Genomic DNA, 72089 nt, shown 5'->3' on the forward strand with positions numbered 1-72089 from the left:
CTATTGTTTGTACAGTTGAACGTGGTACCTTCAGGCGTTTGGAAATGGCTCCCAAGGATGAACCAGACTTGTGGAGGTCTACAATTTTCTTTTCTGAGGTCTTGGCTGATTTCTTTAGATTTTCCCATAATGTCAAGCAAAGAGGCACTGAGTTTGAAGGTAGGCCTTGAAATACATCCAATGGTACACCTCCAATTGACTCAAATTATGTCAATAAGCCTGTCAGAAACTTCTAAAGCCGTGGCATAATTTTCTGGAATTTTCCAAGCTGTTTAAAGGCACAGTCAACTTAGTGTATGTAAACTTCTGACCCACTGGAATTGTGATACAGTGAAAGTAGATGTCCTAACCGACTTGCCAAAACTATAGTTTGTTAACAAGAAATGTGTGGAGTGGTTGAAAAACGAGTTTTAATGACTCCAACCTAAGTGTATGTAAACTTCCGACTTCAACTGTATGTATTTATTGCATACAAAACACCTCAACCAAACTTGCCTGGTCACCAACAGGTTAGGTTGAAACTGGGTCTACTGTGTGATGCTGATCTATGACTGCAGGTGCCAGCATGTCAGACAGAGAGCACTGTGGGGCATCATTGCTGTAGCCATGGAAACAATGGGACCTTATTAAGGCCAGATGGAATTGGCAGGAGCCCCTGGAAATGATTCAGAAGTACCTGTGGAATTAATTGATATAAAATCAAATGCTGCTAAAAATCATTATGTATAGTCAGATACACTACCCGTCAAAAGTTTTAGAATACCTACAAATTTAAGGGTTTTTCTTTATTTTTACTATTTTCTACATTGTAGAATAGTAGTGAAGACATCAAAACTATGAAATAACACAAATGGAATCATGCAATAACCCAAAAAGTGTTAAACAAATCAAAATATATTTGATATTTGATATTCTTCAAATAGCCACCCTTTGCCTTGATGACAGCTTTGCACACTATTGACATTCTCTCAACCAGCTTCACCTGGAATGCTTTTCCAACAGTCTTGATGGAGTTCCCATATATGCTGAGCACTTGTTGGCTGCTTTTCCTTCACTCTTCGCTCCGACTCATCCCAAACCATCTCAATTTGGTTGAGGTTGGGGGATTGTGGAGGCCAGGTCATCTGATGCAGCACTCCCATCACTCTCCTGCTTGGTAAAATAGCCCTTACACAGCCTGCAGGTGTGTTGGGTCATTGTCCTGTTGAAAAACAAATGATAGTCCCACTGAGCCCAAACCAGATGTGATGGCGTATCGCTGCAGAATGCTGTGGTAGCCATGCAGGTTAAGTGTGCCTTGAGTTCTAAATCACAGACAGTGTCACCAGCAAAGCACCCCCACACCATAACACCTTCTCCTCCATGCTTTATGGTGGGAAATACACATGCGGAGATCATCCGTTCACCCACACCGCATCTCACAAAGACACCGCGGTTTATATTTTGATTCGTTTAACACTTTTTTGGTTACTACATGATTCCATATGTGTTATTTCATAGTTGTGATGTCTTCACTATTATTCTACAATATAGAAAATAGTAAAAATAAAGAAAAACCCTTGAATGAGTAGGTGTTCTAAAACTTTTGACAAGGTAGTGTAGTCATAATAGTTGTATTGATTGAACATACAGACAGTAGCTGTAAGGCATCAGTGTTGTAGCCATTGCGGAAACCATTCTTCATAGATTCTGTCTGCCCTTTCCGGGGTCTGGTATTTAACAACAGAGTAGTGTTTCATTTGGCATTTCATGGTGCAGATATCAAGAATTGGGGATATTATTTGATTTAATAATATACGATGTCCACAGTGTCCATATTAGGACAGCCTCAGTCTCAACAACTACTGCTGAGACTGAAGCTGTCCTAATATGGACAGCGTACAAATACGTTTTGATGGTCTCTGTCATAAAAAAATCCAATCTTAGATTGTGCAAATATTTTGGTTAATGATTTCGACGACTTCAGTGGCGTTTGCCTTCTATAACTTACGGTCTTAGTTAATTAGTGCTTGAATCACAGATCAGTCCAAGTGACAGATAGGGGTGTATAGTGATAGAATTGTCGTGAGCAGTATCCATCATCATATGAATGATAAAAGATGGCGTGTATGTAATTGGATATTAATTCTCTCCTTAAGTGAAGAGCGACTGACAAATTGTGCCTTGATCTCTGCTAGGTTTCTTTAGGTCATAAACTTCTGATGTGGGAAAAGAGATAGGATTAGTATCTGTCATCTGCATAGGGTTGCAAAATACTTTCCCCAAATTCCCAGGTTTTCCAGAAATCCATGTTTGAAGACTTCTGTAAATAGGAGGGAATAAACAGGAAATCCGGAATCTTCCAACCAGGATTTCTGAAAAACACGGGGTGAATTATGGGAGTACTTGGAAGTTACTTGAAGTTACTGGAATTTAAGGAAAATAATTATCTTCAAACGTAAGGACAAACAACACATGCGTGTGAGTGTGGGTGCGTGCTTACTTGCGTGTGTGTCTGCCTGGCTGGTTGCCTGCCTGTGTGTGGATGCTGTGCGTTCCTGCAGGCGTGCGTGTGTGCATATGTATGTGTGTGTGTGTGTGTGTGTGTGTGTGTGTGTGTGTGTGTGTGTGTGTGTGTGTGTGTGTGTGTGTGTGTGTGTGTGAGAGAGAGAGAGTGTGCATGAGAGCTCATAAGCTCTTAATCCCGGGTGTCCCTGGGGAGTGCTTCATTAATTATGCAGACTGTTTAAAGCGGCCTACACCACGGGGCAACATCTGGGGCAGGACGCGTGAACCGTCAGAGCAGGTTCTCTGGGTCGAGGACTCCGTCGGGAGGTGGAACACCAACCGAGCAGTGCCACGGTGCCCGCCTCCTCACCCGCCAGAGCAGAAATAATAGAATCAAATGGCTAACAAGAACAATACCCATCAGTACACAATTTTTAAATTTTTAGTCATTTAGCAGAAGCTCTTATCCAGAGCGACTTACAGTTAGTGAGTGCATACATTTTCCATACTGGCCCCCTGTGGGAATCAAACCCACAACCCTGGCGTTGCAAGCGCCATGCTCTACCAACTGAGCTACAGGAGGCCCACAATGTACTGTAGTAACTCTACGCTGCCCGGACAGCAGTGGGGAATTACTGCAACTCTGTTAGTCCTTCAGTAAGTTTATTAGAAAACATTATGCTTGAGATGAAGAAACCTTGCCCAGTTATTGCCAGTGTGGATATTTTGTTAAGAGCTCAGTGATGTGTTTTAAAAGCAGTACACACGTAAACAGGAATTGAGCTGCAGGTCATGCTATCTGGCGGAAGAATGAATTGATGGCAGAAATTCCCATGGTAATATACAAAGTGCACGGTATGTCTACTGGTTTAATCTAATGCAATGGCGAGCGACACTGTGTGGTATAAGGCTGTATATCACATGCTGTTACAACACGGTTATAAAAACCTAGAGTAGCTCTGACATCTTGTGGCCCCATAGAATACATTAGCCAGTTAGATTGTTAAGATATCTGAGTGAGGTACAGGCTCTTCTTTTATTCAATGGCATAACATTGAGGTGATCTACTCCACTAGACAGCAAAGGCAGTTTGTTTTGTTCCACAATGTTCCTAAGCCATGGCCTATTCAACGTTGGGTAAGGGTTGACATTATCACAACAATGAGACGGCTTGTTCCTGACACAATGACGCAGATTGTCCTTCAATAATGACTTCATGTGGGCTTGTGAATGGAGATAGAGGAGGAGTCTCTCCTACTTTCACTCATATCTCTCTCCAGCCATGGGTAGATCTATTTATGATTTGTGGAGATAGCAGGAGTAGCAAAACATACTTTTTCCACAGAATATCCTAGAAGGTTTATCCTAGAAGGGATTAACAATATTTCAGGGCCACCACAGTAAGGTAAGACATTCTATTTCACATATGTTCATCAGTCTTATTACAGTATAATTTAGGAACAATCCACTTCATTGTATTAGGAACAATCTATGCATTGTTGTAGTGTAATAATGTTGAATAGGGCTGTCTGAGGAACACTGTGAAACGAAACAAACTGCCTAATGTGGTGCAGCGGGGTAAAGCACAGACATCTAAACTATTTAATTGGTTGATGTATAAGGTGCCAATAATAATCAAGATGTTATTGACATAGTGAAATTAGGAGTGGCTTCTGACTAAAATGACTTCTGAAATGAATGTACTGACATTTTTTGAAACGACTGTACTGAAATTACTTCTGTACTTCTGTCCTTAGATACTGACCATGGGAGAGTGCATCTCAGTCCGTGTTCTGCTGATGTTTCTGGCCCTAATCAGCTATCTAATTGCACTGACATTCAACATATTGGCTCTATTTGGGCCCTGGACAGGTGAATTCTTACTGTCCACTTCAAGTCAATGACATCTATTTGAAATATACTTTAATATTTTGTAACCTGTGTGTTTGAACATGCAGGTGCTTTCATGCAAACCACACAATATGTACTGAGCAAGTCCACAACTCACCTAACCCCGGATAGATGGGTACTCTTTCTATGGGATGTCCTTAATGTCTGGTTGATCGGCATGTTCATCTATCTGATACACAAGCTCCGTAGAAGGTAAGATACTGTACATTAAAGCTAAACTCTCGTTGACACTATAACACTCATTTAAACATGGGTCATTCAGATATTTTGGTAATTTGTCAACCCAAAACCTGGCTGGAATTCGATCAACATTGCACTGGATGTTAGCCTGGTCCCAGATCTGTTCCTGCTATTTTGCCAAAATCCTTGTCACTCATTGTCAAGCCAAAAATGACAATTCCATAAGGAGTTGGCAAGAGAGTTGAAACAGACTGGCATGCACGCTAACTGACATCTAACTGAAATCACTGGCCTGTATTTATTTGCAATCTCACCTAAGTGAGACAAAACAAAGTGTATTATTTTAAGTGCAGAAAGTGTGATTTTTACTGTCTTGGCTAGGGTTGCAGAATTTCCCCAAATTCCCTGGTTTTCAAAAAATCCTGGTTGGTGTGCTTATTCCCTCCCTATTACGGGAAACTTTAAACCGGGATTTCTGGAAAACCAGGACACTTAGGGAAAGTTAGTGGAATCTTGCAACCCTAGTCCTGGCCCTGATGATGATGATGATGATGGTGATGATGACCTTGTTGTTGTTGTTATTAATTATGATAATGATGATGATGATGATGATCAACTGATGATGTTCCTGTTCCTTAGGGAAGCCTATACATGGATGTACACCACTCCTGCTGTCCTGCCCTATGGATTCTACTTGTCCTGGATCGTAAATAGCATGTTGAATATGGCATGGTTATTTCTGTATGACAAAGAGTAAGTGTTTATATATTTTTGTGTAGTTACTGTACGATAATATAAAACATTTGGTTCTATTTCAAATACTCATTTCGATGTCTCACTACGGGATATGCCTGGGTGTGTCCACAAGCTCGAAGTAACTGGCAACTGGTCTTTCTCGCCTCTCCTTCTTGCGGAAGCCTTCACAAAAGCTCTCCTCAGCAGGACTAGATTTCTGGTTTCCTACTGAACCGTTCTCAGGCGAACCGTGAGGTTAAAGCTGCTGAACGTAGAACTTCAGCTTCTGTCGATAGTGTTGAGTACTGACCAAAAGGTTTTGCTTTGAGTATAATTATTTATTATTTTACTCGTCAGTCTCCATTTAGCTAGCACCACATGGCTAGCTATCGAGATTTGGTTAGCCATCGACGTAAGGCTTTAGCCCGGCCAAACTGAGCAATCGGGGGAGAAGTTGCTTCGGGACAAGTCTCTGAATGTCCTTGAGTGGCCCAGCCAGAGCCCGATTGAACATCTCTGGAGAGACCTGAAAATAGCTGTGCAGCGACACTCTCCATCCAACCTGACAGAGCTTGAGAGGATCTGCAGAGACGAATGGGAGAAACTCCCCAAATACAGGTGTGCCAAGCTTGTAGCATCATACCCAAGAAGACTCGAGGCCGTAATCGCTGCCAAAGGTGCTTCAACAAAGTACTGAGTAAAGGGTCTGAATACTTATGTAAATGTGATATTTAAGTTTTTTTTTAATACATTTGCAAACATTTCTAAAAAACTGTTTTTGCTTTGTCATTATGGGTATTGTGTGTAGATTGATGAGGGGTAATAACAATTTAAACCATTTTAGAATAAGGCTGTATTGTAACAAAATTTGGAATAGTCAAGGGGTCTGAATACTTTTCGAATGCACTGAATATATAGTGGGTCCAAACCAGGCACTTTGTTGGCATGGACATCCAGGGCATGGAGGAATTAGGCCTCGGCAAGCCTCCGGTGGTCGAGCCTTCACTGTCTAGACACCTCAACGCCAGTGTCTTGTCTATGACCAGCACTGCTTTCCCTAGGAAGACAGAGCACTTTACCGCCTCCATATTCCAAAAGGTCTACGTTGCTGCACCACGTTCAGTACGGGCATTGAACGTAACGTCCCTACTCCTGGCACACTAGGCTGATTTGCTACAAGAGATGAGCACTCTCTTAGTCAAAGGCACAGCCAGCCAAGACCATCAGGACAATATCTGCGTCGTTGCGGATCTCAACCTCTGAGCCTCTAGGGCTGCCATCCAAGGCTGCGGGGGCACCATGAGCCTTGTGTTGGTGGGGGAGAGAGCCATGTGGCTCAACTTTTCCAGCCAAATGAACAAGGAAAAATATGATTTCCTCGACGTTCCTATCGCGCCGAAGAACCTGTTTGAGCCTTCTGTCGCTGCCAATCGACAGAAGTGAGAACTTTGCAAGGAAGGTGAAGTCCCCTTCATGAGCCAAGGCTTCGTGGGAAGGAGAGGGAAACCAGCTGGCACCAGGGTTTTCCGTAACGCAAAGTCCCCAGCAATGCAGCAGGCTGCAAACCTACAGTTTGGCTCTCCTAACAGAGGCAGACAGTGGGGGAAGTGGTCCTTCACTGCTTCCGCACCGGGGTCCCGCCCACCTGACTCCCCAGGAGGGAAGACCTAGGTGTATGCCCCCCAGTGGTAGTGAGTGGCAGCCAACAATCCACTCTGTGTCCTGCCCTGCCTCTTCTCGGGTGGAGTACAGACTTTACCCCCCATCAAAATGGGGGAGAGGCCCATCTTTGCTCCTAGAACCCTACCTCTCGTGCAGCGGATCCTTTCTATGCATCCGCTAACAGGGTAGACGAGTGCCCCCTGTGTCACTGCTCTCCTCTCAGCGCTCTCACAAGCAACCGAGGCAGGAAGACAACTTGTCAGTCACCACTGAGCACTGTCCCCAAACCAACTAGCACAAATATCATACCCCCAAGACATGCTAACCTCTCACCATTACAATAACAGGGGAGGTTAGCATTTTGGGGGGGGTATGATATTTGTACATCTGGAACTTTGTCACTCATCATTATTCACGATTAATTCAAGATTATCGTTAGTCATGGTAGCATCCACATTAATGTAGAAGTGTTTGGAAACATATTATATTCTTATTTACAATAAAAGTGACTCCAAAATGACACAATACATTATTTACCATTCATTTCTATTGGGCACAAAATAATCTGAAACACAACCAAAACAAACAGCAAATGCATCCAACAAATTTGAAGAATCACAAGCTTGATGTAGTCATGACGTCAGTCCACCATTCGTGCCTACAGTATGCCCCAGTGTTTTCCAATGTAACCCCGACTTTATGCCTAAGGTCAGCGGCAATTACAATTGTCTCACCTTGGAGCTTATGGCTTTCGACCCACTACCCTTCAATTCTATGGAAGAAGGGCGTCTCCACCATATATTAGCTTATAATAGTAAGGGTTAACAGCCCCTGGAGGGCCTGATGGGTCATTCCACCAGAGGTTTGACTACCTCTTGGGCACTGTTCAAAGGCATCTCTTTAAAAGAGATTTACTAGGCGGAATGTTGGGCCACCCCTCATACTTTTATGAGGTTTTACCGATTGGACGTCCCTGCACCTTCATTGGCGCATACTGTCTTCAGTGTCGGAGCCTCAGAGGGGTGATGTTAGAACTACCCTGGCTTTGGAGAGCATGTCTGCGTTACGGGAGTTGGCCATATCCCATAGTGAGACATCGAAACAAGTATTTGAAATTGAACTTAAGGTTACTTGGTTAGCCAGATCCTGGTTCTGTGAGAATATGAGTGCGATGTCTCACCACTTTTCCCTGCTCGCAAGAGCGCAAGGAAGAAAGGCATGCTCGAGAATGACCAGTTGGCAGGCGAGTTGGTCCCTTTATGGAGGAGAGGGGCTCACCTCATTCTCCACTCATCCTGTCTGTCTCCAACAGATGCTGTGTGATTGTTTAGTTCGAGCTTGTGGACACGCCCAGGCATATCCCGTCTATCTCATATTCTCATAGAACCAACACAAGGCTCTTGGTTTCTTAAGTAACCTTAAGTTTTGATGTTTTGAGTTGTTTTGAGTTTCTACATTGAATATAAGGAACTAACTTGTATACTTCTCAAGACAAATTACATTTTCTAGTTTCTGTGTGTGTCATAGAAAGATGGTGCCAACACTCCTGATCACAGCATTACAGGCCATGTCAAACTGTGTGATTATCTTGTTCGCCTGCTATGGCCTGGTCGTCTATGGCGCGTGGCTCCACAAATATCACAACAATGATCTCTGGCTCATTCGAATATTGGTACAATAATTTCAACTTTTTTCTATGATTCTCCAAGAACATTGCATTGCGTACAGAAACCTTCCACACGTGTGCCGGACAGTTACTTTTTGTTACAGAAATGTGCTATTTGTTTATGGGGTCCATACTAGGACAACCTCAGTTTCAGCAGGACTAAAGCTGTCCTAATATGGACACCATATCTGTTAACTCTATTACAGGTGCAAAACGGAGTGGCTTTGTATGCAACATGGTGGGCTGTAGCTACCTTTTTACACTTGACCGTCGTTTTAGACCTTCAAACCCCAATACCCAAGACAGATGCTGCCATAATGTTACTAGTGCTGCTCCAATTGGGACTCATAGGATGGTGAGAGTTTGTTCCTAACTTTTATCTAACCTCTCAATTCGCCCAAGTGGTATTGAATCAATAATACATATAGCTTAATAAACCAGTTCTGCTTTGCCAGTAGTGTTTCCATTGCAAATTGATGAACAGTGCATTTACTTGATATATACTGTATAAACTATGACAGTGGCATGACAATGATATGGTGGCCCTTAGGGGCAAAGTAGCTTTAAAATGTAAAAGCTAATTTGCCGCTTAGGGCCACCATACAATCACCAGAACCCTTTCCTTCTATCCGCTTATTGTAAACATGGGCCTTATTGTTTTAGATTTTCTTCCTCCTTATTACTCTCTCAGGTTTGTCATAGAGAACTGGTACCTGGATAAGCACATGCGTTACATCCTAACAGTGTACCCTGTGGTGATCCTGGTGTTGTCAGCAAGTGTGGCCAATCCAGCCACGCCCGGTACCCATATAGACATCATGTCTGGTAGGCCCTATGTCCTAACTGACTCCTAAAGTGACACCTAGAGGAAGATAACATCTGTACAGTGTTTATATTAGGACAGCTGAGGCTCCTAATATGGATACCTTACACATGCATTATTAGTAGATTCCCATCGGTCTTGTACAAGCATATCATCCTTAACTGCAGATGATAAGATGTTATATTTACTGTTATATTTACTGCATGTAAGTATAATGAGAACTGGGTATAGTTTATGCTATTGGCAATGTTTACAAGTGTCACTAATGTGTGTATCACTATCAGTGGTCACTGCAGTGACTTTTCCATTGTTATTATGGCTACTGTACCTGAAGCATCATCTCTTTTCCAGCTGTCATCTTGGCCATAACCAGTGTCATATTTATTGTACGCATCATCATGGTGTTATGGAAGCACAAGAATAAACCGCTTTACGGAGAAGAGCAGCTCATGTCACCGGTGGACATTGCCAGGACACAGAAGCTCATCTTTATGTGAGGGAAGGCAGCTGCTGTGGATATGTGTGCCCCGGTTGTTTTCGTTAACATTTAATGGCTGAGACCGACGTGATCAAATCCTCCCTATGTCTACAACACATGTACAGTGGGGGAAAAAAGTATTTAGTCAGCCACCAATTGTGCAAGTTCTCCCACTTAAAAAGATGAGAGAGGCCTGTAATTTTCATCATAGGTACACGTCAACTATGACAGACAAAATGAGGAAAAAAACCCAGAAAATCACATTGTAGGATTTTTAATGAATTTATTTGCAAATTATGGTGGAAAATAAGTATTTGGTCAATGACAAAAGTTTCTCAATACTTTGTTATATACCCTTTGTTGGCAATGACACAGGTCAAACGTTTTCTGTAAGTCTTCACAAGGTTTTCACACACTGTTGCTGGTATTTTGGCCCATTCCTCCATGCAGATCTCCTCTAGAGCAGTGATGTTTTGGGGCTGTCACTGGGCAACACGGACTTTCAACTCCCTCCAAAGATTTTCTATGGGGTTGAGATCTGGAGACTGGCTAGTCCACTCCAGGACCTTGAAATGCTTCTTACGAAGCCACTCCTTCGTTGCCCGGGCGGTGTGTTTGGGATCATTGTCATTAACCCAGCCACGTTTCATCTTCAATGCCCTTGCTGATGGAAGGAGGTTTTCACTCAAAATCTCACGATACATGGCCCCATTCATTCTTTCCTTTACACGGATCAGTCGTCCTGGTCCCTTTGCAGAAAAACAGCCCCAAAGCATGATGTTTCCACCCCCATGCTTCACAGTAGGTATGGTGTTCTTTGGATGCAACTCAGCATTCTTAGTCCTCCAAACACGACGAGTTGAGTTTTTACTAAAAAGTTATATTTTGGTTTCATCTGACCATATGACATTCTCCCAATCCTCTTCTGGATCATCCAAATGCACTCTAGCAAACTTCAGACGGGCCTGGACATGTACTGGCTTAAGCAGGGGGACACGTCTGGCACTGCAGGATTTGAGTCCCTGGCGGCGTAGTGTGTTACTGATGGTAGGCTTTGTTACTTTGGTCCCAGCTCTCTGCAGGTCATTCACTAGGTCCCCCCGTGTGGTTCTGGGATTTTTGCTCACTGTTCTTGTGATCATTTTGACCCCACGGGGTGAGATCTTGCGTGGAGCCCCAGATCGAGGGAGATTATCAGTGGTCTTGTATGTCTTCCATTTCCTAATAATTGCTCCCACAGTTGATTTCTTCAAACCAAGCTGCTTACCTATTGCAGATTCAGTCTTCCCAGCCTGGTGCAGGTCTACAATTTTGTTTCTTGGCCATAGTGGAGTTTGGAGTGTAACTGTTTGAGGTTGTGGACAGGTGTCTTTTATACTGATAACAAGTTCAAACAGGTGCCATTAATACAGGTAACGAGTGGAGGACAGAGGAGCCTCTTAAAGAAGAAGTTACAGGTCTGTGAGAGCCAGAAATATTGCTTGTTTGTAGGTGACCAAATACTTATTTTCCACCATAATTTGCAAATAAATTCATAAAAAATCCTACAATGTGATTTTCCAGAAAAAAATTTCTCAATTTGTCTGTCATAGTTGACGTGTACCTATGATGAAAATTACAGGCCTCTCTCATCTTTTTAAGTGGGAGAACATGCACAATTGGTGGCTGACTAAATGCTTTTTTTCCCCACTGTAGATGGAGATTTGCACTTCATCACTGGTTTTCCACATGACTAGTGGGGCCCTGCTCTAGCCAATGCTAATGTCTTTCTAAGCTAATTAAATCCTATAAATTACTGTGTGTCAAAAATTTTTACAGAAATGCTCTCATGGCATCAACACTAAAGCAATATTGATAATGATAATGTTTTTATTATTTTATTAATCTTTTAGTACCACCACATTGTTTTAAACCCTGTTCTTGACTACCTTTGTGTTTCTAACTTATCTTTTCACTTCTTTGGTCCCAGGGATTCCCACAGTGAAAAAGCTGAAATTCACTACTTTCCTTCAACAGAAATGGTTTGCTCTGTGGGAAATTAATATCCAACTAGTCAGTGACAACTGTGTGGCGTTTGGAATAACTATGTGAGCTTATTACGGTATCATAGACACTATGTCCTGGGAATTCCTATGATCTTCTATGTAGAAGAACCCCTTACATTCTAACAACTCTTGTGTAGCTTGTGAGTGTCATAGAGCAAAACAGATGTGCGTGTTCGTTAGCGTCTCAGCTTTTCATAGTGGGGTCTTAATAGTTTGTAGCTCGTTTGGACTTTACAGACATTTTTGTGAGAAGAACCGTTTTCCGGATCCGCCCTCGTCTCACAAACACTGCTCTAGTTCAGCCCTGTCAATCGCACAGGCTAATGGTTGGTATCGGCGGATGCAGAGGAAATAGACAAATCCAATGCAAAAGAAGTCTGTAGCTCAAACACACAATATTTAAGAGGGGTTGAAAGCACTAAATCATGCCGGGGTGACCGTTGGAGTCAAAGCGGTGCTATATTGTAAAGCATTTTGGACTGCATTTATGGGCCTATACAAATAAAGGTTTTTATTATATTTATTATTAATGTACTCATCTGTAAATAGTATTGTGATTTAATGATGCCAAAAACAACAGTTTACCACTGTGCAATAGTAGTATAACTTAGTGGTTAGACACTTTTGTGAAATTGCAGCCACATACACACATATAGTAGTGCCCTAACGAGTATCATATTGCTCTGGCGATTCTATAGCGCTGATCTGTGAGGCTGTCAGCTGGCTCTCTGATAGGCTGAGCTCATTGTGACGGAATAGGAGTGTGTGTGTGTCTCTGTCACAGGCTTTCACCTCAGTTTCGGTAAAGGCATCCAAGGGTACACACACACAATAAACCTATTATACTGCAGTAAACCATGATAAACTGACAAACAGTGCCATTATCCAAAGAACAGTGCCATTATCCAAATTCCAACACATCAGATCCCAGATAGTGTTTTTGTGTGTGTGTGTGCATGTGTGCGTGTGTGCGTTTGTGTGTGTTTGTGTGTGTGTGCTTATAAAAGAGTGTGGTGTGTAAGGGGAGCTATAGTTGATAGCTTGACAGGGAGCATACACCGCTCCCGTGTGTCTATGTATGCCCAGGGCAGTATGGTGGGACATCGTCACCATGTGGTTCTACATGGTGTGTATCGCTCTGGCCATGTTCTGGCATCAGGGCCCAACTCTGGCAGTGAGTGAAATCTACCAGACTGCTTGTCCATCTCTGTAATACAATGAACTACATCTGGAACTGTTGGTTAGCAGACGATCTGAATAAACAAGTACAGTATGGTTTGGTAGTGGTATGGCTACTGGATGTAATGATATGATTATACTGCCACCTGGCGGAACAGGAAGTTGATGGTTCAGAATAATAAAGATGGCTGAATAGATGCACATGCCTGATACTTGTGGAACACCTCTCGGTCCGCTGTTTATTCCAAATGGCAAGCAGAGATGTCTGTACCTTCCGGATGGTGTGTTGAAGGTGGTGAGGTGTCATGATTAGTCTGTGAGGGGTATTTGCTAGTAACCACGTGCCCAAGACGTGTTCCACAATAATCAAGCGTGTGCATCCATTCAGCCATCTTTATTATTCTGAACCATCTACTTCCTGTTTCGCCAGGTGTCAGTTTAATCATATCATTACACTGGATACAGTGTGTTTGTAAATCTAAAAAACAAACCAAGGATAAATTACTTTTGTCTTTGTCTGCATCCCAAATGCCCCCCTATTCCCTTATGACAACTTTGTCACTTTGTCATATTTAATGACTATTTTACCCAATATGACCTTACCTGTAAATTATGTATCCTACAGGGACGTTTTCAAATACATACAGTATGTCACTAAAAAGATCCCTTTGATAAGATAAGTTGTTCTAACAACTTGTTATACACCTTAGCAATACTTGCACTTTCCATGACATTGACTGACCAGGTGATATCAGGTGAAAGCTATGATCCCTTATTGATGTCACTTATTACATCCACTTCAATCAGTGTAGATGAAGGGGAGGAGACAGGTTAAATAATTATTTTTAAGCCTTGAGACAATTGAGACATGGATTGTGTATGTGTGCCATTCAGCGGGTGAACAGGCAAGACAAAAGATTTAAAGTGCCTTTGAACTTGGTATGGTATTAGGTACCAGGCGCACCGGTTCGAGTGTGTCAAGAATTTCAATGCTGCTGGGTTTTTCACGCTCAACAGTTTCCCGTGTGTATCAAGAATGGTCCACCACCCAAAAGACATCCAGACAACTTGACACAACTGTGGAAAGCATTGGAGTCAACATGGGTCAGCATCCTTGTAGAGTCCATCCGAATTGAGGCTGTTCTGAGGGCAATAGCGCTGCAACTCAATATTAGGAAGGTGTTCCTAATGTTTCGTACACTCAATGTATATCCACAGTGGTATGACTTTATGTAATGATAGACCTTTGGCCTACCACTCATTCCAGATGTCAAATGTTTTCAGCCCAGCTCTGGATAGAACACCAATGATTGTATTTCTATCTCCTCATCTGCATATCACCAACTACATTACATATGCAGATGAGTTGATAAAAGCACTTTCCAGAAACTTCTGAAAGGAAACTTTGAAAACTGGAGGTGATGTGGTATCCATATTAGGGCATTCTCAGTCTCAGCAGGTGGTTGTGCTAATATGGACACTGTAGTATGTGGATTATTGTGTCCCTCTACCAAACATGCAATGGCTTTACTCCCTAGATCTGTTTAGGACCACGTTGGGTAATGTCTCACGTTGGGTAATGAGTCCTTTCCTCTGGAGGTGACCATGTACTGCTGGGCAGACTACACCTGGATCATGCTCCGGATGTGGAACACTGGCTCATACACTCTCTCTTTACTGTGTTCTAGAGGTATTTCTCTCTCTCTCTCTCTCTCTCTCTCTCTCTCTCTCTCTCTCTCTCTCTCTCTCTCTCTCTCTCTCTCTCTCTCTCTCTCTCTCTCTCTCTCTCTCTCTCTCTCTCTCTCTCTCTCTCTCTCTCTCTCTCTCTCTCTCTCTCTCTCTCTCTCTCTCTCTCTCTCTCTCTCTCTCTCTCTCTCTCTCTCACACACACATACACACACACACACACACACACACACACACACACACTAAACTGTTTTCCAGAGGTAGCCTAACACATCCATCTATCTATCTTTACAGAGAATTCCCATCTTTCACAGTGTTAGTATGTGTGTATGTGGAGAGGAGGGGGAATAATAGAAATACCAAAATATGTTTGGTTACTCATGCGGCCCTGCACACATGAATGCCTAAGTTATGAAAATGAAATGATGAGGCTGTACATCATGTGTGATTTATATCACTCAGTTGTGATTGATGTTGTCTCTGCATGAAGGAATGTGTTTGGTCCAGTCTCCTGCAACCCTGAAATTCACCCTCTGTCATTCTATCTGATCTGGACCATGATCAACGTATCAAAGATCACTTGGCTGTTTCTCTCAGACAGGCAGTAAGTGGTTTGGTATTTTTTTACATTTAAAGGGGAAGTTCAGTATTTTAAAACTTAATGTTTGATGGTTCCGCATCCTGAAAGTAGTCTTTGGGCCAGGAGAAACTCTAATCCATGGTTCAGTGTTATTTAAAAAGCAAATACAAACTTCAGCTAACTTTGATAGTTTCTGTTTAAAGAAAATCGAACAGTGGATTACAGTTTCTGTTGGCCCACAGAGTACTTTCAGAGTGAGGAACCCATCTAACATTGTTTTAAAATACTAATCTTCCCCTTTAAGATATAGGCCAAAATAAATGCAGTGGGCTTTTGTGCAAAACCAAGTAAGGCAATACAAAAATGATGGATCATCCTTTTTATTTTTACAGTGACCTTCTACCATCCCTGTTTTTAAATGGGATATGCCAGTTCACAGCTTCCAAATGCTGTATGTCTCCTTTCGAAACCTGCACTGCCACAGCACCTGGCTGGCCATCAACAACCCTAAAGAACCCTGGAGGACCCACTATCTGATGAATTCAAGATATAATCTACATATTGATGTCAAGATGTAGCTCAATTGCTTGTTTTTATCATGCTGCTATTAGCCAATGAGCTTCAGGGCAATATGTCCTTATGTAACCAAGTTGAATTGGTTAAATGTACTCCTCAGCTTGAAATACCACCACCCACGCCACCGAATTGCTAGCTTTTCAGTGGCACAGCTGGCTGAAGGTGTTTCAAGGGGGCGGTCACATGTGTTTGCAAGACAGAGGATCTCATATCAAATACCAGTAAGTGCTTGTGAAGAAGGAAGCGGTAAGTGGCACAGTGACACCTGTTATCTCTCATAAGAGATAATGTTTTGATGGGATAATTTGCAACAATGACCTCAATAACCTTAAGATAAGAAAATATAAGATAGTAATTTATTAACCTTGGTACTGTATGTCTTGTTTTAATATGCCTATATCATATGTCTTCATGATGGTCCCTCTAGTCTAACTGTGTGTTGATGTGTTGATGTTGTGTGGGGCAGACCCAGAACGGACTGGCTACGTTTGGCTGGTGGACTCTCCTGGAGGCCCTGGACAGTCTGGGACTGGTGCCGAGGTACCAGGCTAGTCTACCTGACCCTCTGGTCAGCTCCATGGTCCTTACCCTACTGCTCCTGGGGATGCTCATCTGGTAATGACTGACAATGATATAAGGATGGTCCCATACAATGTTCCCTCAGCTCCCTGGGACTGCCTGTGCAGAATAAATATCAGCCCCCGCAGAGAAGCACAAGATTGAACTTCACTCAACTCTCTAGAGTTTTTTCGGTTAGTTAACACTATCAACGTTACCCTTTACTGTGGGGAATTGTGATCGAATCAACTCAATATTAACCACTTTCAATGCAACAAACCGAAACAAAACAAACTATGCAAGAGATTTTGTTGTAGGCAGAACGCTCCTTGTCTGAAGGGTAAGTGGCTAAACAGGTTAATGTCAAGCCCTGCATGTTTTTTTCAAAAGTCTCATGGAATGTAGGCCTATATTGAACACCACACATTGGCTGCTACTGTAGGCTGAACTATAGAACAAGAACAAGTATTTTCACATTGCGCTCAGCAGACCTGAAATTTGCTCAGTGAGGAAAAAAATCAGAGGGAACATTGGTCCCATACATAAAGATCCTAATCATTGATTGAATGGAAAAATTATAAATTGTGGTGTCGACGTTAGGAGAGTCTCTCCTGCTGAGACTGAGGCTGTCCTAATATGGACACCGTGCTCACTAAATGGGTACACTATACTGGGTAGCTGGGTTTAATTCAGTGTAGAAAAACAATGCTATTTCCCAACAGGTTTTTCTTTGAGAGCTTCATCTTCTCCAAGTACATCTGCTACACGTTTACTGTCTACCACGTGTTGATTGTGGGTCTGGAAGCCATGTTCACCAGAGGCTATCATGTCCAAGACCTCGCTCCAACACAGTCTACTGTGGTAAGAACATAAAATTGGATATAGGGCAAACTAGGCCCACAAAGAAAAATAATGCTGGGTTAAAAACAACCCAGCGCTGGGTAAATAGTGGACAGAACACAAGTTTGATTATTTTGACCCAGCCAGTTGGGGCACTTAGTTGGGTTGTTTTCTTTGAAAACTGGGTAGGGACGTGTGAGAGAGTAAATATAATTCCTGTTCATCATGTTAAGTTTGCACACTGCACAATTTATTTTATAAATGTAATTACATTATTTAAATATTATAATGAAGTGGTAACCTTTCCAACATTGGGATATGCATAGGCACCTCAAAAATTCTACAAAAGTGTCATTGCTAAACCTTAACATGTGATTACAGTACAACAGAACACAAACTGGTGGCCAAACATAACTACTTTAAAGCCACGCCCCTATTAAGCCACGCATCCAGTCAGCTCAATAACCCAGAACCAATAACCCAACAACCCAACTAATTGACCCAACTGGCTGGGTCAAAATAACCCAACGTGTGTTCTGTCCAATATTTACCCAAATTGGGTTGTTTTTAACCCAGCATTTATATCTGTGCAATACCTGTTTTAGCATGGACAGCACCATTCAGGGCTTTCAACATTTTGAAGTAGTCAACTGGATGGGACTTGCTATGGGTTAAGATCACAGAATTCCATCTAGGTGAGCAGGAATTATACTCCTGAGTAAACCTTCCCCAACATCAGGTGGTAATAAATCAAACAAACCTGTTCAGATTATGCACATTGCAAAGATAGGAGATGAGCTCTCTAGTACATCTCTATGGAATCAAATCAAATCAAATGAAATTGCATTGGTCACATACACATAATTAGCAGATGTTATTGCAGATGTAGCGAAATGCTTGCGTTTCTAGCTCAAACAGTGCAGTAGTATCTAACAGTTCACAACAATACACACAAATCTCAAAGTAAAATAATGGAATTAAGAAATATGTAAGTATTAGGACGAGCATAGTCAGAGTGGCATTGACTAGAATACAGTAGTTACAGTTCCTGATGTCTCCCTGGAAGGAGATCCTCGCTCTGAGCTCATCTACTTCATTGTCCAGGGACTGAACATTAGCTAGTAATATACTCGGAAGAGGTGGATGGTGTGCACGCCTCCTGAGTAGGACTACAAGTCCACTCCGAATACCTTTTCTCTGCCGGCAGCGTCTTGGAGCGGCAACTGGCATAAATTCAGTTGCCTTCGGGGGGTACGACCAAAGGATTCAATTTGGGAAAGTCATATTTCTGGTCAGAATGCTGGTAAGCTACCGCCGCTTTGATATTCAAAAGGTATGTAATAACATAAAAAACGTTCTGGGCTATGTTATGTGAATTTCTATCCCAATGTTTCAAAAATGAACTTATTACTCAGTCTGTATCCCAGAGGTTGTAAATCTCTAATAATCAGACCAAGCAGCCCAGCATACAATCATCAGGCTTTATTCATTGAGAACGTTCTGCCATCACAATTTCAGAGTCCATCTTTTATACTCATACGTCATACAAAAAAATCCCTCCCCACTGTAGGCGGGCTGTAGTTTTCCACTCTAAAACTGCTCTCCTGACCATCAGTTCACACACACACACATATACTCACATGCATACACACATACATACACACACACACTTTCTTATCATAGCCTACTCCTTGCTCAGGCAGGCTGCAACCTTCAGTTATCACATTCTCACAATATCCTGCAAGCCTTCCACTCCCCATCCCTGTATGTTTTGGGAACCAGTCTATACTCTGTTGCTGGGACATAAACACATTTGATTAATTCTCTAAGCTCTAGTATACTCATTAGCCATACATTATTAGTTTAACTGAGGGTGTAACATTTTAGTCATATCTTACTCGCACATTTCTTTTATCAATTCACCCTTTGACTAAATTACACCCACACATTTAAACTACATTCTATATAAAATGAAACACACAACAAGGCATACAAGTTGATTTGCATATAAAAACATAAAAAATTGTCTCATTCAATACAGGTTCGTCAGGGTTACCCCATGATTAAAAGCGTAATGTTACTCTTTAGCAATGGTACCTAACCTGTTTACCCACTATCTGGAAACAACAGTCTAAGCCTATAGTGAAGAACATTTGCTTCATCACATCCTGCAATATTGATGAATTAGTACATCACACTTAAAACAAGACTTGAATACACAAAAGATCATTACAATAACTTTTAAACTAGAGATTTATAGTTCTAGGTTAACATCCAGTCTCAAACTATCTGAATCGTCGTCGTCCTCCACCAAGCCTGGTGGATCATATTCTTCATTCCTTAGGTCGGAGTCCGGGATTGGGCCATATATCACCATCTGCTGTGATACCACCTTCTCCAACACCTTGCTCACCAACCCTCGGACACAGGGAATAAGATAACATCCACAAAGAACAAGCATACCCATAGACGTGATTGCCGCGCCTAAAATAGTTACAACAATAGCTTTCCATTTACCAAACATTTGATCAAACCAACCAGTCATTGATGTATTCACCCCCCAGTTCTCAGCCCATTCTTTAATTAATGCAGTGAGACCTGCCAGCGCTCTAGTTACTGTACCATCTGGGGCTGTATTGTTGGGGATAAACATACAACAATGACCTCCCACCACCTTGCAAATCCGCCCTTCTCTGCTAAAAGCATATAGAGAACCTAACTATTCTGCAGGTCATGAGTGAGGTGGCGGATAGTTGGCCTGAGATTCTCTTCACTGCATCCCCTGTCTAATTAATTAATCCAGTCAACATTTTTATCAATTGTAACCCACCAGAAAAACGTTGTTGTAAACCCTTCTCCAATTTGATCTGTGATTCGCATTACTTTGGTGTCTATAACATTGATAATCTCCGGGGTTCATGGTGAATTGGGGTGCCTTAGTATTATCCTTTTTAAGAGTGGTTATTTTAATATCAGAACAATTAGGTGAGGTTTGGTTTGATCCCAAATCTATCACACAAGAGAACATGGTCTGAGGCATAGGTGCAGTTACAAGGGTTGGCCTACCTGTTGAACAGGCATAACAATTAGTTTGACCCAACACCCTAGCTGTGTAGTTCATCCACCTTACCCAAAAGTTAACATTTGAAATTCCTTCTACTTCTCCTTGGTTCATTTCCTGCAAGAGGAAATATTCTACCCTTGGTGGTTTAGTGCTATTTAGGATTCCTTCTGAGGGCCTTCCAAGGGGTATTAGACTGGTTTTTTGGTACCTCTGGTGATAACATTGGATCTACCTGCTGATCTGTCTCGAAGGTGGAAGATTCATTTTTCTCCTGAAAAATGAACCTCAAACATATATCTGCCCCGAAATCATCAACACAGGCCCAATAGTTCCTTGCTATGTCATCTTGCATAATTGACTTTACCGTTATCACCAGTTCCGTTTTACATTAATCATGGGTTTGTTTAATTCCCCATCGGTGTACTGCGTCCATTCCATTCTCATAGTATGTGTCACGGTTTCGGCCGAGGCTGCTCCTCCTCCTTGTTCGGGCAGGCTTCGGCGGTCGTCGTCTCCGGAGTACTAGCTGCCACCGTTCTATGTTTCATGTTCGTTTGGTTTTGTCTGTTTGTAACACCTGTCCCTTGTTTGTGTTTGATTGTGTTCGCTATTTAGTTTCGTTTATTCGGGTCAGGTGTTATGTGTGATTGTTATTGTCAGCTTGCCTCCGAGGAGTTTTCTCTCTCGTTTGTTGTTATTTCGAGAGTTCGCACTGCGTGCGCTTTTTCTTGTTTTCCGCACTGTGTGTTGTGCGTAATTGTTCGTGCCGCCCGGTTGGGTTGGCGACTCATTCCTGTTTTGGAAAATACTAAAGTCTGTTGAAGAACATCCTTGTCCCTGCGCTTGATTCCCTTCACTACATCCACACGCAACACTCTGACAGAATCACACAACATCCATGGAATCAGCAGGAGCGACCGCGCCAACAGCAAGCCTGGAGGAACGTCTTCGTGGACAGGAGGACCGGATTCACCAGGTCTGTCATGCCCTGGAGGGGGTGATGAACACTCTCCACCGATGGGAAACCAGCGGGGTACCCACGACCCCACCTGCCGAACCATCCCCATCGGTCAGTCTTCCTGTCCCATCTCCGGAACCCAGTGGGATTCGGCTCTCGCTCCCGAGGGCGTACGACGGCTCCGCTGCCGGGTGTCAAGGGTTCCTGCTGCAAGTGGAGCTCTACCTCGCCACCGTACACCCGGCGCCCTCGGGACACGAGAGCGTCTCAGCCCTCATCTCCTGTCTCACCGGCAAGGCGTTGGAGTGGGCCAACGCCGAATGGAGGAGAATGGACGCCGCTACCACTACCTATGCGGAGTTCTCCCGCCGCTTCCGTGCGGTGTTTGACCATCCACCGGAAGGGAAGGCGGCGGGGGAGCGTCTGTTCTACCTCCGACAGGGGATGAGGAGCGCCCAGGACTTTGCCTTGGAATTCCGGACTCTAGCGGCCGATGCAGGGTGGAATGAGCGGGCCCTTATAGACCACTTCCGTTGCAGCCTCCGGGAGGACGTCCAGCGAGAGTTGGCGTGCAGGGACACCTCGTTGACGTTTGACCAACTTGTCGACATGGCCATTCGGCTGGATACCCTGCTCGCCACCCGTGGACGTCCGGGTGGGGTTCGCCCATTCCACTCTCCAGCACCTCCGAGCCGAGCCCTATGGAGCTCGGGGGTGCTGGCGCTAGAGAACGGAGGAGTAGGAACCCGAGGGGGGCCGTTCCCTGCACTAACTGTGGCCGTGGAGGGCACACCGCGGCTAGGTGTTGGGGAGGGTCCCCCGGTGGGGGAGAAGGCAGGTCAGGCATTGGGGGGTCCCCCCAGGTGAGTAGGCGCCCTACTTACCCAGAGCTTTCTGTCGTTCACCTAACCTTGCCTGTTTGTTTTCCACAGGTTGCACCTCGTTCCCAGCATAAGGCGCTGGTAGATTCAGGCGCAGCTGGGAATTTTGTAGATCGCCAGTTTTGTATAGAGTTAGGGATTCCCCTCCTTCCAGTTGATAAGCCTTTCCCTGTTCATGCCCTAGATAGCCGTCCGTTAGGGTCTGGGTTGATTAGGGAGGTCACAGCACCCCTTAAAATGATGGCGCAGGAGGGTCATGAGGAGACGATTCAGCTCTATCTGATTGACTCTCCTGCGTATCCGGTAGTGCTGGGCCTTCCCTGGTTGATGACCCATGACCCTACTATTATGTGGCGAGAGAAAGCTCTTAAAGGGTGGTCTGCCCAGTGTGAGGGGCGGTGTCTGGGTGTTTCCATAGGGGCGACCTCGGTGGAAAGTCCGAATCTAATGCCAGCACTGCATATTCCCCCCGAGTATGAGGATTTGAAACTGGTGTTTAGTAAAACTAGGGCGGCGCAGCTGCCGCCTCATAGACGGGGGGATTGTGCGATAGATCTCCAGTCAGGAGCAGCTCTCCCGCGGAGCCATGTGTATCCCTTGTCTCAAGAGGAGAGGAAGGCAATGGAGACGTACATCGCTGAGTCTCTGAGACAGGGCTACATACGGGCCTCCACTTCACCCGCTTCCTCGAGTTTCTTTTTTGTGAAGAAAAAGGATGGAGGTCTGCGCCCGTGTATTGATTACCGCGGTCTCAATCAGATTACGGTGAAGTACAGCTATCCACTTCCTCTGATTGCGACTATGACGGAGTCATTGCACGGTGCGCAGTTCTTTACAAAATTGGATCTCAGGAGCGCATATAACTTGGTGCGCATTAGAGAGGGCGATGAATGGAAGACAGCGTTTAGCACGACTTCCGGACACTACGAGTATCTAGTCATGCCATATGGGTTAATGAATGCTCCCTCAGTCTTCCAATCCTTCGTCGATGAGATTTTCCGGGACATGCAGGGACAGGGAGTAGTCGTGTACATCGACGATATTCTGGTGTACAGTCCTACCCGAGCAGAGCATGTAGCCCTGGTGCGCCGAGTATTGAGGAGGCTGTTGGAGCATGACCTATATGTCAAGGCAGAGAAATGTCTGTTTTTTCAGAAGTCGGTCTCCTTTCTGGGTTATCAGTTGTCTGCGTCAGGGGTGAAGATGGAGGTAGACCGGGTGTCAGCTGTGCGTAATTGGCAGACCCCAACCACTGTGAAGGAGGTGCAACAGTTCTTGGGTTTTGCAAATTATTACCGGAGGTTTATCCGGGGTTTTGGACAGGTGGCAGCTCCCATAACGTCTCTGTTGAAGGGGGGTCCGGTGCGCTTGCGGTGGTCAGCTGAGGCGGACAGGGCTTTTGGGAAACTGAAGGACCTGTTTACCTCGGCGCCGGTGTTGGCGCATCCGGATCCCTCTTTACCTTTCCAGGTAGAGGTGGACGCGTCAGAGGCCGGTATAGGGGCCGTTCTTTCCCAACGGTCTGGCACACCACCTAAACTCCGTCCCTGTGCGTTTTATTCTAAAAAGCTCAGTCCGGCGGAGCGGAATTATGACGTAGGAGACAGGGAGCTGTTAGCCGTGGTACAGGCCCTAAAGGTGTGGCGGCATTGGCTCGAGGGGGCTCAACACCCTTTCCTCATTCTAACTGACCATCGTAACCTGGAATACATCCGGGCAGCTAGGAGACTGAATCCTCGCCAGGCCCGCTGGACTATGTTTCTAGCCCGGTTTGTGTTTAAAATCACTTACATCCCTGGGTCCCAGAACGGGAAGGCAGATGCTCTGTCTCGGCGGTATGACGCGGAGGAGAGGTCCGTTGAGCCCACGCCCATACTACCAGAGTCTTGTCTGGTTGCACCGGTGGTGTGGGAGGTTGATGCCGAGATCGAGCGGGCGTTACGCACCGACCCAAGTCCTCCACAGTGTCCAGTGGGTCGGACGTACGTTCCGCTCGAGGTACGCGATCGCCTCATTTGTTGGGCTCATACGTCCCCCTCCTCTGGCCATCCGGGTATCGGCCGGACAGTGCACTGCCTTAGCACGAAGTACTGGTGGCCAACGTTAGCTAGGGATGTGAGGATTTATGTCTCCTCCTGTTCGGTGTGTGCCCAGTGTAAGGCGCCCAGACATTTGCCCAGGGGTAAGCTACAACCCCTGCCTATTCCACAACGACCCTGGTCCCACCTCTCGGTGGATTTTGTTACCGACCTTCCCCCCTCACAGGGGAATACTACCATCCTGGTCGTTGTGGATCGGTTCTCGAAGGCCTGTCGTCTCCTTCCCATGCCGGGTCTACCCACTGCCCTACAGACCGCTGAGGCTCTGTTTACCCATGTCTTCCGGCATTACGGGGTACCCGAGGATATAGTGTCTGACCGAGGCCCCCAGTTCACCTCCAGAGTGTGGAGAGCGTTTATGGAACGGTTGGGGGTTTCGGTAAGCCTTACCTCGGGTTACCACCCGGAGAGTAATGGGCAGGTTGAACGTGTTAACCAGGAGGTGGGTAGGTTTCTGAGGTCTTATTGCCAGGGCCGGCCGGAGGAGTGGGCGAGATACGTTCCGTGGGCCGAAATGGCACAGAACTCTCTCCGCCACTCCTCCACCCAACTAACCCCTTTCCAGTGTGTGTTGGGGTACCAGCCGGTTCTGGCACCTTGGCACGAGAGCCAGATCGAGGCCCCTGCGGTGGATGAATGGGTACGGCGCTCGGAGGAAACATGGAACGCTGCCCACGTACATCTGCAGCGGGCCATCCGTCGGCAGAAAACGAGCGCCGATCTCCACCGCAGTGAGGGGCCTGTGTACGCACCTGGAGATCGAGTCTGGCTCTCGACCAGAAACCTGCCCCTCCGCCTGCCCTGCCGGAAGCTGGGTTGGCGGTTTGTGGGGCCATTCAAAGTCCTGAGGAGGTTGAACGAGGTGTGTTACAGGTTAGAACTGCCTATTGACTATAGGAATATTAACCCCTCGTTCCATGTGTCTCTCCTCAGGCCGGTGGTAGCTGGTCCACTCCAGGAGTATGAGATAGAGGAGACTCCTCCGCCCCCGTTGGACATCGAGGGGGCTCCGGCGTACACTGTGAGGTCCATCCTTGATTCGAGACGCCGGATGGGGGGTCTTCAATATCTCGTGGAGTGGGAGGGGTACGGCCCGGAGGAGCGGTGCTGGGTGCCAAGGAGGGACATATTGGACCAGTCCCTGCTGACCGAGTTCCATCGGGGTCATCCTGCGCGCCCTGCTCCGCGTCGTCCGGGTCGTCCCCGAGCCCCGGGTCGGCGCACGGCTGGAGCCGCGCGTCAAGGGGGGGGTACTGTCACGGTTTCGGCCGAGGCTGCTCCTCCTCCTTGTTCGGGCAGGCTTCGGCGGTCGTCGTCTCCGGAGTACTAGCTGCCACCGTTCTATGTTTCATGTTCGTTTGGTTTTGTCTGTTTGTAACACCTGTCCCTTGTTTGTGTTTGATTGTGTTCCCTATTTAGTTTCGTTTATTCGGGTCAGGTGTTATGTGTGATTGTTATTGTCAGCTTGCCTCCGAGGAGTTTTCTCTCTCGTTTGTTGTTATTTCGAGAGTTCGCACTGCGTGCGCTTTTTCTTGTTTTCCGCACTGTGTTGTGCGTAATTGTTCGTGCCGCCCGGTTGGGTTGGCGACTCATTCCTGTTTTGGAAAGTACTAAAGTCTGTTGAAGAACATCCTTGTCCCTGCACTTGATTCCCTTCACTACATCCACACGCAACACTCTGACAGTATGTTCCCCAGGTATGTTTAAACACCCTTGCCCAAGGACATGAGCGTTCCCCAGTGCAAATGTATTTACCATACCTTCTCGGACCTAACTTTCATGTACACGCCCCCTTCTTACCAAAGCCCCCAAAACCTCCTATCTCTTCATGGGAGAAGTCGAATGGTATCTTGAATCCCCCATTTTGTCCTAAACTGACTTTAACTATTAAAATAATCATTCCCCCAATAGTCTTTCTTGGTTTCAGTATTTCTACGAGATTGAATCAGTGCATAATTTCCCTGTTTAGGTTGACCTGGATTAATCCATAATATGGTTAACATGATGATGCAGCTCAGAGTCCCCCAAAATCCCAAAAACCGCCATCCCAATCCTGTCCCTGACCCACCTGCCAGGTACTTCCCCATACCCACACCTCTATAAACACCCCACAGTGATGAAAGGTCAGGGTAGGGTTTCTTCGTTAACAGAGTGGTCCAGTTCTTCTCTTTAACTCTGTGTGTGTTCAACGGTGCTGGTATGTGGGCCTACCTTTTTGCAGTGGGTAACGTTGACCCAAGTGGCTCTCTCAGCTATTGTTATAGCGAAGGCAGTTACCAATAGGACTTGGTATGGTCCTTCCCAGCGTGACTGCTTTCAATCCTTTTTCCTCAACGATTGGATCCACACCCAGTCTCCCGTTTATATACTATCAATCACCTTCTCCTTTAATTCTCCTGTAGGACACAAATTCTTAGACATACGGTTAACGAACAAATTTCTCATGTGTTCTGCTAGTGTATTCTCTAGTTCTATGTCTGCCTGTCTGGTCCTGCCAACTGTGGCATTCTGTAAGGTCTTCCAAACACTTTCTCAAAGGGGGATAACCCATCTTTATCTGGGGTTTCTCTAAATGTCTTCCCTTCACTCCGTGATAACTCTATAAAATCAATTTCCAATTGCTGGAAAGGGTACTTAGCCGGAGGATACTCACCCTGAGGTGCCCTTTGTCTGCCCTGGTGATTATTTTGAGCACAGATAACACATCTTGAACAAAAGTTTATTTATTTATGTATTTTTTATTTTTTATAATTAGTAATCCCATATGCAACAAAGTGTTGTCTAATCTGCTCTACCATCCATCCATCCTTTTGACACGTCACTGCCCATGTGTCAATATTACCACCTACCTAAACAATCACTTAGGTAATATTGGTAATTTATCATCCAATTTCCATCCTTTATTTATTTTTTAGACTGTCCCTTGCTTCTTTATTGCTCCTATCTTCCTGATAGTGTAGGGGATTTCCCTCAATCCTGGGAAAAAAACAAAAACAAAAAACTCCCCCCTCAGAACACATCAGATAACTCCACGTATCATTAAATTCACTAAACCTATAAATAACAAACCCATAACCACCTTCCGGTAATCTACTGATTTAAACCTGTTGCATTAATTTATTAAAATATAAACCTACTGTTTAATAAATCCACTGTTTGCATTGAACACATCTCTGTCTCTCTAGGTATTGACTAATAGTCTCACTGTCTCCCTGCTTACACTCGTGGACTTTGGAGAAGTGACTACAGGGGTTCTAGAGTGGGCAGAAGGAGGGGCTTATGGAGATAAATTGGCACAACTCTGTGATAATCTGAGAGAATATTATCACAGAGTTGTGCCAATTTATCTCCATAAGCCCCTCCTTCTGCCCACTCTAGAACCCCTGTATTCAGCTTAAAGCTGGTGGTCAGCCCTTCCATATCTCTTCTGAACTGGTGTACCCCCGTCTTAGGGTGGGGTATCCCTTCCACTGCTCTCACTACATCTCTCTGCTTCGTTTACTAAATCCTGGCATTAGTAAATTCTATCCACACACCACCAAAAACGAATAACATATTTGCATACACATAACTAGAAAGCATGAATTGAATCCAATTTCTTGCTTAAATAATGCAATTCAACCTTTCTCAAATTTAATTACCTCTGTTATCAACAAAAATTATAGCCACCTCTTATGAAACCCCCAATCTGTCATTGTTTAGAATACAGCAGATATAGGTAACTGTCCCTTCTAAGTAGGCTACAAATAACATCAAACACATGCCGTAGTTGACCAGCATATATTGAATTTATCTCCATAGTATTAATATCCAATGTAGTGATTGACGTTCCTTAATGGAAACCCTAAATTGGCTTTGTACAATATTGATGTATGTCTACGTTTGGGTGAGCAAGTTAATATATAATTATTATTCCAATTATTATTTTATGAAGTCTCTAGCCTCTAATTCAACACAAAACCCCATCATCAAATGTACTCCCAGCAGAACTGAAAAAAACAAAACAGACTGTGATTTCCAGGACACTGCACCTTTGTTTCTGGCCTCACTATCTCCCCGAGAATTGGCCCTCCCTCAAGGTCCCTCCCAATCTGCTCTTGGTAAACTGCAAACCTTTTATTGCTTCTGGTTTCATAGGGTATTGCTTCTGATATGGCCTATGATTAGATTTGGGTATCACCTGTACTGGAATTCCCCTTTTATTAATCCTACGTCTGCTGGACCCCGGGACCACAAATGCTCTGGAAGTCTGACTCCTGTTGTTCTGTCAACAGGTATTCCTATCCTCAGTATCTGCTATTCTCATCTAAATGTACTCCGGGAACTGAATTGGCTCTCCAATTCAATTTCCGACGATACCTATCTGTGGATGGGCTGTGTTGATCTCCACTCACAGTAGTGACCCAATCAGTGATCCTCTTACCCTTGGATACCCATTGGCCCATGTCTTTCCAGTCCTCTGCTGGCTCCTTTGCTAGGGACACATGTGGGCTCCATCTTTCCCTGAACTTTGGGGCCCTAGTTTCACCTCCACTGCTGCGTGGGTGTTGTCATAGTGAAACCATTTCAAGGCTATAGTTCTTTCTGTGGTTTTAAATAATGCTTCCTCATAGATTGCATCTGGACCTGGGTGTTGGTTATACCAGAGAGTACAGTGTAGGTCATCGGGGGACATTTTAGTGGGGCCTGGTACTACATCATCAGCAAGTTCCATCAAGGTTTGGGGAATATCAGTTATTCCCCCCCTTAACAAATATTGACTATACCAATAACATGGCTCTCCTTCCCCACAGACCACCATATTGTCTCTGACTATGTGTGCTTTCATTCCCCTCTCAGTGAAAATGACGGCCACATTCAATTTAGTCATTACATCACGTCCTAGTAAATTTACCGGACACAGCTTAGATATCAGGATGGGTATGGTTGCCTCTCCTCCTGATTGGTCATGTTTTAGGGTTATTGGGGCAGATAACCTTTCAATAAATTGATGACCAGAGGCAGATCGCACTATGATTTTCATCTGGCTTGTCTGTTGCACAGATTGCTGTCCTGCAGGCTCCCGTATCACAAAGGAATTTAATTTTCCCTCCTTTGTTACAGTTGAAGCACCGACCTCTCCCGCTGTAGCCTTCACTTTTCCCTGCCTTTACCCGCTGTTTCCCCAAGAGTGGCCATTAGGTACTCTGCTCCTTTCTGCTCTTTCTTGGCTCTGTCCTGTCTGTTATTCTGCTCATGATGAATTGCATATCGTTTAACCTCAGCTAGCGATGCCACCCACCAAAGTCCTTTTAATGGTTCTGCTTATCTCTGGTCTGGTTCGGGTATGCCACTGTTTGCGTTAAACACATCTTTAACTCTCTCTAAGTACTGGCTGACAGTCTCACTATCCTCTTGTTTACACTCATGTACTTTAGAGAAGTCTGCATGACGATGGTAATGTTCTCTGAGGCTATTACACAATTCAGTTATTTTCCCAACATATTCTCCGTGATCGGCCCATGGCAAAAGTGCCCTCTGGGCATCCCCTGAAACGCACTGCCCTCTGGGCATCCCCTGAAACCCACTGCCCTCTAACGGCAGCCCAAACCTTACTATTCCTGTTTTGGGGTGGGTCATTCCTTCTACCGCTCGGGCCACGTCCTCTGTGTTCATGGCCTGTCTGCTAAATGGCATATTATTATTATTATTACTGTATACATCTAAGGTTGCTGGGGCCCCTTCATTCCCTGCCAATAGATTAGGTAAGGCTATCAGTTGGGTACTGGCCCCCTCCTACTCTCTCATCTCCTGACTCATAATGACTCCCTCCTGAGCTCAGCTCCTAACTGGACCTTTGTTGTGGGGTTCAAGTCTCCTCAGGGACCTGGGTCTTCCACCCTTCGGTCCCTTAACCCCCCTATTGTACCCTAGTACTCTAGTTTCTTTCTTAGCCTTCTCTTTCCGTCTCTCTCTCTCTCTTCCTAATTTCTGCAATGACCAATTGGGTTGCTGCTGTCATTCCAAACAATTCCTTAGAACTTCAACTGTACTATCTTCCTTTGCCTTATCCTCAACCCCCCTCTGTGCTCCCTCAGCTTCCCCTTGGTTCTGGTAAGGGGGTGGAAACTCCAAAATGGCAGCCTGCTGTGGCACCCTTCCCCTCACCACTACCACCTCATCGTCTGGATTTATTCCTCCAGGCCTGTTCTGCCAGGGAGGTGTACAGTCTTGATCTAGACCTTTCTACAGGGGGAGCTGTGGGTTCTGTCTTAGACCTCTCTCTCTCTCTCACTGCTTCTTTCTCCTTTACACACCTTATGTATCGGTTTAAGCATGGATTCGAGTTTATCTGCGTCCAGACGTCCCTCATAACCATACCTCTCCCTCCACCTGGTTACATAATGGAGATTTCTTCTATCCCTGGATTCCATAAATCTCTCAACTCCGGTTGACCCCGGGACCTCCTTGGAGGGTTTGCTTCCCATATTGGAAGGACTCTTTGATTGTCCTACAGTGGGGGAAAAAAGTATTTAGTCAGCCACCAATTGTGCAAGTTCTCTCACTTAAAAAGATGAGAGAGGCCTGTAATTTTCATCATAGGTACACGTCAACTATGACAGACAAATTGAGATTTTTTTTCCAGAAAATCACATTGTAGGATTTTTAATGAATTTATCTGCAAATTATGGTGGAAAATAAGTATTTGGTCACCTACAAACAAGCAAGATTTCTGGCTCTCACAGACCTGTAACTTATTCTTTAAGAGGCTCCTCTGTCCTCCACTCGTTACCTGTATTAATGGCACCTGTTTGAACTTGTTATCAGTATAAAAGACACCGGTCCACAACCTCAAACAGTCACACTCCAAACTCCACTATGGCCAAGACCAAAGAGCTGTCAAAGGACACCAGAAACAAAATTGTAGACCTGCACCAGGCTGGGAAGACTGAATCTGCAAGCAGCTTGGTTTGAAGAAATCAACTGTGGGAGCAATTATTAGGAAATGGAAGACATACAAGACCACTGATAATCTCCCTCGATCTGGGGCCCCACGCAAGATCTCACCCCGTGGGGTCAAAATGATCACAAGAACGGTGAGCAAAAATCCCAGAACCACACGGGGGGACCTCCTAGTGAATGACCTGCAGAGAGCTGGGACCAAAGTAACAAAGCCTACCATCAGTAACACACTACGCCGCCAGGGACTCAAATCCTGCATTGCCAGACGTGTCCCCCTGCTTAAGCCAGTACATGTCCAGGCCCGTCTGAAGTTTGCTAGAGTGCATTTGGATGATCCAGAAGAGGATTGGGAGAATGTCATATGGTCAGATGAAACCAAAATATAACTTTTTGGTAAACACTCAACTCGTCGTGTTTGGAGGACAAAGAATGCTGAGTTGCATCCAAAGAACACCATACCTACTGTGAAGCATGGGGGTGGAAACATCATGCTTTGGGGCTGTTTTTCTGCAAAGGGACCAGGACGACTGATCCGTGTAAAGGAAAGAATGAATGGGGCCATGTATCGTGAGATTTTGAGTGAAAACCTCCTTCCATCAGCAAGGGCATTGAAGATGAAACGTGGCTGGGTCTTTCAGCATGACAATGATCCCAAACACACCGCCCGGTCAACGAAGGAGTGGCTTCGTAAGAAGCTTTTCAAGGTCCTGGAGTGGCCTAGCCAGTCTCCAGATCTCAACCCCATAGAAAATCTTTGGAGGGAGTTGAAAGTCCGTGTTGCCCAGCGACAGCCCCAAAACATCACTGCTCTAGAGGAGATCTGCATGGAGGAATGGGCCAAAATAACAGCAACAGTGTGTGAAAACCTTGTGAAGACTTACAGAAAACGTTTGACCTGTGTCATTGCCAACAAATGGTATACAACAAAGTATTGAGAAACTTTTGTTATTGACCAAATACTTATTTTCCACCATAATTTGCAAATAAATTCATAAAAAATCCTACAATGTGATTTTCTGTAATTCTTTTTCTCATTTTGTCTGTCATAGTTGACGTGTACCTATGATGAAAATTACAGGCCTCTCTCATCTTTTTAAGTGGGAGACTTGCACAATTGGTGGCTGACTAAATACTTTATTCCCCCACTGTATACCCAAAACTTTGAATAATTACTTTATGGCTTTTACCAAATTCCTGAATCTCACCTTTATTTGAATTTAGATTACTTCCAACTCTCTAATAATTGTTTTTGTCACTTTAACTGAGTTGTTAGGTATTAAATAATTTTACAATTTTGCTTTTAATGATTTATTCGATCTTTAATTAATTTCTTACATGTTTGTTCCTCAAAATAGTCAATTATAATTACTTACGTCCTCACACGACCTATTTTGGTCCCTGTTTTTGGAATTTATTCTTAGATGTGACTTTTGAGCAAATATTAAGTCTCACGCAAGATTATTGGTTAACACTACCGGCAACTTGGAGTTTGTACTAAGACAAATTATGGCTCCAGTTTCATGGAACGGATAGAGTTACTGCTAATCTACAGTTGTTTGTGACTTATAATATTCTATTTCTCACACATACTATTTTAAATTCCCTTTACTTGATATTTATTGACGATCCCAGACCGTCTCACTATCACACTCTCTTCCTTTGAAGTTTCACCCCCATTTTCCTATTTATCTAGAATACTCACGCGTGGTTTTCTCTAGATAAACGTCTAAAAAACGCTGAAGTTTACTCCCTTCTTGTATACTTTTGACAATCCTTGATTGTCTCAACACAAGGCTAGTTTATGTTTGGTACTGGCCTCTCTACCCGGAGTCTATTTCGGACCCCCCCCCCCCCCCCTTTTTTCTTCTTCTTACACCCGGCCCCGCCCCGTGTTATATTTATCTAGAATACTGGCGCATTGGGTTTTCTCTAGATAAACGTCTAAAAACGGGCTACCGGGATGTCGATCCCTTTGTGGATTATTGAGGAACCTCACTACAGCAAATTTAAACTCCATAAATCCTTACTGCAGGTTACAGTTCAATTCTCCCAAAATCCAAAGAATAAAGATTACTGACCTTATTCTTGTAGCTGGGACTCAATTTGGTTGGATCTCGTCACCGTTTCTGTCGTGAACCAGTTCACCACCGGCCTGGATTAACCCTCAATCTTAGAGGTCAGGACTTTATCCCACGGATCCTAGATCCGCCCGTGCACGGTATCGGGGTTCCCTGGGATGACAGACAACGGGTGTTGAGTTCCGGCTCGAAAGGACCAAGCTGTTATGTGAATTTCTATCCCAATGTTTCAAAAATGAACTTATTACTCAGTCTGTATCCCAGAGGTTGCAAATCTCTAATAATCAGACCAAGCAGCCCAGCATACAATCATCAGGCTTTATTCATTGAGAACTTTCTGCCATCACAATTTCAGAGTCCATCTTTTATACATACGTCATACAAAAAAATCCCTCCCCACTGTAGGCGGGCTGTAGTTTTCCACTCTAAAACTGCTCTCCTGACCATCAGTTCACAAACACACACATACAGTGGGGAAAAAAAGTATTTAGTCAGCCACCAATTGTGCAAGTTCTCCCACTTAAAAAGATGAGAGAGGCCTGTAATTTTCATCATAGGTACACGTCAACTATGACAGACAAATTGAGAAAAGAAAATCCAGAAAATCACATTGTAGGATTTTTTATGAATTTATTTGCAAATTTGGTGGAAAATAAGTATTTGGTCACCTACAAACAAGCAAGATTTCTGGCTCTCACAGACCTGTAACTTCTTCTTTAAGAGGCTCCTCTGTCCTCCACTAGTTACCTGTATTAATGGCACCTGTTTGAACTTGTTATCAGTATAAAAGACACCTGTCCACAACCTCAAACAGTCACACTCCAAACTCCACTATGGCCAAGACCAAAGAGCTGTCAAAGGACACCAGAAACAACATTGTAGACCTGCACCAGGCTGGGAAGACTGAATCTGCAATAGGTAAGCAGCTTGGTTTGAAGAAATCAACTGTGGGAGCAATTATTAGGAAATGGAAGACATACAAGACCACTGATAATCTCCCTCGATCTGGGGCTCCACGCAAGATCTCACCCCGTGGGGTCAAAATGATCACAAGAACGTTGAGCAAAAATCCCAGAACCACATGGGGGGACCTAGTGAATGACCTGCAGAGAGCTGGGACCAAAGTAACAAAGCCTACCATCAGTAACACACTACGCCGCCAGGGACTCAAATCCTGCAGTGCGAGACGTGTCCCCCTGCTTAAGCCAGTACATGTCCAGGCCCGTCTGAAGTTTGCTAGAGTGCATTTGGATGATCCAGAAGAGGATTGGGAGAATGTCATATGGTCAGATGAAACCAAAATATAACTTTTTGGTAAAAACTCAACTCGTCGTGTTTGGAGGACAAAGAATGCTCATTTTGTCTGTCATAGTTGACGTGTACCTATGATGAAAATTACAGGCCTCTCTCATCTTTTTAAGTGGGAGAACTTGCACAATTGGTGGCTGACTAAATACTTTTTTTCCCCACTGTATACTCACATGCATACACACATACATACACACACACTTTCTTATCATAGCCTACTCCTTGCTCAGGCAGGCTGCAACCTTCAGTTATCACATTCTCACAATATCCTGCAAGCCTTCCACTCCCCCTCCCTGTATGTTTTGGGAACCAGTCTATACTCTGTTGCTGGGATATAAACACATTTGATTAATTCTCTAAGCTCTAGTATACTCATTAGCCATACATTATTAGTTTAACTGAGGGTGTAACATTTTAGTCATATCTTACTCACACATTTCTTTTATCAGGCTAATAATGTAAGAAATAACACCCCAAAACAATGTATACTGCAAAGGAGCTAGAAGCAGAGCTGCGCACACAGTGCAGTAATACCAACCATTCACACCCACATATTCTGTAACAGATCAATTATCATGTAGGCAAATAATGGCAAATTATAATATGAGTTTAGAGACACATTATAGAGACTGTAATTGAAACAGTGCTAAGCTAAGGCTGCAGGCCAGTCATAATTGAATACCAGCTAAACCTTGTAATATCTAGATGTATTTGTATAATCTGACGAATAACAGTTACATAACACTTGACTTTGTATTTCATGTCCCAACCACACAAGGATTCTCATGGCAACGATCCTGAACTTTGTCAGTTTGATCGCTGCATGCTTCTACCCAGATGACACATCCATGTATTTAACCAAGGAGCCCAACCGTAAACCTGACTTCTGCAAGACTGTATGCCAACTGGAGGGAAAGGACAGCACAATGGTTTCACAAACTGGCTTCATGGTTTCACAAACTGGCTTCATGAATCCTGTCTTCTGTCAAAACTAAGACAATTAGCAGAGGGTACAGTGTCCATATTAGGACAGAAACAACTCCTGGTGAGACTGAGGCTGTCCTAATATGGACACCACTACAGAAAGTGAATTTTCAATGATTTTGCTACAGTCTGAGTTGCCTCCACTCTCATCAGTAACAAATAGATTCCATAATACCGAACAGTCCCTTAACAAGTCAGAATGTTGAATAAACTTAATTAGAACTGACTTTACCGGTTGTCCGCCTAGTTCGTACTTAGGCTGTTGGAAATGTGATGATTCCCAACCAAATTTACTGAGCCTGAGCAATTTGGAGAGGGACTCTACAAGTTGTCGAAAGTGTTCCACAAGGATGCTGGCCCATATTGACTCCAATTGTTCCCACAGTTGTGTTAAGTTGGTTGGATGTCCTTTGGGTGGTGGACCATTCATTATACACACGGGAAACTGTTGAGCGTGAAAAACCCAGCAGCAGGGCAGTTCTTGACACCCTCAAACCTACTACCATACCCTGTTCAAACGCACTTAAATATTCTGTCTTGCCCATTCGCCCTCTGAATGGCACACATACAGAATCCATGTCTCAGTTATCTCAAGGCTTAAAAATAATTATTTAACCTGTCCTCCCCTTAATTTACACTGATTGAAGTGGATTTAACAGCTGACATCAATAAGGGATCATAGCGTTCACCTTGATTCACCTGGTCAGTCTATGGCATGGAAAGAGCTAATGTTCCTAATGTTTTGTACACTCAGTGTATTTTGCATATAAATCTATCAACTTAAAACTTAATTTCCGCATTTATTTACTCATCTCCTATAGCTTTTTGTTGCCTGTTGACTGCCACATCTGTACTGGAATTTATCAGCTTACAAACAAGCAACAAAGAGGTGTTGCCCCTGCCCTGGGCATCCACTCAACCTATTGCCAGTCAAGTCAATGGCAACGCAGACATAAGGATACCTAGATTTAGAAAACGTTTTACTTCACAATTCTAAGCTAGGAAGTGTAAATGGTATTCATCAAGCTAGTCAGCTAGTTAAATATACAAAAAATGAAAAACGAAATGTAAAATCTACATGACTAGTTAGCTAGCGATTTAGCCTGTTTGTCCCATTGACTTAGCATGGGTTGCAGTTAGCATGCTAATCGATTATAATGTCGGCAGTTAAACATGAAAAACTGAACACAGTACGTATGTATTAAAATATCATAATATAATATTATAGTGGAGCAATATGAGGCGTGACTGGACAACATTTCACTCGAACATGATCAAAAATGGTTGCCATGTTTTCTTAAATATTTTGGAACAGCAGACTGATGACATTACCAATATCTGCGCTCTGATTGGAGGATTCCTACAAATTGCCCACAAGGTGGAGCTGCCGACCAGATAATACAAAGTTTCTAATTTTCTATGTAAAATAGTTTCTATGTAAAATAGTTGCTTGGCAATATTGCCTCAAACAAATTCCAGTGTAATCATGGCCTTGAGAGTTGTGCAAAGTTGATAGAATCTTATTCAAATGAAAAAACTCTAGACCACCTTTACTCCACACACAGAGACGCATACAAAGCTCTCCCTCGCCCTCCATTTGGCAAATCTGACCATAACTCTATCGTCCTGATTCCTGCTTATAAGCAAAAACTAAAGCAGGAAGCACCAGGTTAATAAAAAAGTGGTCAGATGACGCAGATGCTAAGCTACAGGACTGTTTTGCTAGCACAGACTGGAACATGTTCCGGGATTCTTCCGATGGCATGCAGGAGTATACCACATCAGTCACCGGCTTCATCAATAAGTGCATCGATGATGTTGTCCCCACAGTGACCGTACGTACATACCCCAACCAGAAGCCATGTATTACAGGTAACATCCGCACTGAGCTAAAGGGTAAAGCTGCCGCTTTCAAGGATCGGCTCTAACCCGGAGGCTTATAAGAAATCCCGCTATGCCCTCCGACGAACCATCAAACAGGCAAAGAGTCAATACAGGACTAAGATTGAATCGTACTACACCGGCTCTGACGCTCGTCGGATGTGGCAGTGCTTGAAAACTATTACCCAGTGACACAAGCCTACCAGACGAGCTAAACCACTTCTATGCTCGCTTCGAGGTAAGTAACACTGAAGCATGCATCAGAGCACCAGCTGTTCCGGATGACTATGTAATCACGCTCTCCGTAACCGATGTGAGTAAGACTTTTAAGCAGGTCAACATTCACAAGGCCGCAGGGCCAGACGGATTACCAGGACGTGTACTCCGAGCATGTGCTGACCAACTGGCAAGTGTCTTCACTGACATTTTCAACATGTCCCTGACTGAGTCTGTAATACCAACATGTTTCAAGCAGACCACCATAGTCCCCATGCCCAAGGACTCTAAGATAACCTGCCTAAATGACTACCGACCCGTAGCACTGACGTCTGTAGCCATGAAGTGCTTTGAAAGGCTGGTCATGGCTCACATCAACACCATTATCCCAGAAACCCTAGACCCACTCCAATTTGCATACCGCCCCAACAGATCCACAGATGATGCAATCTCTATTGCACTCCACACTGCCCTTTTTTGGGGGGGTCATTTAGCAGACGCTCTTATCCAGAGCGACTTACAGGAGCAATTAGGGTTAAGTGCCTTGCTCAAGGGCACATGAACAGATTTTTCACCTAGTCGGCTCAGGGATTAGAACCAGCGACCTTTCGGTTACTGGCACAACGTTCTTAACCACTAAGCTACCTGCCGCCCCTTTCCCACCTGGACAAGAGGAACACCTATGTGAGAATGCTATTCATTGACTACAGCTCAGCGTTCAACACCATAGTGCCCTCAAAGCTCATCACTAAACTAAGGATCCTGGGACTAAACACCTCCCTCTGCAACTGGATCCTGGACTTCCTGACGGGCCGCCCCCAGGTGGTAAGGGTAGGTAACAACACATCTGCAACACTGATCCTCAACACAGGGGCCCCTCAGGGGTGCGTGCTCAGTCCCCTCCTGTACTCCCTGTTCACCCATGACTGCATGGCCAGGCACGACTCCAACACCATCATTACGTTTGTCGACGACACAACAGTGGTAGGCCTGATCACCGACAACGATGAGACAGCCTATAGGGAGGAGGTCAGAGACCTGGCTGTGTGGTGCCAGGATAACAACCTCTCCCTCAACGTGACCAAGACAAAGGAGATGATTGTGGACTACAGGGGAAAAAAAGAGGACTGAGCATGCCCCCATTCTCATCGACGGGGCTGTAGTCGAACAGGTTGAGAGCTTCAAGTTCCTTGGTGTCCACATCACCAACGAACTGTCGTGGTCGAAACACACCAAGACAGTCGTGAAGAGGGCACGACAAAGCCTATTCCCCCTCAGGAGACTGAAAAGATTTGGCATGGGTCCTCAGATCCTCAAAAAGTTATACAGCTGCACCATCGAGAGCATCCTGACTGGTTGCATCACCGCCTGGTATGGCAACTGCTCGGCCTCCGACCGCAAGGCACTACAGAGGGTAGTGCGTACGGCCCAGTACATCACTTGGGCCAAGCTTCCTGCCATCCAGGACCTCTATACCAGGCGGTGTCAGAGGAAGGCCCTCAAAATAGTCAAAGACTCCAGCCACCCTAGTCATAGACTGTTCTCTCTGCTACCGCACGACAAGCGGTACCGGATCGCCAAGTCAAGGTCCAAAAGGCTTCTCAACTGCTTCTACCCCCAAGCCATAATACTCCTGAACAGCTAATCATGGCTACCTGGACTATTTTTTTTATTTTTTTGCTTTGGACAATTTTCTTTGATTTGTCTTTCACTTTGAAAATGTGGGATAGGTTGTGTAGATCGGTACAGAATGTCACCTTTTTGGGGTGAATTTGTCCAAATACTTATGACTTTTTCAAATGTGGGGACTAGATACATAAAGTGCTTCCATTTATAAACTGTAAAACAGATATATAAAAGCTGACATTCTGTTCTGTCGCCTACTATGAAACAAATCTATCTCATATCTAAAAAGCTGGAATATAGAGCCAAATACAAATAGATGGGATTGTACATATTAGTGTTTAGTGGAGGGTTCTACTAAGCTAACATATGGAAATATAAGACCCCTATGGGTATCTAAATATATATCTTTTTTTATTATGAAACATTGAATTTGGCACACTGCTATTAGCCCATAGAAAAGCATTGAATAACAGATTCATACATGGAAAAACAGATTGTCCCCCAAAAAATCTAAAGGACGTTTGTTTTCAAGTGTATGTCCTATATCTGAGAGAAATAAGGAAGATCAGGAAACTTTTTTTTCTTTTTTATGGACACATATTTATCCCCTTTTTTAGGCACTAAACTACTTCCATAAATATGTCCATAATTGTTTTTAACTGGTACCGGGCTGCCTTCAGTCGAGTCTTGTGAGGCTTGTGTGTGTCCTAGAGCAAAACAACCAACATGTACATATTCGTAAGAGACTCACCTTTCCATATTAGTATGTAGCCCAAACTGTTTGTACACTACAGACGTTTTTGTGAGAAGACCGATTTTCGGGATGTCTCATGGTCTGACAAACATCGCTGTAGCTCGGCCACCTTCCACCGCAGATGCAGAAGGCAACTGTTGCAGGTTGCGGTGGATTGAGACGCAGCCCATGCAAAAATACAAATATCTCTAACTTAAACAGAAGGATTTCGATTTTTTCATATGCTAATTCCAATTGAGTCAAGAGGGTTAGAGAGTGATAAAACCCCTTGTTCTGTCCAAAATGCACAAAAATGGTTGAGCCTAATATAGTCAAGAGTGACTAAACTTTCCCAACAAGTTTTATTGGCAACATTTCAACTTTATAGGGAAAAAAGTTTGGGAAAACTACTATCATAAAATAAGTTCAGAAGGGAAATTGGGCTTGACGCAGTTTCCCACCTATTGGGTCACGAAGCCAACACCTGTACAACGGAGAATAAACTGTCAAGTGGGATCTATTGGCAGTCTATTGACAGTTCTGGGACGACAGATCAAAAACTCACACAACCACTGCACATTTTTTTTAAATTAAGCAATGAGGCTGATGTAACAGATCAGACCATTTAGCTTAAAATGTTGATAAAGTTGTATTTCTTCATATTATAAGCTAAACAATGCACATATGGCTGTACGCTAGGCAAACGTTCTAACATGCAATTAGCGAGAATACACCGTTCTCAAAAGCACACCGCACGCGTAAGCAGTTTCATGTGACAGAGATGAAAATATCCGTTAGAAATTAAGAAAGAGGGGAGATCTAAAGATGCATCAACTAGCATGGGTTACTAATATGACTAGGATTCTGCCTTTGGCTGCTGGACAATAAAATAATGTTGATTTGAAAACCAATAGAACATGAGAAAAATGCTTTATAAAGTGTTTATAATATAATTCCCTCAACATTTCTATGGGCATATTTTGGCTAGGCTACATTGAAACAAGGTATGTGCCCTCCAGAAAGTATTCATACCCCATGACATATTCCACATTTTGTTTTTACAGCCGTAATAAAAAATTGATTAAATATTTTTAAAAATCTCACCAATCTACACACAATACCCCATAATGACAAAGTGAAAACTTTTTTATATAAATTTCTGCAAGTTTATTGAAAACGAAATACATAAATATAATTTACATAAATATTCACACAATTCTCTAAGCGCTTTGCATACCTGGATTGTACAATATTTGCCCATTTATTATTTTCAAAATTCTTCAAGCTCTGTCAAATTGGTTGTTGATCATTGTTAGACAACCATTTTTATGTCTTGCCTTAGAGTTTCAAGCAGATTTAATTCAAAACTGTAACTCGGCCACTCAGGAACATTCACCTACTCCTTGGTAAGCAACTGCAGTGTAGATTTGGCCTTGTGTTTTAGGTTATTGTCCTGCTGAAAGGTATACATCTGGCCCTTCATTGGACACTGTGTTAACAAACCTCCAAACAAGCTTCAATGTCATACAACACTCCTTCCGTAGCCTCCAACTGCTCTTAAACGCTAGTAAAACTAAATGCATGCTCTTCAATCACCCGCCCGACTAGAATCACTACTCTCGAATATGTGGACAACTACAAATACCTAGGTGTCTGGTTAGACCGTAAACTCTCCTTCCAGATTCACATCAAGCATCTCCAATCCAAAGAATCGGCTTCCTACTTCGCAACAAAGCCTCCTTCACTCATGCTGCCAAACATGCCCTCGTAAAACTGACTATCCTACCGATCCTTGACTTCAGCGATGTCATTTACAAAATAGCCTCCAACACTCTACTCAGCAAATTGGATGTAGTCTATCACAGTGCCATCCATTTTGTCACCAAAGCCCCATATACTACCCACCATTGTGACCTGTACACTCTCGTTGGCTGGCCCTCACTACATATTCGTCGCCAAACCCACTGGCTCCAGGTCATCTATAAATCACTGCTAGGCAAATCCCCGCCTTCTCGTAGCTCATTAGTCAACATAGCAACACCCATCCGTAGTATGCGCTCCAGCAGGTATATCTCACTGGTTATCCCCAAAGCCAACACGTCCTTTGGCCGCCATTCCTTCCAATTCTCTGCTGCCAATGACTGGAACAAACTGCAATATCTCCCTCACTAACTTTAAGCATCAGTTGTCAGAGCAGCTTACTGATCACTGCACCTGTACACAGCCCATCTGTAATTAGCCCACCCAACTACCTCATCCCCATATTGTTATTTATTTTGCTAATTTGCACCCCAGTATCTCTATTTGCACATCATCTTCTGCACATCTATCACTCCAGTGTTAATACTAAATTGTAATTATTTTGCACTATGGCCTATTTATTGCCTTACCTCCATACCTGACTGCATTTCCACACACTGTATATATATTTTCTATTGTGTTTCTGACTGTACGTTTTGTTTATCCCATATGTAACTCTGTGTTGTTGTTGTTTTTATCACACTGCTTTGCTTTATCTTGGCCAGGTCGCAGTTGTAAATGAGAACTTGTTCTCAACTGGCTTACCTGGTTAAATGAAGGTGAAGAAAAAAATATATATATATATCTTCCAAAGTCTGGTGGAAAGCAGACTGAACCAAGTTTTTCTCTAGGATTTTGCCTATCCATTCATAATTGTTAAACTTCCCAGTCTTAACAATTACAAGCATACCCATAGCATGATGCAACCACCACTATGCTTGAAAATATGGAGAGTGGTACTCTGTAATGTGTTGTATTGGATTTGCCCCAAACATAACACTTTGTATTTAGGACAAAAAGTGAATTGCTTTCCCACATTTTTGGCAGTATCACTTTAGTACCTTGTTGCAAAGAGGATGCATATTTTGGAATATTTGTATTCCGTATGGGCTTCCTTCTTTTCACTCTGTTGGTTAGTATTATGGAGTAACTACAATGTTGTTGATCCATCCTCAGTTTTCTCCTATTACAGCCATTAAACTCTGTAACTGTTTTAAAGTCTTCATTGGCCTCATGGCGCAACAGGCACTGTCCTTCACTCTCTGGTCTTGTGACCATTTAGACATTAATGTTAATGATCTTTCATTATATTTGTCAAACATGACTGGCGTTTAGCCTATATTTATGTAATTAAATGTCTAATTGAGTTTGGGGCGGCAGGTAGCGTAGTGGGTAAGAGCGTTGTGCCAGTAACCGAAAGGTTGCTGGTTCTAATCCCTGAGCCGACTAGGTGAAAAATCTGTCGATGTGCCCTTAAGCAAGGCACTTAACCCTAATTGCTCCTGTAAGTCGTTCTGGATAAGAGCGTCTGCTAAATGACTAAAATGTAAGTTTGGCTACATTTTCTGGGCCTCCCTCATGTCAGCATCGGTTTGGACATGAGGCTGTAGCCTGTATGCATATCACCTACACTTTGACATGGAGGCTTTTTTATTTATGTACATGAAAAATAGATTAGAATATTATTCCAATGTTTGCTTCTCTGATCCAATTATTGGCTTCTCTGATCTAATAATTGTTTGATTTTTATGATTTTTGTTTTTTAAATCTATATTCTTGTCCGACTATTTATTTAAAGTTGTCCTGGACAAGAGGACAAGTGTTAATGTCGAGCCCTGCTATATTATTTACTACTAAGAGGCTCTGGTCAAAAGTAGTGCACTATATAGGGAATAGGGTGCCATTTGGGATGCAGTCACTGGCCAATAAGTCAAAGCCCCTCTCTCTCCGATGCCTCTTTGGTGCCTTGCATTGAGTCAATGGCTGCAACTCTGCTATGGAAAACATATAATTTATGCAAACTGATTAATTTTGTGTGTGTGTAGCTTATTCCATACTTTAGGCCTACATCTTTTGTGAAGTATTGTGAAATCTGATAATACCCCAGATGTTCAAGAAAGACATGGTTGCAGTTTATAGGCCTACAAGATTAACACTATCCATATACAGGTAACTGCCAAACAAAAGCAAAGACCAACATAAAGTGTCTTAATAGGGCGTTGGGCCACCACAAACCAGAACAGCTTCAGTGCACCTTGGCATACATTCTACAAGTGTCTGGATCTCTATTGGAGGGATGTGACTAGTGTTGCACAGTATACAGGTACCACAGTAATATCACAGTACCAAAATGTCATGATACTTCTGATACCAATTTTTTTTTATACCGTAGCACCGTTTCATATGATACTACCATATTTTTCATCCCTACCGATCTAAAGAACTTGCTGGCGCCTGTTATAAAATGTTTATAAAGTCAGTTTATGAATTCAGTTGAATTCAAGCAATAGCCACTAATCTCTTGTATGCACAGGGCCAATAATATCCACTTCACTCAGGTACATATCATGTGTGGCAGCTGTAATCAGCCAGCCACATCCTGTACCAGCCCTCACTCACCTGCTTCTCTCCGTCCGCTTTTCATGCACATCTATTCCTCCATCAGCTTTTAAAATATACTGTATATACAGTGCCTTCGGAAAGTATTCAGACCCCTTGACCTTTTCCAAATTTTGTGACGTTACAGCCTCATTCTAAAATGGATTAAAGAAAAAAAATCCTCAGCAATCTACACTCAATACCCCATTATGACAAAGCGAAAAAAGCTTTTTTGACATTTTTACATAAGTATTCAGACCCTTTGCTATGAGACTCGAAATTGAGCTTGGGTGCATCCTGTTTACATTGATCATCTTTGAGATGTTTCTACAACTTGACTGGAGTCCACCTGTGGTAAATTCAATTGATTGGACAGGATTGCATGTCAGAGCAATAACCAAGCCATGAGGTTGAAGGAATTGTCTGTAGAGCTCCGAGACACGATTGTGTTGAGGCACAGATCTGGGGAAGGGTACCAAAACATTTCTGCAGCATTGAAGGTCCCCAAGAACACAGTGGCCTCTATCATTCTTAAATGGAAGAAGTTTGGAACCATCAAGACTCTTCCTAGAGCTGGCCGCCCAGCCAAACTGAGCAATCGGGGGAGAAGGGCCTTAGTCAGGGAGGTGACCAAGAACCCGATGGTCACTCTGACAGAGCTCTAGAGTTCCTCTGTGGAGATGGGAGAACCTTCCAGAAGGACAACCAAATCAAATCAAATTTTTTACATTTTACATTTTAGTCATTTAGCAGACGCTCTTATCCAGAGCGACTTACAGGAGCAATTAGGGTTAAGTGCCTTGCTCAAGGGCACATTAACGTCATTTAGCAGACGCTCTTAGCCAGAGCGACTCACAAATTGGTGCGTTTACCCTATAGCCAGTGGGATAACCACTTTACAATTTGGGGGGGGGGGGGGGGGGGGGGGTTAGAAGGATTACTTTATCCTATCCCAGGTATTCCTTAAAGAGGTGGGGTTTCAAATGTCTCCGGAAGGTGGTGAGTGACTCCGCTGTCCTGGCGTCGTGAGGGAGCTTGTTCCACCATTGGGGTGCCAGAGCAGCGAACAGTTTTGCCTGGGCTGAGCGGGAACTATGCTTCCGCAGAGGAAGGGGAGCCAGCAGGCCAGAGGTGGATGAACGCAATGCCCTCGTTTGGGTGTAGGGACTGATCAGAGCCTGAAGGTACAGAGGTGCCGTTCCCCTCACTGCTCCATAGGCAAGCACCATGGTCTTGTAGCGGATGCGAGCTTCAACTGGAAGCCAGTGGAGTGTGCGGAGGAGGGGGGTGACGTGAGAGAACTTGGGAAGGTTGAACACCAGACGGGCTGCGGCATTCTGGATGAGTTGTAGGGGTTTAATGGCACAGGCAGGGAGGCCAGCCAACAGCGAGTTGCAATAGTCCAGACGGGAGATGACAAGTGCCTGGATTAGGACCTGTGCCGCTTCCTGTGTAAGGCAGGGTCGTACTCTCCGAATGTTGTAGAGCATGAACCTGCAGGATCGGGTCACCGCCTTGATGTTGGCGGAGAACGACAGGGTGTTGTCCAGGGTCACGCCTAGGCTCTTCGCACTCTGGGAGGAGGACACAGCGGAGTTGTCAACCGTGATGGCGAGATCATGGAACGGGCAGTCCTTCCCCGGGAGGAAGAGCAGCTCCGTCTTGCCAGGGTTCAGCTTGAGGTGGTGATCCGTCATCCATACTGATATGTCTGCCAGACATGCAGAGATGCGATTCGCCACCTGGTTATCAGAAGGGGGAAAGGAGAAGATTAGTTGTGTATCGTCAGCGTAGCAATGATATGAAAGGCCATGTGAGGATATGACAGAGCCAAGTGACTTGGTGTATAGGGAGAAAAGGAGAGGGCCTAGAACTGAGCCCTGGGGGACACCAGTGGTGAGAGCACGTGGTGCGGAGACAGCTTCTCGCCACGCCACTTGGTAGGAGCGACCGGTCAGGTAGGACGCAATCCAGGAGTGAGCCGCGCCGGAAATGCCCAGTTCGGAGAGGGTGGAGAGGAGGATCTGATGGTTCACAGTATCAAAGGCAGCAGACAGGTCTAGAAGGACAAGAGCAGAGGAGAGAGAGTTAGCTTTAGCAGTGCGGAGAGTCTCCGTGACACAGAGAAGAGCAGTCTCAGTTGAATGACCAGTCCTGAAACCTGATTGGTTTGGATCAAGAAGGTCATTCTGAGAGAGATAGCAAGAGAGTTGGCTAAAGACGGCACGCTCAATAGTTTTGGAAAGAAAAGAAAGAAGGGATACTGGTCTGTAGTTGTTGACATCAGTGGGGTCGAGTGTTGGTTTTTTGAGAAGGGGAGCAACTCTCGCTCTCTTGAAGACGGAAGGGACATGGCCAGCGGTCAAGGATGAGTTGATCAGCGAGGTGAGGTAGGGGAGAAGGTCACCGGAGATGGTCTGGAGAAGGGAGGAGGGGATGGGGTCAAGCGGGCAGGTTGTTGGGCGGCCTGCAGTCACAAGTCGCAGGATTTTATCTGGAGAGAGAGGGGAGAAAGAAGTCAAAGCATAGGGTAGGGCAGTGTGAGCAGGACCAGCAGTGTCATTAGACTTAACAAACGAGGATCGGATGTCGTCAACCTTCTTTTCAAAGTGGTTGACGAAGTCATCCACAGAGAGAGAGGAGGGGGGGGGGGGGGGGGGAGGATTCAGGAGGGAGGAAAATGTGGCAAAGAGCTTCCTAGGGTTAGAGGCAGATGCTTGGAATTTAGAGTGGTAGAAGGTGGCCTTAGCAGCAGAAACAGATGAAGAAAATGTAGAGAGGAGGGAGTGAAAAGATGCCAGGTCGGCAGGGAGTTTAGTTTTCTTCCATTTCCGCTCCGCTGCCCGGAGCTCTGTTCTGTGAGCTCGCAATGAGTCATCAAGCCACGGAGCTGGAGGGGAGGACCGAGCCGGCCGGGAGGATAGGGGACACAGAGAGTCAAAGGATGCAGAAAGGGAGGAGAGGAGGGTTGAGGAGGCAGAATCAGGAGATTGGAGGGAGAAGGATTGAGCAGAGGGAAGAGATGATAGGATGGAAGAGGAGAGAGTAGTGGGAGAGAGAGAGCGAAGGTTGCGGCGGCGCATTACCATCTGTGTAGGGGCAGAGTGAGTAGTGTGGGAGGAGAGCGAGAGAGAAAAGGAAACAAAGTAGTGGTCGGAGACATGGAGGGGAGTTGCAGTGAGATTAGTAGAGGAGCAGCATCTAGTGAAGATGAGGTCAAGCGTATTGCCTGCCTTGTGAGTAGGGGGGGACGGTGAGAGGGTGAGGTCAAAAGAGGAGAGGAGTGGAAAGAAGGAGGCAGAGAGAAATGAGTCAAATGTGGACATAGGGAGGTTGAAATCCCCCAAAACTGTGAGGGGTGAGCCATCCTCAGGGAAGGAACTTATCAAGGCGTCGAGCTCATTGATGAACTCTCCAAGGGAACCTGGAGGGCGATAGATGACAAGGATATTAAGCTTAAATGGGCTAGTGACTGTGACAGCATGGAATTCAAATGAGGAGATAGACAGATGGGTTAGGGGAAAAATTGAGAATGTCCACTTGGGAGAAATGAGGATTCCTGTACCACCACCCCTCTGACCAGATGCTCTCGGGGTATGCGAGAACACATGGTCAGACGAGGAGAGAGCAGTAGGAGTAGCAGTGTTTTCAGTGGTGATCCATGTTTCCGTCAGCGCCAGGAAGTCGAGGGACTGGAGGTTGGCATAGGCTGGGATGAAGTCAGCTTTGTTGGCAGCAGAACGGCAGTTCCAGAGGCTGCCTGCGACCTGGAACTCCACGTGGGTGGTGCGTGCAGGGACCACCAGGTTAGAGAGGCAGCAGCCACGCGGTGTGGTGCGTTTGTGTAGCCTGTGCAGAGAGGAGAGAACAGGGATAGGCAGAGGCATAGTTGACAGGCTGTAGCAAATGGCTACAATAATGCAGAGGAGATCGGAATGAAATGAGCTAAGCATCTGGGAGCGGAGAGAGCAGGGCCTCCCTCACCAAAAACTTCTACCTCAGAAACTAAAATTGTTTCACTGAACCACCCGAACAAAAACTCTCCCAACTTCCACCTTTAGAAATCAGAATTGTTGTGAACCACAGCGGTTCAATGTTTAAAGGAATAGACTCAACCCACTTTATTCAACTATGACACCATAGCTAACTAGCAAGCTAGCATCCAATAACAATAACACACCGTATAGCACCAACCCTTGGTCACAACAAACCACCAATAGTGTGATAACACACTAAACAGATCATTCGTGTCTGTGTCAAGTTCCTTTCATGACGCAGCAATGATTAGACGTTGGCTAGCTAGGACAAGTATATTGTATTTAGCTACTACCGTACAGTTAGCTGGTCGTGTTTGGTAGCTAGCAATGGCCACTGTGTTGACTTTGTTTGAAGAACGGCTAGCTAGCTAGCTTCGTGCTACACCCGGCACACAATGGCTATTGTGTTGACTCTGACTCTGTTCGAAAAAACGGCTAGGTAGCTCGCTTCGTGCTACAGCCGGCACTGCCAAGACACAGTAACTACCCACAACAACCCACGATGCCTAGCTATGACGCCGTAGCTAACTTGCAAGCTAGCATCCATTAACACACAATTTAGCATCAATACTTGGTTACAACAAACTGCCAAGAGTGTGTTAGCACACTAAACAGATAATTCAAGTCCGTGTCTAGTTCCTTTCATAACGCATAACGCAGCAAAAATTAAACGATGGCTAGGACTACATTAACATTGGAAACAGCTCTCCAGCGTTGCTAATCGATACCAGTAGCTACCCGCTAGCTAGCTAGCCTCGTGCTTCGATACTAACCTACAATTACCTACAAACCTACAATAACAACAATACTAACCTATAATAAATACAATACCTAACTACAGCTAACTACCTACCTACGATCTAATACATGGTTAAGCTTTACTCAACACCATATGAGAAGCTTACCTCCTGCTTACCTCCAGCTAGAGAAAAACACGACCTCTCATGCACCGAATCCAACAGTGAAATGCTTACAAGCCCTTAACCAACAATGCAGTTTTAAGAAAAATAAATGTTAAGTAAAAAATAGATAAGTATAGAGTCAATGTGCGGGGACACAGGTTAGTCGAGGTAATTGAGGTAATACAGTTGAAGTCTGAAGTTTACATACACTTAGGTGGAGTCATTAAAACCAGTTTTTCAACCACTCCACAAATTTCTTGTTAACAAACTATAGTTTTGGCAAGTCGGTTAGGACATCTACTTTGTGCAAGACACAAGTACTTTTTCCAACAATTGTTTACAAACAGATGATTTCACTTATAATTCACTGTATCACAATTCCAGTGGGTCAGAAGTTTACATACACTAAATTGACTGTGCTTTTAAACAGCTTGGAAAATTCCAGAAAATGATGTCATGGCTTTAGAAGCTTCTGATAGGCTAATTGACATCATTTTAGTCAATTGGAGGTGTACCTGTGGATGTATTTCAAGGCCTACCTTCAAATTCAGTGCCTCTTTGCTTGACATCATGGGGAAATCAAAACAAATTAGCCAAGACCTCAGAAAAAAAATTGTAGACCTCCACAAGTCTGGTTCATCCTTTTGAGCAATTTCCAAACGCCTGAAGGTACAACGTTCATCTGTACAAACAATAGTACGCAAGTATAAACACCATGGGACCACGCAGCCGTCATACCACTCAGGAAGGAGACGTGTTCTGTCTCCTAGAGATGAACGTACTTTGATGCGAAAAGTGCAAATCAATCCCAGAACAACAGCAAAGGACTTGTGAAGATGCTGGAGGAAACAGGTACTAAAGTATCTATATCCACAGAAAAACGAGTCCTATATCGACATAACCTGAAAGGTCGCTCAGCAAGGAAGAAGCCACTGCTCCAAAACCGCCATAAAAAAGCCAGACTACGGTTTGCAACTGCACATGGGAACAAAGATCGTACTTTTTGGAGAAATATCCTCTGGTCTGATGAAACAAAAATAGAACTCTTTGGGTTCAATGACCATCGTTATGTTTGGAGGAAAAAGGGGAACGCTTGCAAGCCGAAGAACACCATCCCAACCGTGAAGCACGGGGTGGCAGCATCATGCTGTGGGGGTGCTTTGCTGCAGGAGGGACTGGTGCACTTCACAAAATAGATGGCACCATGAGGAAGGAAAATTATGTGGATATATTGAAGCAACATCTCAAGACATCAGTAAGGAAGTTAAAGCTTGGCCACAAATGGGTCTTCCAAATGGACAATGACCCCAAGCATACTTCCAAAGTTGTGGCAAAATGGCTTAAGGACAACAAAGTCAAGGTATTGGAGTGGCCATCACAAAGCCCTGACCTCAATCCTATAGAACATTTGTGGGCAGAACTGGAAAAGCGTGTGCGAGCAAGGAGGCCTACAAACCTGATTCAGTTACACCAGCTTTGTCAGGAGGAATGGGCCAAAATTCACCCAACTTATTGTGGGAAGCTTGTGGAAGGCTACCCGAAATGTTTGACCCAAGTTAAACAATTTAAAGGCAATGCTACCAAATACTAATTGAGTGTATATAAACTTCTGACCCACTGGGAATGTGATGAAAAAAAAAATCACTCTCTACTATTATTCTGACATTTTACATTCTTAAAATAAAGTGGTGATCCTAACTGACCTAAGACAGGGAATTTTCACTAGGATTAAATGTCAGGAATTGTGAAAAACTGAGTTTAAATGTATCTGGCTAAGGTGTATGTAAACTTCCGACTTCATCTCTACATGTAGGTAGAGTTAAAGTGACTATGCATAGATAATAAACAGAGAGTAGCAGCAGCGTAAAATAGGGAGGGGGGGTGACAATGCAAATAGTCCGGGTAGCCATTTGATTAGATGTTCAGGAGTCTTACTGCTTCGGGGTAGAAGCTGTTAAGAAGCCTTTTGGACCTAGACTTGCCGCTCCAATACCGCTTGCCGTGCGGTAGCAGAGAGAACAGTCTATGTCTAGGGTGGCTGGAGTTTTTGACAATTTTTAGGGCCTTCCTCTGACACCACCTGTTATAAAGGTCCTGGATGGCAGGAAGCTTGGCCCCAGTGATGCGCTGGGCCGTACGCACTATCCTCTGTAGTGCCTTGCGGTCAGAGGCCGAGCAGTTGCCATACCAGGCAGTGATGCAACCAGTCAGGATGCTCTCGATGGTGCAGCTGTATAACTTTTTGAGGATCTGAGGACCCATGCCAAATCTTTTCAGTCTCCTGAAATAGGCTTTGTCGTGCCCTCTTCACGACTGTCTTGGTGTGTTTGGACGATGATAGTTTGTTGGTGATGTGGACACCAAGGAACATGAAGCTCTCAAACTGTTCCACTACAGCCCCGTCAATGAGAATGGTCGGTCCTCTTCTTTTTCCTGTAGTCCACAATCATCTCCTTTGTCTTGTCATGTTGAGGGAGTGGTTGTTGTCCTGGCACCACACGGCCAGGTCTCTGACCTCCTCCCTATAGGCTGTCTCATCGTTGTCGGTGATCAGGCCTACCACTGTTGTGTCTTCGGCAAACTTAATGAAATGTTGGAATCGTGCCTGGCCATGCAGTCATGGGTGAACAGGGAGTACAGGAGGGGACTGAGCACCCGCTCCTGAGGGGCCTCCGTGTTGAGGATCAGCATGGCAGATGTGTTGACACCTACCCTTACCACCTGTGGGTGGCCCGTCAGGAAGTCCAGGATCCAGTTGCAGAGGGAGGTGTTTAGTCCCAGGGTCCTTAGCTTAGTGATGAGCTTTGGTGTTGATGTGAGCCATGACCAGCCTTTCAAAGCACTTCATGGCTACAGACGTGAGTGCTACGGGTCGGTAGTCATTTAGGCAGGTTACCTTAGTGTTCTTGGGCACAGGGACTATGGGGGTCTGCTTGAAACATGTTGGTATTACAGACTCAGTCAGGGACAGTTTGAAAATGTCAGTGAAGGCACTTGCAAGTTGGTCAGTGCATACTCGGAGTACACGTCCTGGTAATCCGTCTGGCCCTGCGGCCTTGTGAATGTTGACCTGTTTAAAGGTCTTACTCACATCGGCTACGGAGAGTGTGATCACACAGTCGTCCGGAACAGCTGATGCTCTCATGCATGCTTCAGTGTTGCTTGCCTTGATGCGAGCATAGAAGTAATTTAGCTCGTCTGGTAGGCTCATGTCACTGGGCAGCTCGCGGCTTTGGTTCCCTTTGTAGTCTGTAATAGTTAGCAAGCCCTGCCACGTCCGACGAGCGTCGGAGCCGGTGTAGTACGATTCAATCTTTGTCCTGTATTGACACTTTGTCTATTTGATGGTTCATCGGAGGGCGTAGAGGGATTTCTTATAAGCGTCCGGATTAGAGTCCCGCTCCTTGAAAGCGGCAGCTCTACCCTTTAGCTCAGTGCGGATGTTGCCTGCACTCCATGGCTTCTGGTTGGGGTATGTACGTACGGCCACTGTGGGGATGACATCATCAATGCACTTATTGATGAAGCCAGTGACTGATGTGGTGTACTCCTCAGTGTCATCGGAAGAATCCCGGGAACATATTCCAGTCTGTGCTAGCAAAACAGTCCTGTAGTTTAGCATCTGACCACTTCTTTATTGACCGAATCACTGGTGCTTCCTGCTTTAGTTTTTGCTTGTAAGAAGGAATCAGGTTTGCCAAATGGAGGGCGAGGGAGCGCTTTGTACGCATCTCTGGAGTAAAGGTGGTCTAGAGTTTTTTTTCCTCTGGTTGCACATTTAACATGCTGGTAGAAATGAGGTAAAACTGATTTAAGTTTCCCTGCATTAAAGTCGCCGGCTACTAGGACCACCGCCTCTGGATGAGCGTTTTCCTGTTTGCTTATGGCCTTATACAGCTCATTGAGTGCGGTCTTAGTGCCAGCTTGTAGCATCATACCCAAGAAGACTCGAAGCTGTGTGATGGGTGAGTTGAAGGAGTCAGGCGCAGGAGGGTAAATCACAGAATAACAGGATTTATTCCGGAAAACAGAGTTACGCAGAAATGCATCAAAACAGTCCAGTGCGCAAAATTAGCGCACTGGAACCACCAAGCCACAAGGGGAAAATAACCCGGTGATACAAAATACAAGGAGCTCCACCGAGCTTCGCTATCCTCACAATAAACAATCACACACAAAGACAAGGGGTCAGAGGGAACACTTATACAGGTACTGATGAGGGGATATGAACCAGGTGTTTGTAATGAACAAGACAAAACCAATGGAATGATGAAATGGCTAGAAGGCCGGTGACAACGAACGCCGAAGCCTGCCCGAACAAGGAGAGGTGGCAGCTTCGGAGAGAGTCGTGACAGGCTGTAATTGCTGCCAAAGGTGCTTCAACAAAGTACTGAGTAAAGGGTCTGACAACCATCTCTGCAGCACTCCACCAATCAGGCCTTTATGGTAGAGTGGCCAGACGGAAGCCACTCCTCAGTAAAAGGTACATGACAGCCCACTTGGAGTTTACCAAACAGCACCTAAAGACTCTCAGACCATGAGAAACAAGATTCTCTGGTCTGATGAAACCAAGATTGAACTCTTTGGCCTGAATGCCAAGCGTCACGTCTGGAGGAAACCTGGCACCATCCCTACAGTGAAGGATGGTGGTGGCAGCATCATGCTCTGGGGGTGTTTTTCAGCGGCAGAGACTGGGAGACTAGTCAGAATCGAGCCAAAGAGGAATGGGGCAAAGTACAGAGAGACCCTTGATGAAAACCTGCTCCAGAGTGCTCAGGACCTCAGACTGGGACGAAGGTTCACCTTCCAACAGGACAATGACCCTAAGCACACAGCCAAGACAACGCAGGAGTGGCTTCGGGACAAGTCTCTGAATGTCCTTGAGTGGCCCAGCCAGAGCCCGGACTTGAACCCGATCAAACATCTCTGGAGAGACCTGAAAATAGCTGTGCAACAATGCTCCCCATCCAACCTGACAGAGCTTGAGAGGATCTGCAGAGAAGAATGGGAGAAACTCCCCAAATACAGGTGTGCCAAGCTTGTAGCTGTCACGAACGTTGAGAGAGGGGTCAGACCAAGGTGCAGCGTGAAAAACGTACATGTTTATTAACTAAATAAACATACAACAAAACAAGAAACAACGTAACGTGAAGTCCTCCGGCTATACACAAACACATACACATACACATACACATACACATACACATACACATACACATACACATACACATACACATACACATACACATACACATACACATACACATACACATACACATACACATACACATACACATACACATACAATTCTAACAGGAACAAGATCCCACAATAAACAGTAGGCAATAGGCTACCTAAGTATGATCCCCAATCAGAGACAACGAGCGACAGCTGCCTCTGATTGGGAATCACACCCGGCCAAACCTAGAAATACACATCTAGATCCTAAACATAGAAATTCTAACATAGATCCTCACGCCCTGACCAAACCAACTAAAGACAACCGGCCTCTCAAGGCCAGGGCGTGACAGTAGCGTCATACCCAAGAAGACTTGAGGCTGTAATTGCCGCCAAAGGTGCTTCAACAAAGTACAGAGTAAAGTGTCTGAATACTTATGTAAATGTGATATTTCTGTTGTTTATTTTTTATAAATTAGCAAACATTTCAAAAACCTTGGTTTTGTTTTGTCATTATGGTGTATTGTGTGTAGATTGATGAGGGGAAAAAACGATTTAATCAATTTTAGAATAAGGCTGTAACCTTACAAAAATGTGGAAAAAGTCAAGGGGTCTGAATACTTTCCGAAGGCACTGTAGGCCTACATTCCCATCATTATATTTCATCAATCATTTATTAAAGATTAGACAATATATCATACCCAGAATGTTTATGTACTCATCAAACTTCTCACTGGTAATCAATTTCCAGCTCCCCTAATATTTCCAGTTAACTGTAATGTCCCCAACAGTGCAGCCAATCAGCCCAAACTCGACTCTAAGCCTGCTCCCTCTGATGAAACAATCCACGGTTCTAAATAGATCTACAGTGCCTTCAGAAAGTATTCATACCCATTGACATATGCCAAATTTTGTTGTGTTACAGCCTAAATTCAATCTGCTTGAAAATCCAGTTATTTCTGTAAATAATTTTCAATAAATATGAATTACAGAAATATCTAATTTACATAAGTATTCACACCCCTGAGTCAATAGTAGAAGCACATTTGGCAGCGATTACAGCTGTGAATCTTTCTGGGTCAGTCTCTAAGAGCTTTCCACACCTGGATTGTGCAACATTTGCCCATTCTGCTTTTCAAAATTCTTCAAGCTCTGTCATATTGGTTGTTGATCATTGCTAGACAACCATTTTCAGGTCTTGCCATGGATTTCCAAGCAGATTTAAGTCAAAACTGTAACTCAGCCACTCAGGAATATTCACTGTTTGGTACAATTGGTAAGCAACTCCAGTGTAGATTTGGCCTTGTGTTTTAGGTTATTGTCCTTCTGAAAGGTGAATTCATCACCCAGTGTCTGGTGGAAAGCAGACTGAACCAGGTTTTCCCCTAGGATTTTGCCTGTGCTTAGCTCTATTCCATTAATTTTTTATCCTGAAAAAACTCCCCAGTCCAACGATTACAAGCATACCCATAACATGATGCAGCCATGACTATGCTTGAAAATATGGAGAGTGGTATTCATTCATGTGTGTAATGGATTTTCCCCAAACATAGTACCTTGTATTCAGGACAAAAAGTGAATTGCTGTGCCACATTTTTTGCAGTATTGCTTAAGTGCCTTGTTGCAAACAGGATCTATGTTTTGGAATATTTGTATTCTATACAGGCTTCCTTCTTTTCACTCAGTCAATTAGGTTATTATTGTGGAGTAACTACAATGTTGTTGGTCCATCCTCAGTTTTCTCCTATCACAGCCATTCAACTCTGTAACTGTTTTTAAGTCCCTTTTGGCTTCATAGTGAAATCCCTGAGCGGTTTTCTTTTTCTCTGGCAACTAAGTTAGGAAGGACGCCTGTATCTTTGTAGTGACTGGGTGTAATTAACAACTTCACCATGCTCCAAGGGATATTCAATGTCTGTTTTTCATTTTTTTACCCATCTACCAATAGGTGTCCTTCTTTGTGAGGCATTGGAAAACCTGCCTGGTCTTTGTGGAATCTGTGTTTAACATTCAGATAATTGTATGTGTGGGGTACAAAGATGAAGTAGTCATTCAAAAATCATGTTAAACACTATTATTGAACACAGAATGGGTCCACGCAACTTATTATGTGACTTGTTAGGCAATATTTTACTCCTGAACTTATTTAGGCTTGCCATAACAAAGGGGTTGAATACTTATTGACTAAAGACATTTCAGCTTTGAATGTTTTATTAATTAATTAAAACTCTACTTTGACATTATGGGGTATTGTGTGTAGGCCAGTGACAAAAAATCAAAATGCTAACCATTATAAATTCAGGCTGTAACAAATGTCATAAAAGTCAAGGGGTGTGAATATTTTCTGAAGGTACTGTATCTGGCACGGCATTCTAATGCTGCCCAATCACAGCCACGAACGTCACGGTATGGGTGACAAGTTACTTTTAGCTTAGCCTACGATGTCAGTGGCTATGTGGTTCACAATTTATTTTAAAGGCTGAAAAGAGTGTCTAAAATGCTACTCTGCAAATAGTTAAATGATCACATGGATGTGCACACAATAAAACTGCAAACCATTCAGTAGATGGAAATCTTGAACAATTTCAATAATTGAGTGAAAACCAACACAGTGAAAACATATACTTAATTGTTTGAAACCTGGATGTTTTACTTCATATTATGAGGCATGCATTTCTCTGCTGTTTTCATATCAACTTTCGTTGTCAATTCAACGTCTAGGCTATTCCACGTTGGTTCAACGCCATTTCATTGAAATGATGTGGAAACAACGTTGACTCAACCAGTGTGTGCCTAGTGGGAAGGCATAATCCTACACTCATAAAAGAAAGGGTTCCAAAAGGGTACTTTGCGGAGGGATACGGTTCTACCAAGAACCGTTTTGATCTGAAGAATGCCTTTTGGAAGACAAGGGTTCTTCGATGATTCTTTGGAAGGCAAGAAGGGTTCTACATAGAACTATATATCATATTTCCCAGCATGCTCTATTGCCAGGTGATTTTCAGAATTATTTGTTTTAATATCTGTGTTTTTGCATGAACATTGGTTGATTTATGAATTTTATGCTACACAAATATATACCTTTTTCTAAAGTGATCCAATCTGTTAGTAGTTGGACTTATTGCACCCGTTACTGAGATGGTTGTTCCAGTTTAGACGATTGAGGTAGTATCAGTATTCAATCTTCCCTATCCTGGCAGTCATTCTGAATGCAGGTTGCGGTTGATAAAAGATTCCACTTGTTGGATATTCTAGCTCTGACTGGATTCCAATAGGAATTAAACATCACTTTGCAAGTCAGCACAATGTGGCTTGCAGGCCTAATGTGGCCTGTAAACCAAGAGTTTCCTAACACCACTGTCTTAGGGTATAACTAGGCCCTCAAACTAGGCCCTCAAAGAAAGGGTTCTAGGTAGAACCCTTCATAGAGGGTTCTAAGTATAACCATATACAGGGGGTTCTATGAAGAACAATACATAAAGAGTTTTAGGGAGAAACCTCTGCAAAGGGTAATATTAACAACCCATCCAAATTGCAATTGGCACATTTTTGAAAATGTAACATTGCATCCCTATTAGGCCTACATTTGGTTGAGAATCATTGATGGAGAGAAATATTCAAACCTTGTCTTTAAAAAAAAATTTGATTTAAGTCAGGACTGAGACTGGACCATTCAAGAATACTCAACACCACTTGGAATGCCATTCTGGTGTCGTTGGCATTAAAATGTGTGTAATTGTCCAATAAAACTCTATCCCAGGGTTAGGTATTCAGAAGAATGAGGCAGGGTTTCCTCTAACTTTTTACCTGGGCTTTGCTCCTTTCATGTATTTATTTTGATCGCGACGGTGACAAGCATACCGATAACATGATGCTGCCACCACAATACTTGAAAAGATAGAGAATCAACAACATTGCATTCACTCCATATTACTGGCCTGTATGACAAAGTGAAAAGAAGAAAGCCTGTGTTAAAATGAAATCCATTACGTAGTACTGCAAGACAACACAGCAAAGAAAGTCACTTTTTGGCCTGAATTAAAAACTACAGGTTCAAATCCAATACAAAACAACACAGAGTGAAATCCTCTGTATTTTCAAGTATTGTGGTGGTAGCATCATGTTATACAATTACACAAATTGTTATGCCAAAGACACACCAGAATTTGCCTGGGTACCAATCTGTTCCTGCTAATTAATTGGAGAGGAATGTTAGCAAACCAGGTTCTGTTTTTCAGGCTCTCAGAGGTTGTGAGAGGAAACTTTCCAAACAATTGTATTGCTTTGTTTCAGACTGTGATAGTGATAGATTAATTTGTATTTTAAGGATAGGGTGGTTTGATGAAATGTTTGGTGAGTGGAAAACCATAGCAGCCACCATCTTAGGGGCGGTCAGTGTTTGTATGGGTATTCTTGTATTATGTGGTTGTTGTCTTGTTCCCTGTGTCCGAGGATTGGTGAGTCAGGCGTTGGTGAAATGCAGTATCTCAACAATGATGAGAGATGGACCGACTCCGGACTCTGACCAGGGGAATGTGAAAAACGATCCTCCAGGCTTGGTGCATGACGAGGATTTTGACCCTGAAAGACCGCCATTGGATGAAATGTTTATTATTTCTGACGTAATCTCTGAGATTAATCATGCTTGTAAAATACATTTATCCTGAATGTGAAAACATTTAGTCAAAGGGGTGGATTGATAGATTAATTTGTATTTTAAGAATAATGACTAAAGGATTTCACCCCAAATACAGTATAAATGTGTGAACGGTGTTAGAGTTATAATGTAGTGGCAACCCACTAACAGAGGGGGGCGGGACTAAACATTCCAGGGTGAAGGGGACTGAGAAAACGGGTTAAAAAAAGCCTCCTAAAGGTGGGCGGAGCAAAGTGCCTTTGTGTGTCAAGGGGTATAAAGCTGTATGTATGTTTTTTGGCGGCAGAGCTCTCCATGATTAAAAATACAGATCATTCTTGCTGGTTGTGGACCTTGAATCATTTATGATTATAACCAGAGCCTTACAACCCCTGGTAATGATTCAAGCTTAGGTTGAATTAGAGATAGAAATTCTCATGACAGATACCTAGCTATCACAATATGATTATCTTAGGCTACATCCTGAGGATCATACATGTATGATGCACCTCATAGTCCTCACCAACAGAGACCAGCATCTCCATGACATTGTTCAGCTCGAAAATAAAGGGTGAAGTAGTAGTCTGCTTCTCCAGAAGGGGGAGTAGTGAACTCATGATGATGCTGAGCATTCAGTTGTTCCACTCTCCCATAGAGGTCCTCTATGGCATTCTATGCACTCTCCCTTCTGCGTTATGATTATGTAGTGAAGGACGTAGCCAAAGCAGTAATCAATCATGCTTAACTGTTCCAGTACATAATGTCCCCAAAGACAAGTCCGATCAAACGCCAATGCAGGAGCCCTTCGAAATAGAGAGAACGTGACATTTTTCTGGGGACACATAAACAGATAACAGACAGAGAGAATGAAACTGTCCTTAAACCTTACTCACCAGAACAAGACAGGTGACCTCCTGTAGCAATTCACCTCCATTCAATGTATGTTTGATAAGTATTTTATTGCTTTGGTCAATGGGTTGAACATAAAGGAAATCCCCTTTCTCTTGCTTTTGCTTTGTCTTTGATAGTGAAAAATAAATACTTTAATTTTAATATTAGGTCAGCAGTTGTATTTTGTTTGTGTAAATATGACCTTATGCTGAATGTGCCATGAATAAATCTGAACATTTACAATGAGCTTTCTGTCTCTCTAGATGGATTTATACACTACAGAAAATAATAGACAGAAATATTATGACCTTAATTTATTTCAATACTGTGGTCTGTCAATAGAGAGAAAACACGTGTTTTATCTCTATGGGTTTGACAGTTGTTCAGATTGCTATCAATGTTATCACATAATTAGTAGGCCTAAAGCATACAATATGTACTGTACAATGAGATTGCAAGTTTGTGCAATAATGTACCTCAACATTACTACATGAGTGTATGAACATGTTTTTTCCCCTGTTCTCCTTCAAACGCTCCTCTATCTGTCCATATGCTACCACAGTTGAGGAATAGTTGAGCCCACCATGTAGAAAATGAAACATTTATTGAAATATTTATGGTCCTTGACGTATCGACTCTGGCTCTTATTTTCAATTGCTTTGATTGTGATTCACGTTTAACCTCGAGAAGGTTATAAAATCAATTTACCAACTACTTTATTGTCAAACAACCACAGTGCTTGGCCAATTGATAAATGTCAGTTGATATGAAGTGTTTTATTGCTTGGCGATAGAGCATCCTAAATGGTCTCTTAATCTCATTGGAAATGTGCGCCTCACACACTCGGCTGTTCTCTCATCTATCTGGCAACCACACTGGCACAGCCAAATCCCATCTGATGGGAAACACTCGGAAATATGGTCCAATTGAAAGAAGAAATGGAAGCATTTTACTGACTAAAGGCCTTGTAATTGTTTTTATTCTCCCAAGACTTTTACCTGAGAGAAATGAAGGCAGATATGTGAATTTGCATTCTCAATTAAAGTAATTAAAATAATTATACAGAGAAAAGAGATTTGGAAGTAAAAAGTTGAACGTAATGCGAAGTTGTCCTTCCACTCCTGTACTCCTACTCTTGAGAGTACAGCTAAATTAGCTTGTTGGATCTACATGGCTGCGGTGACAGCAGGCTTGAAGAAACGTTGAAGATGGCTGTCAGTTATTTCATTTTTAACATTTTAATGAATAGTCTTCAACGTTGACTAAAACATGAATGTTTAATTGGGGCATGTTCCAAGAACTAGGCACCAACAACAGATTTGATTAGAAATTAATGTACAGTGGTCAAAAGTTTTGAGAAAGTTAATTTTCACAAATTCTGCTGCCTCAGTTTTTATGATGGCAATTTGCATATACTCCAGAATGTTATGAAGAGTGATCAGATGAATTGCAATTAATTGCAAAGTCCCTATTTGCCATGAAAATGAACTTAATCCCCCAAAAACATTTCCACTGCATTTCAGCCCTGCCACAAAAGCACCAGCTGACATCATGTCAGTGATTCTCACGTTAACACAGGTGAGAGTGTTGATGAGGACAAGGCTGGAGATCACTCTGCCACTCTGATTGAGTTAGAATAACAGACTGGAAGCTTTAAAAGGAGGATGGTGCTTGAAATCATTGTTCTTCCTCTGTTAACCATGGTTACCTGCAAGGAAACACGTGCCGTCATCATTGCTTTGCACAAAAAGGGCTTCACAGGCAAGGATATTGCTGCTAGTAAGATTGCACCTAAATCAACCATTTAGCGGATCATCAAGAACTTCAAGGAGAGAGGTTCAATTGTTGTGAAGAAGGCGTCAGGACGCCCAAGAAAGTCCAGCAAGCGCCAGGACCGTCTCCTAAAGTTGATTCAGCTGCGGGATCGGGGCACCACCAGTGCAGAGCTTGCTCAGGAATGGCAGCAGGCAGGTGTGAGTGCATCTGCACGCAAAGTGAGGCGAAGACTTTTGGAGGATGGCCTGGTGTCAAGAAGGGCAGCGAGGAAGCCACTTCTCTCCAGGAAAAACATCAGGGACAGACTGATATTCTGCAAAAGGTACAGGGATTTGACTGCTGAGGACTGGGGTAAAGTCATTTTCTCTGATGAATCCCCTTTCTGATTGTTTGGGGCATCCGGAAAAAAGCTTGTCCGGAGAAGACAAGGTGAGCGCTACCATCAGTCCTGTGTCATGCCAACAGTAAAGCATCCTGAGACCATTCATGTGTGGGGTTGCTTCTCAGCCAAGGGAGTGGGCTCACTCACAATTTTGCCTAAGAACACAGCCATGAATAAAGAATGGTACCAACACATCCTCCGAGAGCAACTTCTCCCAACCATCCGAGAACAGTTTGGTGACGAACAATGACTTTTCCAGCATGATGGCGTACCTTGCCATAAGGCAAAAGTGATAACTAAGTTGCTCGGGGAACAAAACATCGACATTTTGGGTCCATGGCCAGGAAACTCCCCAGAACTTAATCCCATTGAGAACTTGTGGTCAATTCTCAAGAGGCAGGTGGATAAACAAAAACCCACAAATTCTGACAAACTCCAAGCATTGATTATGCAAGAATGGGCTGCCATCAGTCAGGATGTGGCCCAGAAGTTAATTGACAGCATGCCAGGGCAGATTGCAGAGGTCTTGAAAAAGAAGGGTCAACACTGCAAATATTGACTCTTTGCATAAACTTAATGTAATTGTCAATAAAAGCCTTTGACACTTATGGAATGCTTGTAATTATACTTCAGTATACCATAGTAACATCTGACAAAAATATCTAAAAACACTGAAGCAGCAAACTTTGTGAAGACCAATACTTGTGTCATTCTCAAAACATTTGACCATGACTGTACTTGTTTAGATGGCCCTGGGTGTTTTCATATCTACAGTATAAAGGCCAGTTTCTCATAGCAACAAACATTTTTTTTCATTATTGTGGTCTGTCTGAATAACATTGACAAATAAAATATGAACGCCATCCTACACCCCAACCCACAGCCAAGAACATACTTTCCCCAGAGTAAGATGTTCTTACCACAACAAACTAAAGTAGTTTGAGTTCTTGGAAATCAGACAGACACTTTTCTGTATCTTTGGAAGCCTGTAGAGACAAGGTTAACTGAATTATTTGTAAAAGGTTTGAATTTATTTCCTCAATCTTGCCTTCTCATTCATCTGTTTACCACATATGTAGTAAGCTACACTCATTCACCAAGGAGATAATGGGATTTGATATAGCACAAAAAATTGAGTATAATACAAAAGTCAAGAAGATGGTTACCCAGGGATACAATGGTGTATTACATTTACATTTACATTATTTAGCAGACGCTCTTATCCAGAGCGACTTACAGTTAGTGCATACATTATTTTAAAAACATTTATACCCCCCGTGGGAATTGAACCCACAACCCTGGCGTTGCAAACGCCATGCTCTACAAACTGAGCTACCTGCCGGCCATTCCCTCCCCTACCCTAGACGACGCTGGGCCAATTGTGCACTGCCCCATGGGTCTCCCGGTCACGGCCGGCTACGACAGAGCCTGGATTTGAACCAGGATCTCTAGTGGCACAGCTAGGACTGCGATGCTGTGCCTTAGACCACTGCGCCACTCGGGAGACGTATTGAACCATTGTGAGCTTTGCACAGCAGCAGAAGATTCACTAAAGAAAAATGACAATAGGAATAAATGGGTTTTGCCCTTGTTGGTAATCAATTTGAGAACAGTTTTGGTGAACTGAGTTTTTCATTTATTTATTTAACCTTTATTTATCCAGGTTAGTCTCATTGACAGCAGCAGGGGGAACACAATTTCAGACAAATCTCACCCATAACAACTTACAGACATACTATAGACATACTATGAACAAATTATAGACTTAGACACACATACATTACAATTACATACAGAAACATTCAAATATCATAGATACAAATCAATCATACAGTTGAAGTCGGAAGTGTTGATACACTTAGGTTGGCGTCATTAAAACTTGTTTTTCAACCACTCCACAAATTTCTTGTTAACAAACAATAGTTTTGGCAAGTCGGTTAGGACATCTACTTTGTGCATGACACAAGTAATTTTGCCAACAATTGTTTACAGACAGATTATTTCATTTATAATTCACTGTATCATAATTCCAGTGGGTCAGAAGTTTACATACACTAATTTGACTGTGCCTTTAAACAGCTTGGAAAATTCCATAAAAGGATGTCATAGCTTTAGAAGCTTCTGATAGGCTAATTGACATCATCTGAGTCAATTGGAGGTGTACCTGTGGATGTATTTCAAGGCCTACCTTCAAACATAGTGCCTCTTTGCTTGACATCATGGGAAAATCAAAAGAAATCAGCCAAGACCTCAGAAAAAAAATTGTAGACCTCCACAAGTCTGGTTCATCCTTGGGAGCAATTTCCAAATGCCTGAAGGTACCACGTTCATCTGTACAAACAATAGTATGCAAGTATAAACACCATGGGACCACGCAGCCATCATACAACTCAGGAAGGAGACGCGTTCTGTCTCCTAGAGATGAACGTACTTTGGTGCGAAAAGTGACAATCAATCCCAGAACAACAGTAAAGGACCTTGTGAAGATGCTGGAGGAAACAGGTACAAAAGTATCTATATCCACAGTAAAACGAGTCCTATATCGACATAACCTGAAAGGTCGCTCAGCAAGGAAGAAGCCACTGCTCCAAAACCGCCACAAAAAAAGCCAGACTACAGTTTGCAACTGCACATGGGGACAAAGATCGTACTTTTTGGAGAAATGTCCTCTGGTCTGATGAAACAAAAATATAACTGTTTGGCCATAATGACCATCGTTATCTTTGGAGAAAAAAGAGGAACGCTTGCAAGCCGAAGAACACCATCCCAACCGTGAAGCACGGGGGTGGCAGCATCATGCTGTGGGGGTGCTTTGCTGCAGGAGGGACTGGTGCACTTCACAAAATAGATGGCATCAAGAGGAAGGAAAATTATGTGGATATATTGAAGCAACATCTCAAGACATCAGTCAGGAAGTTAAAGCTTGGTCGCAAATGGGTCTTCCAAATGGACAATGACCCCAAGCATACTTCCAAAGTTGTGGCAAAATGGCTTAAGGACAACAAAATCAAGGTATTGGAGTGGCCATCACAAAGCCCTGACCTCAATCCTTTAGAAAATGTGTGGGCAGAACTGAAAAAGCGTGTGCGAGCAAGGAGGCCTAGAAACCTGACTCAGTTACACCAGCTCTTTCAGGAGGAATGGGCCAAAATTCACCCAACTTATTGTGGGAAGCTTGTGGAAGGCTACCCGAAACGTTTGACCCAAGTTAAACAATTTAAAGGCAATGCTACCAAATACTAATTGAGTGTATGTTAACTTCTGACCCACTGAGGATGTGATGAAATAAATAAAAGCTGAAATAAATCATTCTCTCTACTATTATTCTGACATTTCACATTCTTAAAATAAAGTGGTGATCCTAACTGACCTAAGACAGGGAATTTTTACTAGGATTAAATGTCAGGAATTGTGAAAAACTGAGTTTAAATGTATTTGGCTAAGGTGTATGTAAACTTCTGACTTCAACTGTATGTACCACCACATGAAATCCTAATAACAATCATATTCCTCAGTAACATGTTAGTCAACCAACCTTTTAAACTCCCCCAAAGAAACAAGATCCTAGACTTTCAAACTGGTCTGGAGAGAATTCCAAGACTATGGAGCTGAGTAATTAAAACACTTTTTGCCATGATCCGTTCAGATATTTGGAACTGTTAAAAGTAAGTGGAAGTGAGACTGTAGCTGGTATTGGTCAAATTTCAGAGATGCCTACTGTCTTCTAAGTTTGTGAGGTCTCAGGATGTTGAAGAAGACACTAAGGAAAATATCTACAATATCTGTTTTCTATATTTTCTTCACACAAATTTGTGTATAATGGCCAATAGTTTGTGTGTAAATTGAATCATCATTTTTTTCTACCAACATTTCTATGAAATCTGACCAGGAGTAGACAGCATCTAAAGGAAACCATGTACTTGATATAATGTATATGGGGTGGATGGTGTCCATATTAGGACAGCCTTAGTCTGAGCAGGCTGTTCTAATTTTGACACCATAGGAGTAATCTATAGTCTCTTGGCCTTGACTGTTCATTTTGTAGTGCGCCAAAAGAGGTATTAACATTTAGCAGACGCTCTTACAGCAGTGAATGCATAAATGTTTATACTGGTCACCCGTGGGAATTGAACCCACGACCCTGGCGTTGCAAGCTCCATGCTCTACCAACTGAGGCACATGGTATAATCTTTTTGGGATCCGGCCTAGGGTACATGAGATATAGGAGTGATGAGAGAACATGAAAAACACATCAAACATTTGCATGGGGTCAAAAACATCTACTGGATACCATGGATACAGGGCAAAGCTACCCCATGAATCTTGAGCCTAGAATTGTATCTGTTTAATTGGGGTATGACAATCACTCAGATACATATGTCTATATATTACTTATGATATATCTAATGTAGAACATCATTACATCAGTGAAAGCCTTTTATCCTAGTAGGCTTTCCTCACAGGACAGAAGAATCCACCACCATTATGAATACACTATAGCATATGAAAACACTATCAATACTATACAAATGTATAGATCTTATCCTGAAGATAGTCATCATATTTCTCCAGCATGTGAGCATTCTATTCAAAAGCCTTTGTATTCCATGAGTAAAATAGGTCCTTGACGAATTGTTTCATTCCTATGTAGAAGTGTAGCGGTAAAAGTTTCCACATCACCCCTTCTGACCTTATCTTCTCTTTGGTGCTTTCTCTCCAGGTGTTCTTTGGCCTTCCTCTTTCTCTTCCTCTTCATCTTTAATATCATGTTCTAGGTTAGTGGCTGTTTAGCAATGCTGCTTCTGACCCTTTCCCATGTCCTCATTGTTAGTAGTTGAATTGCTAGATTTTTGGTGGAGCAGCTGGGTATTGTCAACAGGGCGGACACGTGATCCAATATCGAATAGCAGTGTGAGGTCATGAGGAAAGAAGCAAAGCTGTTAAACAGCACAGAGACACCTGTGACCGTTAGTTATTGGAAACAACCAGTTGCTGGAATCATCACTATAAGGGTGTCCTCATAGCTGTGTCAATATATGGCAATATTAGTTGAGTGGCTCCTGTAGTATCGTTGGTGTTGCAAAGGAAAAACCATTGACATTCAAAAATCACTGTTCTAGTTTGATTACTCCCCACCAATTAGCTTAGTAAAACAATTAGCACATATGCAAATGTCAGAATTAATTAATCCCATGGCGCCACTTCAGTAATTAGCCTAGAATCCCAGAATCCTGGGATTCCACTGTATTTATTACAAACCCACAGTCCAGATGTGATGTGGGAACCAACGCCAACAGAGAGATAGAGGGAAAACAGCAGGGTAATTAAACATATAAATGAGTCATTTTTATACAGTTAGGGTTAATTAATTGGAAGAACTTGTCCTGATACTTAGCACAATTGGAGTGTTGACACAGCTAATCTTCCAGGAACTCTGCAAACCAAGAAGGAACTTGTTGAGTTTAATCAAAAGAAGGGGGATTTCTTCATCAAATTATCGCCTCTAATTAACATAAGGTGATAATTATGAAGTATTATTATGAACGCAAACTCTACTAGTGTATTGTGTGAGTTAAAGGCTACTGAGAGAAAAATAAATTAAAACGAGACATATCATTGACAAAACAAACAAACACTTTTAAATATTAATTGGATACTTGTTTTGTTCCACAAAAGTGGGAATCTTCATAGACAAAACATTCAATTGCCAAGGCCAGCTTCGGTGCTTAATCGAGCTGTAATCTTGTAATTTTGGCCCTCCTAGGGAGTGACATCTTTTTCTTCCGGGAGGTTGCACATGCACACTGTATACCGCAAACACCAAAGTACAGTGGCTTTGGAAAGTATTCAGACCCCTTGACTTTTTCTACATTTTGTTACATTACAGCCTTATTCTAAAATTGATTATTTTTTTTTATGTCCTCATCAATCTACACACAATACCCCATAATGACGAAGCAAAAACTGGTTTTTAGATATTTTAGCAAATTTATAAAAAATTTAAAACAGATACCTTACATACAAAAGTATTCAGACCCTTCGCTATGAGACTCAAAACTGAGCTCAGGTGCATCCTGTTTCCATTGATCATCCTTGAGATGTTTCTACAACTTGATTGGAGTCCACCTGTGGTAAATGTAATTGATTGGACATGATTTGGAAAGGCACATACCTGTCTTTATAAGGTCCCACAGCTGACAGTGCATGTCAGAGCAAAAACCAAGCCATGAGGTTGAAGGAATTGTCCGTAGAGCTCCGAGACACGATTGTGTCGAGGCACAGATCTGGGGAAAGGTACCAACACATTTCTGTAGCATTGAAGGTCCCCAAGAACACAGTGGCCTCCACCATTCTTAAATAGAAGAAGTTTGGAACCACCAATACTCTTCCTAAAGCTGGCCGCCAGGCCAAACTGAGCAATCGGGGGAGAAGGGCCTTGGTCAGGGAGGTGACCAAGAACCCGATGGTCCCTCTGACAGAGCTCCAGAGTTCCTCAGTGGAGATGGGAGAACCTTCCAGAAGGACAACCATCTTTGCAGCACTCCACCAATCAGGCTTTTATGGTAGAGTGGCCAGACAGAAGCCCCTCCTCAGTAAAAGGCACATGACAGCCCACTTGGAGTTTGCCAAAAGGCACCTAAAGGACTCTCGGACCATGAGAAACAAGATTCTCTGGTCTGATGAAACTAAGATTGAACTCTTTGGCCTGAATGCCAAGCTTTATGTCTGGAGGAAGCCTGGCACCATCACTACGGTGAAGCATGATGGTGGCAGCATCATGCTGTGCTGATATTCTTCAGCGGCAGGGACTGGGAGATTAGTCAGGATCAAGGGAAAGATGAACGGTGCAAAGTACAGAGAGATCCTTGATGAAAACCTGCTCCAAAGTGCTTAGGACCTCAGACTGGGGTGAATGTTCACCTTCCAACAGGACAACAACACTAAGCACACGCCAAGACAACGCAGGAGTGGCTTCGGGACAAGTCTCTGAATGTCCTTGAGTGGCCCAGCCAGAGCCCGGACTTGAACCCGATCGAACATCTCTGGAGAGACCTGAAAATAGCTGTGCAGCGATGCTCCCCATTCAACCTGACTTAGCTTGAGAGGATCTGCAGAGAAAAATGGGAGAAACTCCCCAAATACAGGTGTGCCAAGCTTGTAGCGTCATACCCAAGCAGATTCAAGGCTGTAATCACAGCTAAAGGTGATTCAACAAAGTACTGAGTAAAGGGTCTGAATACTTATGTAAATGTGATATTTCGGTTTTTTATTTTTAATACATTTGCAAACATTTCTAAAAACCTTTTTTTGCTTTGTCATCATGGGGTATTGTGTGAAGACTGATGAGGGAAAAAAACTATTTTATTCCATTTTAGAATAAGGCTGTAACATAACAAAACGTGGAAAAAGTCAAGGGGTCTGAATACTTTCCGAATGCACTGTATGTCATTATAATCAGACCATCTTCCATGACACTGAAATTGCAAAGATTTTCACGGGTGGTTTGAAATGATTGACTTTCTAACCGGAGAGTCAATAGATAGATACAGTACCTAGTACCACGCTATAAATTCCATTGTCCATTGTATGATTTAATAAAGCCATCCACTTGTGGTGCTGAACAGACAGCAGCCCTCAAGTAACAGCAAAACATAAACTTTTGATTGCTTGATCAATAACAGGAAATTCGTTTCTGTCCCACAGCCTGGTTCCTTATGGAAAAAACACATTAATTTCTCATGCGATCACGTGATCTCCTGTGATCTCCTGTGAAATAAATGTGACAACATGGGGATGCTAAATTTAAACATGTAATACCATGAAACTATACATGTGACAACATTTGAGCACAAGAGAAAACCCATGTGTCAAATAATAATAATAATAATAATATGCCATTTAGCAGACACTTTTATCCAAAGCGACTTACAGTCATGTGCGCATACATGTTTACCAAATGTCATTGGGAATATTTTACCTTAAAAGGTATAATTGACATTACTTCAATTTAAACAGTTACGGTCCCCTGTAGGTTTTGTCTAGTTCCAAGTACATCCCCAAGAAGGATTTTGTAACATTGTGTCATGGTCCTCTGGATTACTTTGGAATAAACCTGGGATTTGAACTCACAATCTCTTGGTTGCTAGGTACCTGAAGTGTCTGCTGCGCCACTAGGTCTGTGGAGAAAACAGTGATTAGCTATACATACTGTACTGTATATTGCCAGGAATAAAAAAATGTATACAACAACTTGAAGATGTTATTTTTGACACTATGTATAAAAATATATATAGTATACTAATTTGGACTGTGACCACACTTCAGACTGAGCATTAACTGGGATCTGAACTTAAGACCCAAAACACACGGCCAAGGCAAGAAAGGAGCGGCTCAAGAAGAGGCACATTAAGATCCTGGAGTGGCCTAGCCAGTCTCCAGACCTTAATCCCATAGAAAATCTGTGGAGGGAGCTGAAGGTTCGAGTTGCCAAACGTCAGCCTCGAAACCTTAATGACTTGGAGAAGATCTGCAAAGAGGAGTGGGACAAAATCCCTCCTGAGATGTGTGCAAACCTGGTGGCCAACTACAAGAAACGTCTGACCTCCACCAAGTACTAAGTCATGTTTTGCAGAGGGGTCAAAAAGTTATTTCCCTCATTAAAATGCAAATCAATTTATAACATTTTTGACATGGGTTTTTCTGGATTTTTTGTTGTTATTCTGTCTCTCACTGTTCAAATAAACCTACCATTAAAATTATAGACTGATCATGTCTTTGTCATTGGGCAAACATACAAAATCAGCAGGGGATCAAATACTTTTTTCCCTCACTGTATATACATACACACATATACACACATACATACATACTCCGGGCAGCGGAGCGGAAATGGAAGAAAACTAAACTCCCTGCCGACCTGGCATCTTTTCACTCCCTCCTCTCTACATTTTCTTCATCTGTTTCTGCTGCTAAGGCCACCTTCTACCACTCTAAATTCCAAGCATCTGCCTCTAACCCTAGGAAGCTCTTTGCCACATTTTCCTCCCTCCTGAATCCCCCCCCCCCCCCCCCCCCCCCCCTCCTCTCTCTCTGTGGATGACTTCGTCAACCACTTTGAAAAGAAGGTTGACGACATCCGATCCTCGTTTGTTAAGTCTAATGACACTGCTGGTCCTGCTCACACTGCCCTACCCTATGCTTTGACTTCTTTCTCCCCTCTCTCTCCAGAAAAAATCCTGCGACTTGTGACTGCAGGCCGCCCAACAACCTGCCCGCTTGACCCCATCCCCTCCTCTCTTCTCCAGACCATCTCCGGTGACCTTCTCCCCTACCTCACCTCGCTGATCAACTCATCCTTGACCGCTGGCCATGTCCCTTCCGTCTTCAAGAGAGCGAGAGTTGCTCCCCTTCTCAAAAAACCAACACTCGACCCCACTGATGTCAACAACTACAGACCAGTATCCCTTCTTTCTTTTCTTTCCAAAACTATTGAGCGTGCCGTCTTTAGCCAACTCTCTTGCTATCTCTCTCAGAATGACCTTCTTGATCCAAACCAATCAGGTTTCAGGACTGGTCATTCAACTGAGACTGCTCTTCTCTGTGTCACGGAGGCTCTCCGCACTGCTAAAGCTAACTCTCTCTCCTCTGCTCTTGTCCTTCTAGACCTGTCTGCTACCTTTGATACTGTGAACCATCAGATCCTCCTCTCCACC

Source organism: Coregonus lavaretus (genome assembly GCF_964263955.1).
Source record: "Coregonus lavaretus genome assembly, chromosome: 2".
Classification (NCBI taxonomy): Eukaryota; Metazoa; Chordata; class Actinopteri; order Salmoniformes; family Salmonidae; genus Coregonus; species Coregonus lavaretus.